We start from the raw sequence: 72,089 nt of genomic DNA, 5'->3' as shown, positions 1-72,089 counted from the left end.
TGAATCCTTTAGACTCCAGAGTTTGACGCCAACCCTCCAGCTTAGCGTTGACTTCGCTACGAGTCTCGTCGATCAAGATTATGTCATCCGCGAAAAGCATACACCATGGCACCTCACCTTGAATATGCCGTGTCAATTCATCCATCGCCAAGGCAAATTGTTACACCTCGAAAAATTTTTCGTTCATGCACAGTGAATAGGCTAGTGAAGAGCACGAAGTATATGATGTCTCGATAAGTAAGAAGTAGCATTTGATGACCTTAAGTAAGATTTCAAAGACATTCGATGTTAGAAGAGAAAGATTGCCAAGAGAAGGCAAGGCTTACGATAAGTATCGGAAGGAATTTATGAGTAATGAGTTAATGGTGACTTAAAGATATTTTGGAGAAGAGTTATAACGTCCCTTAGATTGGTATTGAGGTGTTAGACAAGTGCCAAGAAGGTTCCATAAAGATTGGAGATCAAACGAGTCGACGAGAACAGGATCGGAACCACTGGGCATTATACGACCGGACATCTTTTGGCCGTATAAAAGATACGGACCGTATGTCCAGCCGTAGGTTCAGCCCAGAATGGCATACCTTCTTTTGGACCAGATATACGGTCCAGACATATGGCCCGTGAAAATTATACGGACCGTATGTTGGTCCGTATATTCTGGTCGGGGCAGATTTGTATATTTAATAAGGGATCCAAGTTTTATTTCATTTCATTTCCTCTTCACTCCCCTTCTCCCTAAAACATCTCTCCACATTTCTCCCATAAGTTTTCAAGAGAATTAGTGTTCAACTTCATCAAACCAAGTGAATCAAGTATAAGAAACCCATTAAAGTTCATCCAGGCAAGAATCCAAGTGAAGGAAAAACTAGGGTTTTGCTCAAGTGAGGTATTTGCACCCGAGGTTCATTCCTACACCTTCTAAGGTAAGTTTTATGATGTTTCCATGTTGTTTAAAGTATTTGGAAGTTGAAACACTTGGATTGCAAGAGAATGTAAGAAATGGGTCATGAATGTGCAATAATGCCACTTTTGAATAGATGTTGGAATGAGTTATGATTCTTGATACATTATGAATATGATTGTGTTATAAACGGTATTGAGAGTATGGAATCGACATTGTATGTGAATGAACGTATTGTCGAGGTATGACTATGAATGTGGATGAATTAAAGTGAATTGTGAAGTAAGAGTAATGTAGTTGATTAAAGGCCATTGTGATGATATTATGAACGTTATTATTGATGTTTGGGAGTTGATATATGATATGGAGGAAGTCGTATAAATAAAGGAGATCTTTGTCGATTTTCTCTGAGTTAGTCATGAATGCTAAAGCTATCCATTATCTAATGTGAGTATGCACTTGATGAAGGTAGAACGTGATCTTGAAGAAGAACGTACAAGTGATAGAATAGCTGCACAGAAAGGTATGTAAGGCTAACCCTTCTTTCATAAGGCATGGTTCTTTGGCCAAGTATCTCTCCTTCTATGAGCCCACGATAATCTCTAACGATTGTATCTCTAGAAGCTATTAAGCTTATGATGCTCCAAGGATACAATCGTACTAAGTTCCTTATACGACGAGTAATACTCTAAGGGTTGAAGGTAATGAATGACGATAGTAAAAAGGCTAAAGATAGATATGAGCTTATATGTATGTGTGCCCATGAGAGGCTATTGTGAACACCGAACTTATATGGCCGGGTAGAATATAATGAATATGTATGTGTGCCCATGAGAGGCTATTGTGAACACCGAGCTTATATGGCCGGGTAGAATATAATGAATATAATATATATGTATATCTATATATAACGATGCGCGCGCACCACTGCAGTTGGGTACGAACAACCCTGAGCCTTGGTAGGGCCAGGCACTGAGCCTTGGTAGGGCCAGGTACGTGAAACACCGAACCTTCGTGGTCGGGTATGCTATATAAATGCTATGTATATGACATCTATATGAGTACGAATAAGCTATGTATATGACATCTATATGAGTACGATTATGCTATGTATATGACATCTATATGAGTACGAATAAGCTATGTATATGACATCTATATGAGTACGATTATGCTATGTATATGACATCAATAAGAGTACGAATATGTTAAGACCATGTAAGTGCCAAGTAAGGGCTATGTATATGTAATGTATATGATATGAGCATGAGTATGAAATGAAATATGAAAAAGAATACGAAAGGTAAATGAGTACGGATGTGAATGTATGTACGCGAATACGCAATAGAAATGGAATGTCCCTATGAAAAGCAAGTAAGTGCTATGACGATGATGCTATTATCTCCCGTCCTATGTTGTTTCATATATTGACTATTATGCTTTCATATTGATATTGATCATGCTTTACATGCTCAGTACATTCTTCGTACTGACGTCCTTTTGTTTGTGGACGCTGCGTCATGCCCGCATGTGGCCAGGGAGACAGACTCGATCCATAGCGGTATTATCTCAGGGACTATATAGTGGGGCTCCATTTCATTCGGAGCTGCAGTTTTTTGTATAGATTCTTTTGTGTATATATTCATGGGCACAGCGGGGTCATGTCTCGCCTATATGATATGATATGACGTACCTTTCTTAGAGGCTCGTAGACACTTTTATATGGTTAGGTATGTTCGGCCTTGTTGGCCTATATTTTGGATATTATGTTGATAGCCTCGTCGGCTTATGTACATTTGCATGGGCATAGTTGTTGATAATGACATAGATGTGTTATTGCCCAATGAGGTTAGAATGATGATGAATGAAAAGCATGATTTAACTATGTGGCTCACCTAGATGTGATGTATAAATATGTTAAGGGGTGCCCGGGTGGGCTAGCACCGGGTGCTCGTCGCGGCCCTCCGGTTGGGTCGTGACACAAATAAAAACGGACTAAGAGCTGATCCTTGATGCAACCCCATCACAACTGGGAAGTGCTCTGAGTCTCCTCCTACTGTCCTTACCCTGGTCCTGGCTCCCTCATACATGTCCTTGATCACCCTAATGTACGCCACGGGTACACCTTTAGCCTCCAAGCATCTCCGTAGGATCTCCCTTGGAACTTTGTCGTAAGCTTTTCGGGTCGATGAATACCATGTGTAAGTCCCTCTTCCTCTCCCTATCTTTGCTCCGCAGTCTCCTTACAAGATGGATGGCTTCTGTAGTTGAGCGTCCCGGCATGAATCCAAACTGGTTCTCTGAAATAGATACGCCTCTCCTCACCCTCATCTCCACCACCCTTTCCCACACTTTCATAGTATGGCTTAGCAGCTTGATACCTCTATAGTTGTTGCAACTCTGGATATCTCCCTTGTTCTTGTATAGGGGGATCATTACACTCGACCTCCATTCTTCGGGCATCATTGCCGTCTTAAAGATGACACTAAACAACCTAGTCAGCCACTCCAAACCTGCCGAGCCCGCAATCTTCCAAAATTCTCCAGGAATCTCGTCAGGTCCTGTCGCTCTTCCCTTGCGCATCCTACGAACAGCACCCTTAACCTCCTCAACCTTAATACTCCTGCAATACCCAAAATCGCGACGCCTCCCTGTATGTTCTAAATCTCCCAACACAATGTCCCCTGTCCCTTCTTCATTCAAGAGTTTGTGCAAATATGACCGCCATCTCCGTCTAATGTGAGCCTCTTACTACCAATACTTTGCCATGCTCGTCCTTGATGCACTTCACTTGATCCAAATCACGTGCCCTCCTCTCCCTCGCCTTGGCTAGCCTGAACAATTTCTTATCCCCGCCTTTTTCCTCTAGTTCCGCATAAAGGCGTTCAAAAGCTGCCGTTTTTGCCATCAAAACCGCCAACTTCGCCTCCTTTCTCGCCATCTTATAAAGTTCCTTATTCGTCCACTTCTCCACCTCATCCTCGCTTTCTATCAACTTCGCATACGCCACATTCTTTGCTTCCACCTTCCTTTGCACTTCTCCATTCCACCACCAATCCCCTCGATGCCCACCATGACTACCTGTCGAGACCCCCAGCACTTCCCTAGCTACTACCCTAATGCAACTAGCCGTTCTATCTCACATACTAGTCGCATCCCCACTACCATCCCAGGCCCCCATAGGCTGTAATTTCTCTCCCATCTCCAGGGCACTAGTCATGGTCAAACTCCCCCATCTGATCCTAGGCCGATCACCCACGGCCCTCTTCTTTCTCGTCATCTTGATCCCTAAATCCATCACCAAGAGCTTATGTCGGGTTGTAAGGTTATCGCTCGGGATGACCTTACAGTCTTTGCACAGACCTTTATCATCCTTCCTAAGGAGTAGAAAGTCTATCTGAGTCTTAGCCACCGAAGGAAGGTTACCAAGTGCTCCTCCTTCTTTAGGAAACTCGAATTGGCTATCACCAACCCAAAAGCTCTTGCGAAATCCAAAAGCGCGACTCCTCCTCCATTCCTGGCTCCGAAGCTAAAACCTCGATGCACATCATCATAACCCCCCGAAATAGGCCCGATGTGCCCATTGAAATCACCTCCCACGAATAGCTTCTCAGTAAACGGTATGCCTCCTACTACCTCGTCCAAATCCTCCCAAAATCACACACACACTCCTCCTCGCCTAAGCCCACTTGCGGCGCGTACGCACTAATGATGTTCAAAGTAAGCCTTCAACGATCACCTTAATCGACATCATCCTATAGTGACCTCCTAACCTCTACCACACATCCCTCAAATCACTATCTACTAGAATGCCTACCCCATTCCTATAGTTCGACCTACCAGAGAACCAAAGCTTATACCCATCTACATCCTTAGCTTTAGGGCCTACCCATTTGGTCTCTTGAACACAAGCTATATTAATCTTCTTCTTCTTAAGAATCTTAACTAGCTCTATGGACTTCCCCGTTAACGTCCCAATATTCCAAGAACCTACTCTCAGCCTAGACGCTCCTCTCACCCACTTACCACTCCCAACCCTCCCCGGACGAGAACATGACCCTAGTCTACCATCAATAACCAAAGCCACGAAAGCTAGTATGAACTAATAAATTATTGAAAGGACTACAGTCCGCAAAATATAACTACAGGTGTATGGACAAAGAATGGATACGAGCAACCGGAGGTACCAGCTCCAGTTGAACCGAACCTGTTCGCCGTCGAAAAACACTGTTCACCGCCGGAGTTACTGTTCACCGCCGGAGTAATGTTCACAAAGACCTGAAAGGGAGAAGAGAAGAGAAGAGAAGAGAGGAGGGGGAAAAGGAAAAAAAAAGAAAAAAGAAAATGGAGGGAGAAGGGAGGAGAACAGACTGGCCTGAAAAATGACGCCGGAAAAACTCACCGGCGTCGGATCAGCGGTGTTTTAGCCGCCGGTGGAAGCGCCAGTAGCAGATAAAAAGGGGAAAAAAATGAGAGGTATAGAAGAAGAAGAAGAAGAGAAGAGAGAGAAGAGAGAAGAAAAGTAGATACGGCCGGGAAAAGTGACCGACGTTCGGTGTTGTAGTGGCGGAAAAGTGGCGGCGTTACACGGTCGCCAACGTTAGCGATACGCCGGTCCGCCGGAACGAATGCCGGAACAGTACAATGACCGTTAAGAGAGAGAGAGAGAGAGGGATAAAAAAAAAAGAATAAGAAACTCGTTTATTTTTCAAACAATATTTTTCAAAAGTACATTTTACATGAAAAATATTGTCCTTCTTACCAAACACACCTTCGTGTCACTCATGTTTATCTGTATCTAAATTTTTCTTTAGGAAAAGTAAGATTTCTAGTAAAGCTGTAAAAGTCTGAGGTGTCGTTTGGTTGGTTAATAGGATAAACAAGGATGTCACGGCCCGGATCATGATCTGGGTGTAACACGATACTCGGTGCCTGACTGCATGTGACCGAGCGAACCTCATGGCTTGCTGAATCAACATGAGACTTCTACTGATGCGGAATATAATTTAAATCATGAAAGTCTGAATAAACATGAGATTAAGTAATCATAAGTCTGAAAATAATGCTTTAAACATAAGTACAAAAATAGTATGAAAAGCATGATGATGTAGCCGACAAGGCTAAACAGGACTGAGTATCTGACATGACATACTAGACTAATCTATAAAACCTCCGAACATGAGTCTGAATGCTAAACTGTTTACTGGGACAACGTCCCTGGCATACCTCTATTGCATAACATGACATGAATATAAATAAAGATAAGACCCTGAATGAGATGGGGCTCACCAAAAGCTAATACGTGCGATGTCCTAACGAGAAGATCTGTCGTCCTGTAAATCAATGTCTGCATCGTGAAATGTAGGCCCCGGGAAAAAGGGACGTAAGTACATTTGAATTGTACTTGTATGTAAAACAACTGAATAAATAAACATGACACATGAAATAATAGGAATTGAAACTGAAACTGAAGCTGTAAGCTGAACATGAACATGAGTATTATCTGACATGCGTATAATGTAACACGAGTAAAACATTTTAAATGGGAGAGCCTTAGTATAACCGACATGTAACCACCACGTGAGCACGTGGCGTCTGATCTCTGCCCGATCAGCTAAGCTATTCCGCACCTTGACGGGGTACCAGACATGAACATGACGTGAATGGATCCATAAAATAACCTGCAATGGGTAAACATGAAGGAATCGTCCTAACTGGGCAGGGCGATCCATATCCTACGTTGGCGTCACGACCCAAATCGGGGATCGCACGGGCACCTCCCCAAATCCCACCTAGGAGGCGAACCCTTTTACCAAACACTCATTTTATATAAAGAACGAATAACACAATACTAGCAATTTTCATTATCCATGGAAGTCAGAATTAATTCAAGAAATACTTTTACAGTAACCAATTCCCAAAACCGGGTCTAGACATAGTATAAGAGCTTTTAAGATTTACAACTGAATAATGATAATACAATAAAGCACAACCTCTGTTCAGGAATAGAATTAACAGAAGTCTTCAACATAGACATCGGAGAATCTTGAAAGCTACTAATCCACGAACTCAACCGGTAACAACTCTACACCCCGAATAGGGTGTAGCAAGAGTAATATCAGTATAACATTCGTACTGGTAAGTATCATAGGCCGACAACGATTAGAAGATCATAATAACTACATAAATCAATAGATAGGTATGGTAGGGAATAGCATAGTGAATCCACATAATCAGTAAGGGGGAGTAGTTCTACCACAAGGATGCAATACAACATTCAAGCCTAGACATGAACTCCTACTCCACAATCCAATAACCATACGTTACAAGTCAAGATTCACACGAAAACTACCTAAACCACCAAATAGAACCATTACACTAAGACCAGTTATAGAACAAGTTCACACCTACTACTCATGATATGACTACCCTCAACAAGATAAATAGGCCAATTCGCACAACAAGGATATACAACATTCAACTCGGAGTTTAATTTCTTAGTACGTGGTCAAACAATACCACCAAACACAATGTAAGAATAGCATCACAAGTACAGAAAGATCAACAGCCGAATCATAGCCTATGGTGAAGCACCTAAACACAAGTCTGCCAAGTTTCCCACAATTCCTCAAAATGATCACAAACACAAGTACAACCCACGAATCCGATCAATAGATGTAAAATGAGATGATGATAATGAATTCATATGCAATGTAATGATACAAACACGCTCCGGGCGGAATACCTCCACGCCTCGAAAGTCATGACCAATGAGGGACCCGCAAAGTTCATGTACCTACTGCGGCGTACAGCCAGATCGGAATATATATATATATATATATATATATATATATATATATATATGTTGCGGAACATGCAACCCGGTCTAATCTATGTATATATATATGTTGCAGAGCGCAACCCGCCAAATGTATGAGTATGAATGCATGCATGATATCAATGCCAATGAGAATCTATCAATACCAATCGTGCCACACATGGACACATATCACAATATCACGAATAAATCACATCCTTCCTCTTTACAAAACAACACCTAATAAATGAGAGATACGAGTTCACAATCATGATAAGGCAATTCAACATCAAGCCTAGTATCACACATGTGGCAACAAGCCAATAGATCACAATAAGTCAACAAGCCACAATCAATAACAATACCAACCTAGGTAATCCATCCCAACTTCTTATCCGAAGGCCGACATGCTTTCTCTAATAATCACTAACTCTACATATGCTTCACTAACCGAAGTCTAACCATAAGGTAAACTACAATCATCAATAGGACTCAATAATACGGTACAGACTCAGTCATGTTATACAAACGCTAACACTCACAACCAATAAGACATCCAACAAGAACAACAAGGAAACAACCACACATAACAGTACCAACCTAGGACTATCCAACTCAACATCATGTCTGGAGACCTAGGCATACTTTCTCCGTCAATCTCTACTGCACATATATGAAATCCTAATCGGAGTCTAACTCAAGTAAGCCGTAACTTACCTCGAGGCCGAGTAGGTGCCACGAACATCCACTTGATCTTCATCTTCCATTTCCGAACGGAAGCTGAGACGGGAGGGTCAAGGATTAGTAAGGAATCCGAGTAAGCAAGTGTCAAGGATTAAGATATTCATACCTACTAAGATTCTAGAGAAACTAAATACCACTCCGGGCCCACAAGGGTAAAATTGGAACTTTTCCTCAACTTAGGTTTTTTAGGTTTCCAGTGACTAATAATCTAGATTTCATGGTTATCTATATCAACGCAAGTCATAAATAGCATTCTTCCTTTTAAATCCCCAATTTCAAGAAAACCAAATCTTAACCCATTTGCAAAAATAGTGGAAGAAATAGGATTTGGGGTTGGTTAACTAGCATATAGTATGAATCTAAGAGTTACTTCAAAAATGCCATAATTCTAAGTCATGAAACCCATTTTACCTCCCTAGGGTTTTGCAAGTTAGGGAAATCACCATTTTTATTAAGCCCTAATTACCAAAACTTAGTAAATGAGAGAAGGGATTCAATAGAGATGGAATAAATGAGGTCTAGATGTTACCTTTCCCAAGGTTCCACGAGATTAGCTCTGAAAATGCCCCAAATGGCGGCTTGGATTGAAAATGAGGTCAAATCCTGCAATGGACTTTAAATACTAGGTCTGCCTAGCATCATCCGCTGTGGCGATCATGAGTCCGTTCTAGCGAGCTACCGCTATGGCGGAAAACAAGTCACCGGGGGGGGGGGGGGACGGGGACTCAAGGAAGTCCGTCTCTTCCCTCGTGGCGGAAATGGGATCCGCTATAGCAGAAGCCTGAGGTCGCGGGCAGGCACTATAGCGAGTAACTGTTCGATGGAGTGGACCCGCTGCAGCGGTCCACCCCTTGCTGTGGCGAAGTACTGGGCCCAGTGGCCCTACTCAATTTTTAATTTCCTTCTAACTTGACTACGGGTCAACTTAAACAGAAAAATCCCCCGCATAAACTTAACAGGCACAACTGATCAAGGAGGTTTTAGGATACGAATTAAGAAAGTTTGGTAACGGCCAAACGAGTCGTTACAGTTGGCATACGTAGTTTCACGTATTAAACCTTCTCGGTAATCTGTGCAACTCCCAAAACATGAACATGAATGTAGTTGGCTTAAAAAGCCCATGGATTTCATAAACATGGCTTGTAAACATGATTTGTAAGTATAATATAAGATGAATATGGTTTTTATGAGACATGGACAATCATAGAGCATTCATGGATTACGCACAGGGTTCAAGATATTCAGAATGATATATCATGAGCACAAACGAGACATTATAACTTAACTATAACATGGTTGGGTATTTTTCATAAACTGAGGCAATTATAGAAAATTATGGAAGAATCGTGGTGTGGGGAAGAACAATGGTGTTCCCACACGTGGATAGAAGCCCTGCATACCTGAATTGCTCCAAAAATTGTAATAAAGTTTGTATCTTGAAGAAGGAACCCAAAACCCTGAACCTTGAACCTTGAGATGGGTTTTCTTGAAAACCCTAGGTTAGAAACAAAGGATTTCTACTTAGAATTCATGTATATATGTTAGAATTCACTTAGAACACTTGAAATAGGCTTACCTTGATATAGGAGGATGAGGAGAGCAGAGAACTTCGTGCTAGGGCTTGAGGAGAATGAAAAATATAGAATAGAAGACTGAAAACGCGAATTTATACTTTGCTGTCATCTGGCACTTTATGGTCCACTTTTACGGACCGTAAATAGATTTACGATACGTAAAAGTGACCGTAAATCGATTCCAGTGGCCCAAGTTTCTCCTCCACATTTCCGATACAAAAGACGGACCGTAAAATATTTTATGGCCCAAAGTACGGCCCGTAAAACTTACACTGTCCATAAATCTCCATCGTAAGTTGCGAACAGTAAGCTAGATTTCTGGGGGTCCAATTACGGTACAATTTACAGCCGGTAAACCATTTTTACGTTACGAGAATCCTGGCGTAAAACATTGGTCATTGAACTTGAACGGATTTTAATCCTTACACTCCCCATCTTGATTTTCTAAACCCCTGAATCATGAATACAATTCAGTTTGAAGGTACGAGGTGTTACAAAAGAATATACCATGGGTTGGGATTAGGGGTGTACAAAGTAAACCGACAAACCGCACCAAACCGATAAACCGAGTCAAACCGAGAAAAAAACCCAACAAGTGGTTTGGTTTGACTTGGTTTGGTGTTGGGAAAAAAAACCCGACCATAATTGGTTTGGTTTGGTTTTAACTAAAAAAAGTCAAACCGAACCAAACCAACCCGACATTACATGTATTCAATTTTAAAATATTTTATACATAAAAATATTTATTTGTAAAGTAATTTATAAATATTTCTTAAATTTTTTCGTAATTTTTTATCTATTATCATATTATTCAAGCTTGAACTTAGAATTTTGAATGTCAATAAGTTTTATATCCTATGGATGTTAGTAACTCAAATAAAGTCCAAACCAAAACCAACTCAACACTAATCCTAACAAAAGAAATTCAATTTACCACTAGAAATGACAATAATGTTGGATATCTATTCTTTAGTTTTGCATAATTGATTTAAGGAGTAAAAATACATAACTTAAGTTTTTTTCTTTGTCATATAATTAATACTTATTTTAGCATGACTTATTATTTTTAGATTATGGTCATTTTCTTTTATGGCTTGTTAATTAGCAATATTTATTTTAGCCGATTATATTAGCTTTTGTTGAATATTTTAATACAATGTCATCACTCTTATCACATTTTGTGTTATTTTCTTAAGAAACATCTTAATTATATAATTGTATCTTACTAGGACTAAAGAAATATTTAAAGTAAAAGTTATATATTTTGTATCAAGACTATTCCGAAAAAAAACCCAAAAAATCCGAGAAAACCGAACAATCCGAGAAAACCCAAGGTTGAAAAACCCGAATTTTATTGGTTTGGTTTGGTGTATAAATTTTAAAACCCGACGCAATTGGTTTGGTTTGGTGTTTAAAAAATTCGAACCAACCCGGTCCATGTACACCCCTAGTTGGGATATCACATGAGGTTACTTATCTCATCTTTCATATGGAATAGTTAATCCTATCATTTTAGTACAAATGGTGGGATAAAATAATCCTGAACTAATTAATAACAGTAACCAAACACAAGATAAAATAATTCCACAGGTTATCTCGGAATTATTATCCTTATCCCACCAACCAAACGGCCCCGCAAAACCTAAAGTTCCCTTTTTAAGCCATTAATCAATCTTGATTTTTCACCAACAAAAGCGTGCCACCTCATTATCACTTTCTTTCTTAACTATGCATTGTTAATTCCTCTAGTAAGCTCGTAGCTAGTCGCTAATACATATTCAATGTTCACCACCATTTTTCTCCTTTAACGTTGTGTTAAAAATCGAACTTTCTTATATTTGAACTATATACATTATTCCTCTATTTATCTGAAGATTCGGACATTAGCTTTGTTGTTTAATTAGAAAGATAATATTTGTTTCTCCCTTTGAATTATCACCATTTCATCACTTTATATTTTAAAACATTCACCTTCCCCTGCAAAAAATTTTGTATCATGAAATTTTTATTCCTCTTTTCGACCCATGCTTCTGTTTTAAATGTTTCAGTACCCTCTCTTGTTCTCAAATGTGATTCTAAATTCACTCAATCTAAATAGGGAAAATCTTTTATAAATTTGCTACAAAATATACCACTATATATTATAAACAATTTTTATATATTTTTAGTCTCAAGTGTACTGAACATTTGAATCTCCACAGTTTTATTTCTAATCTTGTAGATAGAGTGTTGAGATTTTATTGAAACAACTAAAATTGGTAATTAGGAACGATTTTCCCCTTTTAATTGGTGGTTACGAAGTAGCACAAACGATTTTCTATATTCATATATACTATCTGAAGAATAATTTGAGCTCAACGTGTTGAAACATTTGTCACATATTTTTTCTTTCTGTCCAAGAGAATTTACCACATTATTCCTTAATGATTTGACAATGTTTTTACGATGTATTTGAAATCTTTGAATAAAAATAAAATCGAACGCGTCCATCATAAATCTGACAAGCACATGTTGTTATTGGTGCTTTCGATGCGTTTGGACTATTTATATACACTCTCTAACTTAGACGTCTGATCCAATTTAGTGAAAAGAAATTTATGCGACAAGAAAATGACTATACTCGAAGAGAAGAAAATAGAAAAAGTGTGGACCATGTGAAAGTGCCTCTTCATATTAGATATTAGATATTAGATATTAGATGACCCTTGAAGACCCACAATATAACACTTAATTTGTTGCACATGCAACTTGCTATGGCATAGCTGTAGGGGCACAGGTCTAGGTCCCGATACGGGTTCAATCAAATTTAGTAATTTTTCATAAACTGTAATTTTGTATTAAACTTCAGTAAATATGTACAGATATTAAATTTGGAGTTCAATTATTTTTATTTAAAGTTGTTTAAAATTCAGAACCAATAAAGTTGAAATTCTGAGTCCGCCTCTGTATGGTTGTACGGTTGATTGAAGGCGATGACAGGCGTGCAAACCCAAAATTCACAAATGTTAATGTATGGTGGAGACAGGTCAATCACTTCTATATGGGACATGCCTCAGTTAATTATATTTATGAATTTCTGATTCGAATCGTTTTATAGAGAAGGATGATGAAAATTGTGCAGGTTGGAATGAATTCACACAGAAATTTGAAAGTTTAAATCTTATAAGTGACATCTGCCTAATTAGTCGTTACCATTTGTAACCAGCGTAGTGTATATTCTGTAAATAACAAGTGTATGATCAGAGTATAACACACTGTGTATACAAAGATTATACTACTAAAATTTGTAAAAACAATAATGAAATATTAGAGTTATTAATTGTTATGGGTTTTGTTAGGCTGTTGTATAGTGTAAAAATACCTAGAGTGTAATAAATACTCCCTTCAATTCAAAATAATTGATGTTATAGCCTCTAAAAGTTGGTCCAAAATAATTGACGTTTCACAAAATTAAGTTATTTAATTTTTTTTTCTCAAATTTGTTCTTGCCATATTCTCATATCTCCATGATAATTATGTCAACTTAAAAAGAAAAGAAAGTCTTAATTAAGGGTATTTAGTCAAAACCTCTTTTAATTTTTAGAAGTAAGTGAATTCTTAATCCATATGTTTAAGCCTAAAACATCAATTATTTTGGACCAGAGGGAATAACAAGCTACGATAGATGGCGCAGAATTCAGCCACATTCTTAGCTGTATAATCCAAATTATTAAAGAAAGCAGACACCCATCCGCATTCATTTTAACAAAAAAGACTGTAGCGAAAAACCTTCTAACAAAAATATTTGTATATTCTCGCTAAATTGAAGTACCTTTCCACCTTAGTCCAAGTCAATTTTGAATTGTGCAGAAGTAACAGCTATATTCAATATTATGGTCTTAAAAAGTCGAATGTTTCATTATTCCAATTTGATCGATCGAGTTTCATTATTTCTTTCATTACTTTGCCATATTCGTTTGGTGCATCCAGGAGATTGCGGTTTAGTATCTCTTTCAGTGTTTACATATTTTCGTCATAAGTAGCATTATATGTTGACTAGTAAACTAGTCCGCGCTTCGCGCGATTGTTAAAATTTTATTAGATTTATGAAATGATAATCTCTCTCTAACACCTAAATACAAAAACAAAAAAATCAATAAATAACAAACATAAAATTTGGACACTGGCATTCTCTTCACAATTATATAGTTTTAAAGTATTCAAATGTTAAAATTTTGAGACTTTAATTGTACAAATACTATCAACATTTTGTTTTATTTTGAGAAAAACTACAAAAATATTTTCTCCTTTTTGTTCAATCTTTTACATAATTTTTTAAATTCTATCTTTATTTCAAATATTATATTTTAAATTACCATGTAATTAATCTTTGATTTTGTTTTCTTGGTAATAAAAATCTTTAATTACCAAATGTTTTTTCCTTGCATATAGTATTTTTTATGTAGTTTTCAAATAAATGAAATTTTATTTCAAAAAACTTGAAGTTTTTATGTCCGAACTTACACTAAAATTTAAATAATTTGACCCCGTACACTTAATCGTGTCACATAAATAAAATGGGACTAAGGGAGTATTGTTTTGGCATCTACTAAATTTCTTAGTGATCTTACTAATTACATCCTTAGGTATTCATTAACACATAATACTCTCTAAATTTACTAAGAAGTTTTAGAAAAATTCTTTTTAGCGTTGTTTATGTTTTTACGTACTATTCCTTTATATTCATTAATTTTCACCACAATTCCTTTTCAGGCATAATGAAACACGACAAAAACATTACTACATTTTTTTCTTGAGCGGAAAATTATCAAATTCGAGCTTTTATTTTAGCCTGCACGTAATAATGGCTAGAGCTTTTTGAAAAATTAAAAATATAAAGGACTTATATACAACCAAACCTTGTGAACCTCTTCTGGAGAAATTAAACAACATGTAATTGGAGTTGATGCATAAATAAATGCCATAAACAGAAAATGTTATAATGCAAGAATGCTTACAATCAAATTTGCAAGTGTAGGCAATGTGACACCTCTCTACGACCAACAATGGTGCTTTTCCTTTTTCTCAATTTTTTGAAATTTTTCCTATTTTTCCTCACCTATGTGCTATTAAAAAAAAAATTAAAATTCACTTCTTAAAATAACTACTCAATACTTACTATCATTTGTTGTGTTAAGAATGAAACGCTCCCAAAACTATGAAACAGTTACAACCTTTTATATAATTGTGCTAGCTCTAAAGGTGCAATATTTTGAAAAAAGTTGTTTAATTTTTTTTTTTCAATCAACCGTCACTTTCAGTTTTTTTTTTTTCCCCGAACGTGACATTTGTTTACTCCTCTTTACTGGATGAATTTTGCGCAGTGCTCTGCTAAGAGCTCAATCAGATTTATAACTTACAACCATCTCAAGCCTTTGCCACTTTCTTTAATATGAATACCAGAACACTGCATATCAAAACACGACAGAAACATTACTAAATTTTCTTATTGAGCAAAAAATTATCAATTTCGAGCTTTTATTTTAGCCTGCACTAAATAATAGCTAGAGCTTTTTGCAAACAAACAAAAATATAGAGGACTTATACACAATCAAACCTTGTGAATCTCTACTGTTTTACGTGAATAAATGAAATTAAGGGCCTGTTTGGAAAGCCACCTGGTAATTGGAATTGGTGTAATTACTAGGGTAGTAATTACACCTGACCTAGTAATTACAACGACGCCCTGTTTGTTTGTCATAACGTAATTACAAGCATGTTGTTTGGTTGCACAAGTGTAATTACACAGTTAGTTAATTTAAAAATAAAATTTAATTATAAATTTAAAATTAATATTTAAAAATATTTGCCTTTATAAATGATATTAAATTAGTAATTTAATAAGACATTGTTTCTTGAAAATATATTAATTAATAATCATATATTTGTAACTAATATTGTAAAAAATAATTGATATATATTTTTCAAATTAATAATATTTATTTTTAATTAATTACAAAACTTAAAAGAAGACTTTTTTTTGTGAGAACGTCATGGATTGGATGTTTGACAAAAAAGTAATATTTATAAATATAATGCTATAACATTATTCAAATGTTTGACACAAAAAATCCATCAAATGTAAGTGAAAAATAAACAACATGCAATGTGAAAGCATAAAATTGAAAATATAACCTCAATTCAAAATCCAAAAGAAAAAGTTTAACATAATACTCTTATGTCAAATTCCAACATTACATAAGTAAGTTCCAACGTAACTTAAGTAAATAATTCAAAAGAAACGGAAAATATAAGTCTATAACCTCATTCACAACGAAATTCTACTTTAATAACGTCACTCGTTATATGTCAAGTTTGTTAATGACTCATTATTTCCAATATTAAGAGGCGTAGTTTCAAAAATTAGACTAATATATGCTAAATGAATAAAATAAAAAATACGAGCAATTACATGGAACCACAAGAAGTAACGACAGGGAATGAGAAGAAAGGAAATGAAAAATAAATAATATAAAAGAAAAAATACATTTTAAAAAATAAAAATAATTAAAAAGTAAAAATAAAAAAAGAAATTAAAATAATAGAAATAAATTAAAATCAAAAGAAATTAAAATAATAGAAATAAAAATATAAAAAGAATTAAAACAAACAAAAAAGAAACAAATTAAAAAGTAACCCTGTAATTATAGGGTGTAATTACACCCAATTCTCAAACCCTCCCCCCCCCCCCCCCCCCCCCGAGAATTGGAGAGTGTAATTATACCCTCTCAATTACACCCAATTTTCACCTAACTGTGTAATTACTTGGTCAAACAAAAAGATCAAACTGTGTAATTACACCCAATTTCAATTACCTAGGTGGCTTTCCAAACTGGCCCTAAACAACTTGTAATTGGAGTTGATGCATAAATGATTGCCATAAACAGAAAATGTTATAAGGCAAGAAATGCTTACAATCAAATTCGCAAGTGCAGTTTGAAATGTGTAGTATTGAGAAAGTCCTTTCAACAAAATAATATCTCGTATTAAGATTTGACATATCCTGTAAAAACATACATGATTGGGAAACTCCGTTATTTGTCCAAATTTATTGAGAAAGTCACCCCATTGAGCAAAAAAAATCAAAAATATAACATGTTTCATAGTTGTTCCGAAAAGGAGGCTTGAAAACTTATACATCTTTCACCTCTATTTATAGTATGGTGGGTTATCTCATGTATGAGGGAAGATGGGATGCATTTATGGATAATTGGAATGTGTATGGATAATTGGAATGTGTATATATACGTTACATATAGGAGGGGAATTAAACAATCATTTATCGGTTTAGTCTGGTACCCATTTGCAATTATTAATTAAGAGCTTTTACCATCTAATATTGTATAAATCTGTAATAGTTGAGAAGGTGATAAATAACAGAAAAACAGAGGAAAATGCTACTGTAATAAATGAGAAGAGAAAAATAGGATAAGAGTAGTTGTTATGAAAATGACGAGGTTGAGTTATGGAGATGATTTTGTAAAATAAAATAATTAAGAAAATGGAAAAAAGCCAAAAAAGAATAAAAAGGATAAATAGGATTTTTGGTCAAGAGATGTGCCAAATCACTCTTCTTTTGCTTAGCTTTATAGAGATATACAGTAAGACCTCTCTATAACGATACCCGCATATAACAGCACCTTGCTATAACAGCTAACTTTTTTCGGAACCGATTTTTTATGTTATGTTTTACTTCTCTATAGCAGCATTTCACCTATAATAGCAACAATGAACTTTATAACATTACACTCTTTGTGAAATTATCCCCCATATAATAGCTATCTTCTTTTTTTTGGTAATATAATAATTAACCATCTTTATAAAAATAGAATATCTATGATTACCAATAATAAGTGTAGAGATTTTGATCAAACATTTGATCATTTAATACACTATTACAATAAAAAATATTATATGAATATATATATATATATATATATATATATATATTTTCATCATTAAATGATTTTCCTTCGTCATACATAGTGTGATTAAGCTTAGAATTTGACAATTAAAAATAAAAATTAGATTTTATGCATCTTTTTTTTACCTATAACAGCGAAATATTATTTAAATGTCAATGTTGTTATACGTGTATAACAACCATTCTCTATAACAACTGAAAAAGTTCGAATCCAACTATGTTGGTATAGAGACGTTTGACTATATATAGGTTTGGCTTGCAAATCTAATGTATAGCTAATTATCATTAGTTGTACATTGAGAAGATGAAACGTATATAAATGAAATACAATTTTTTTTATCAGCAACCAAATTCTTAGGAACATCGCCTCCTCCGGCCCTTACATCACAAATTCTAAATCGCTGATTTTTTTTCAAAGAGAGGGTATGTACCTTGCATTGGAATAAGCAAAATTGGTATTAAATAAGCAAGAAAATATATATTAAAAATATTCGTTAAATTTTAAAATTTAGAATGTAACTTATAGAAGAATTTTAAACGACATAATTGAAGTTTACCTTGATGGACGTAAATTCTTTCGTTGATAATTCTATCCAATTCAACATACAAATTTACATATGACCTGCGGCCACATAAACGATTAACATGAATAAGAAATAATAATCTTCTGTATTCATTGTAATTTTTTTATTAACTGTAAAATAAAATAAAATTACTCAAACCCAACATAAGAATGTCATATAAATACAATTTTATGTCTCCAGCAACATAACTCCAAATTTGTTAGAACTGTCACCTAAAAAATATTCTCGTACTTTGCAAACTTTTTCCATATCACCTTCCATTCAAGAAACTTACTGTCAAACTCCAATTATAAGATCTCTTAAACACTCTTAAACAAAATTCACAATTGTGAAGAATTATCATACCTTTTCCTTTGATAGCCAGAAATAAAAGAACACATACTCTCTCATTCATATAGCCGCCTTCCACAATCATATCTACCCTTTTTTTTTTTTTCATGTAGCTTATTCTGTTTTGCTTTAAAACTTTAGTTTTTTATTCATTGACGAATAATTGATACACATATGTTGTTGGAGTTTACCAAGGCCTGTTGAACTACTATTGTAGCTCAAGTGCCCCTCTTTTTCATCTTATATAAGATGGGTTGCCATAGGATTCCTCAAAGAAGAGGAGAGGAGAGGATGTAGTAACATTTTTGTATAATTAAAGTAATTTAGGTGAGTTATAAATATTATTAATTAAGAGATAATTTATGAAGATAAAGATGGGATGGATGAGTTGTGGAGATAATTTATTATAATAAAATAATTGAGACAAACGAGCACAAAAAAAAAAATAAATTAAAAGGATAAATATAATCCTTGGCCATAAAAAGGTGCCACATAGGATTGACTATTCCTAACTTTATATTATACATAGGTATAGATTTGTTACTCTCCGGTTTTGCTTATCATCCGTTAGGTGGGTTGAGCGTTCTAACCTTTAAAAAAGGTGTCTGCTATTTAATTGGTAGGTTGTTATTAAGACAAGGATTTGAACTTATAAATGCCAGAGTGTAAGATATTCTGTTTGGACTGTTAGAGTACTTTAATCTGCTGTTGCAAGTATCCACAATATTTTAAAGTTAGTAATTTCACCTTTTAATGAATGATTACTTAGAGTTATCTTTCAGGCGATTGGAATTGTAAAACTGGGGCTGAGCTAAGGGCGTAATGGTTCAATTGAATTATCTTTCTCGAAAATTATATTATACTATGTAAATAGGAACAAATAATAATAGAAACTAAGAGTCCACCAAGCAATATAGAGAACTATCTGTTCCCTTAAGTAAAGACAGAAAGTAAACAACACAAGATATTTACGTGGAAAACTCCTTGATCAAGGGATTAAAAACCACGACCTACAAGAGTAGGATTTTCCAACTTCACTATAACTGAGCAACTTCATATTACAACCTATTGCAACCTAGGAATTAAACTCTTAATCCTTCACCCTTTACAATAACTCTATTGTAAGACCTTTACAATAACCCTATTGCAAAGAACAAAAACTTGACTAACTCTAGCCAAGAAACACCACATAGGTTGAGACATATCCTACTATGACACTGCTTGAAAGTAGTGTAGGATTACAAGTAAAGAACAAAAGACAAAGACTCAATAAACTTACGGACTAAAGACATCTTCAGTATCGGGATCTGGTCCTTGGGTTTGTAGCAGCTTTATTCTTGAGAGAACCTTGAGAGCAGCAGTGGCTACCACTTGACAGAAAAATATATTTTCAGATTTGCAAGTGTTAGTTTAAACCTTGGAACATGTTGTTTATGTATTAGAGAGCATGTGAGGAGTGAGAGGGATGTTTCATAGTTTGCTTTGGCCTCTAGCAGGCTACAGGCGTGTCTTCTTTGTACTATCGCCGGTCGGTAAATGAACAAACTTTATATTGTAGTAGATTATTTGTCGTACGACGCAGAGAGAAACCGATCATATCCGGTGCCCCTGTCTCGGTTCCTCGAGTATGTTTGGCGAATCATCAAAACACGAAATAGCATAACATATCAAATAAGTTTTTTTTTTTGATTGCTTATATATAAATTTTTAAATCCTCTAGTACTCATAAAAAAAAATTACAGCGCAACGACAAGGGGTCCAAAAACTGCTCTGGGTGTAGCTTCTAGTATTCTTATGAATCCTCTTATTTAAATTTTTAGCTCTATCACTCTGTAAATATTATAAAAATTAAACTTTCAAGAAATCTCCAATAAATTCAAGAAGCAGCATTTTGATTAAAAAGGAAACTTCCTGTAAATGTCTGAAAGGAACTCCTAACTAAATTGGCAAATAGTCAAAAGAAACAGTTCTATATTCTCAACGAAAAAACATATGTTGACCACAAGATGAAGATGGTAAATGTACAGAAAATAACGGAATTAGTTCTTGTACAGAGACATTGGACCCCCATTCCTTAGGACCACGTACGATATCATCCCAAATTTTGGCGGTGGCCATTCTTATTTAACGATATTTTCTCTTTCTGTAGCCAAAACAATATCACACCGATTACTAATTGAATTAATAATTTACCTTGTTTATATGATAAATTAATAAGAACATATAATGAATAATCATGGTAAGTGATTAAAAGTATCTAATAAGCACTTGTGTTTCCATATAAAATTATCACAAATGTCGGGTGTATGTAAATTTTTAAAGTTTACGTTAGAAGACCATTGCTAGCAGGATGAATATATGTATGTTAGAAATCTCCTCAAAGAGTTGGGGAATATTATAGTGAATTAGTGATACCTTTTATATACTCAAATTTGATGATGCATAAAAAATAGCGACATTTTATTTCCATTTATTGGCGGCCATATCTATGTTTCCAATTATTGGAAGGGCGTATTTAAAGATCTGCTATGATTAAATTTCTGAGAGAAATTTCATGCTATATAAATTAGTGACTATCGAATACCTAGTGAGGATATTGATCTTTCTAACATGACGAGTAGCACCATGTACAAACTATCTTATTGAATTAGATCAATATTGTTGGGCAAAGTCAACCTGGATAAAAATACTCTTAACATTCTCCGGAATTGTTTGTTTTGGGTCAAGTCCGGACAGCTTTCTTCAAAAGGTCTCACATCATTAAGAGTATTACTACACCTTATATGTAGTTTCACAATCTTTTCAACAACTAATGTAAGATTTTGCTCGCACACCCAACAAGTATAGTCAAATCAAATAGAGACTATATATTTCATAGTCAAACACTTTATGCATGGTTTTATTTTGATGGACAGAATTAACGAAAGGGAAGGGAAAAAGGGGCAGAGAAATGATCATAGTACTAATTTTATGTACAACATGCTCTATTCTTTACCATCCTTCCTTTTCATCCCTTTCCCTTCTAAACAAAGAATGGAATTAATGATTGGAAGAAAAAAGAGGCAAGCAATGGAAAGAATTATAAGGATTTGTAAAGATAGTGTATTTTCGCTTTAAATTACGGGACATATCCCACTTGACTACTTCTTATTTGTCTTTTTCTTTCTTTTTATTCTTTTGACATGATATAATCGACCCTTACAAAGTTCAACGTGTTATAGAGAACTAAAGAAAGCTGAGGACCTTTTTCAAATTTAAAATTGTTACATATTCTTTTTCCTTCTTTTAAATGGTTATCTTTTTCCCACCTAGTTGGCTGGAGATTAAACAATAGATAGACCTTTGAATTTCTGTGTATAACAACTTATATTTCAATCAAAGGGATCTCTCTTTTTCTCTCTCAATTAGTGGTGCTAATCATATGTATTGCTTTTTCATGCACCCAAAAAGTGTAGAATCCTAATATATATGCTTTCTAGGGGTGTTCATGGTCCGGTTTGACTCGGTTTTTGTTAAAACCAAACCAAATCAATTAAGTCGGTTTTTTCTAATATTCAAACCAAACCAAACCATTAAAGTATAAATTCTATCGGTTTCGATTTTGTCGGTTTGGTTCGGTTTTTGCGGGTTTTTTCGGATTTTAAGAATGTATTAATACAAAGAACCTTTGAATCAAATGGTAACTAAATACGGCTTGGACAATGATCCATTCAAATCTAAGAATCTTCTTAATTAATTCATTAACTTTATTTAGGTATAGGCCTATGGCTATGGCTATAGGAATTATAGAAGCATAACATTTACTTTTCATGATTGTAGTTACCTCCCTATATATAGCCTTTTGATATTACGCAGCCCCTTCGAAATTTTTGTTATCTAGATTCATCATGTTTATGAAGCATTGAGAAGAAAACACAAAAGTTAAAACAAAAAATGATAAACAGAAAGACAAAGTCATCTACCAAATCTTTTTAAATTCCAATTGTGTCGTTTTCTTCCCTTTAATTTGTTACGGATAAAATGCTAGCTTATTAGTAGTAATTCAGATGCCATGTAAATGAGGGAACCGTAAAACTGAATAAGAGAGAAATTTTATTTTACCTTTAGCAAATTTCTTTTTATTTTACCTTAAACTTAAATGAGCTACACTTTTCTCACTAATTATTTGAATTTGTATTGGACTTATATATATATATATATATATATATATATATATATATATATATATATATATATATATATATATATATATATCGGTTTTGGTTCGAGTTTTTTTTGGTTGAACACCAACCCAAACCAAATGTTATCGGTTTTTTAAAATTTAAAACCAAATCAAGTCAAACCAAGCCGGTTTTCGATTTATCAAGTCAGTTTGATTCGGTTTACCAGTTCGGATTGGTTTTTCGGTCTCATTTGAACACCCCTAATGCTTTCCCAAAGACTTCATAAAAATATAGAAGTCATATTCCTTTTTATCATCTTATATTTTGCTGGTGTTTAAAATAGCATTTAATTGCATGGTTTGCTCTTCGAATGGACTGGTCTTTAATATTTATCCTTCGAATTGGCTGGTCTTTAATTTTAACCTTTCAAAATTGAACTTATGCCTAGTGGGGTATAAATTTTTTAAGGGTATGGGCCATAATTTGTGAGATATTATGATACGAAAATATAAACTTATGTCCCAAAAAAATTGCTTATTATGAGGGGAAAAAATTAAAGACCAGCACATAAAAGGGATAAAACTGCAAAATGACCCTTAAAATAGAGCATGAGTGGTTTCACTTTCGTGAATCTTGAATTTGATCTAAAAGAATAAGCTCTAGAAAAATAACTTTCTTAATTATTCTTGAATAGCCACAAAAAGGCTCAAGAATTTTTTGATCAAGTTGGGACTACTGTTGGCTTCTCTAATCCAACACAAACGCACACACAAAAGAAAAAAAAATCATTTTTTGTGTGGTGTGAGAAAGAGGAAATTGATCAATTAGACTCTCCCAAAATGTAGGATGTTGACAAGGATCAAAAGTATGAAATAGGACTACGGAGTTCAATGAATTATGCCCAATTAGAGAGGTAGGCCTAATTTTCCTTTCTAATATTCGAAAGTAAATGATCATCACCCCAAAGAGAACATGAATTTGACGCTAAGAAAACGACTGGTCAAGGTTTTGCATTAAGTTATAATATGAGTTAATAATGTAAATAGTGTAATATAACTTGTGATAATAGGTGAGTTACCATCTATATCATGTTACCATTATAATATTAACCATAGGTCTAATGATAGCTTAGTTAGCTTCATTTGTATATCATAAAGTAGTACAAAATTCTCGGTCCAAATTATTTTGTTTCTACAAGCTTTCTTTCCTTGACTATATTCCACTACTAAAAAAAGGGGCATTTTCGACCACAATTTTGGTCGGAAAAAAATCAACCACAGGTGGTCGAAATTTGCAGAATTTAATTTTTATTAAACTTTTTATAGGATTTCGACCACACTGGGTCGATTTTTTAACTGGAAAAGTGAATTTCGACCACGTGTGGTCGAAATTATTTTTTGTACAAATAATAAATGGGGAAAAAATATTTTATACATAATTAAATTATATAAATATAAAACAATTAATTAAAAAAAAAACTAATTTCGACTACAAGTGGTTGAAATTCTGGGCCTGACGAAGCTAATTTACTTAGATTAAATGAGAATCAAGTTTGCTAGTTGAATAAAATGGTGCATGAATCATGATACATAACAAAACTGAAAAACATTACTTTTTTAGTTGTTAATCTTGATTTGTTTGCAGGAGCTAAAGAGGGGTCAGGCAGTACCTCAAGATGAGATCTTCAAGATTACTTACGTGAGGAAGGAGAAGAATGTCGATGGTACAGACCGATGGATTGAGCCAAGGGCTGAGCGAACTTGGGTAAGTCATTAGTTAACAATAATAATCTATTTTTTGTACTAAATTAGACTACTAACATTGTATCCTTCAATTTTAGAACGAATTTCAACAACACTTTGGGGAGTTTCGAGCCACTCAGCCAAGTAACATGCCGATCACCGAAGAGGTAATACAGCAACAGTGGATTGAGAAGGTTGCTCCCCCAACAAGGCACGGGACAGTTTATGGGATGCCTAATTGAGCCTTTCGGCGATACCCGTCGGCCCTTGAAGGCATAGATGCTGCTAATGATGGTGCAGTTGATCCTAAGGAGTATGAAGCTATGAAGCATCAAGTTGCTCAGCTAATAAGAACACTTAATTCCTCGGAGGCTAGGATGTTGGGTATGCAGGCCCAAATTAATAGTTTATGATGGATATGTTTAAATGGATATGTATATTATCTTTAAGGGTTTGAATGTAGTTTTAGTTCGAATTAGAAGTACTTTTAAGTTTATAATCTTTAAGTGTTTGAATGATGTTTATGATGTTTAAGTGTTTGAATGTAGTTTTAATTTTAAGTACTTTGAGGTTGAATTTGATTGTTTATAAGTGTTTGAATGGACAATGTTTAAGTGTTCAAGTGTTTGAACATTGTTTATGGTTGTTATGTTGCATTGTTGATGAATTGGATGGCTATTTTGGTTGTTTGGAAACTGGCAGGTGGGCTGGCAAAAGCAGGCAAATGCTGGAAAAAATATTCCAGATTTTCGACCATAGGTGGTCGAAAATCAACCCAGATATTTCTAAATTTCGACCACATGTGGTCGAAATTCTGGGCCCAATTTACAATTTCGACCACATGTGGTCGAAATTGTGAAAATAAATTTCTTTTTATATTTAAATATAAATAATGTTTTCGACCATGTGTAGTCGAAAAAAATAAATATAATTTAATATAAAAATAATATTTTCGACCACATGTGGTCGAAAACAATTTCTTTTCTTAATTGCGGTAGAATTTTATTTCGACCACATGTGGTAGAAAAAAAAAATTCGACCTACGTGTTAGCGACCTACTTGTGTGGTCGAAATAAAGGTTTTTTCGACCTCGTGTGGTTGAAATTTTTGATCGAAAATCACTGTTTTTTTAGTAGTGTTCCTAGGTTAGTTTAAAATTTAAATCGTAAGATCTGGTTAACAATGTGTATGTTGACCTAATTGGATTTCTTTCCACCAAAGATATTGTATATTTTGACGTCAAAAATAATTATACTAACAGTTACGTTAGGTTTCTTAAAATGTAATTGCAGTGTAATGCTATATATTTATTAGTATTGATTGGTAACCTAGTAAATAATAAGTAATCTGCTATATACGGCATGCTAAATTATATTCATGGTGTAAAATATATCAGATTGGTTTTCTCTGTATGTCATCCTAACTTTTCAAATTTCATAAAAAACGTTGACCTCCAACCCACAAAAGGCCATTTGCCACATTCGGAAATTTAGAAGGTCGTTGATGCCAATAAACAAAATATTTAGAATTCCTCATCTTGGATAAGATAAACATACAATGAAAAATAATAAAATAGAGAATCCCACATACCGTTTCAACCCCACCACTTTTCATAGTAAAATATTTAAACAACTCAAAAGTTTCGTTGTGTATGAATCCACAATTTAATATTATACTGTTTGGCTCCATATATTTCCACATTTTGTATTTAAAAGATTGTCTAATACTAGAAACTTTTGTCTAATACTAGAAACTATCTATTAGTATCTAATACAACACATTTAAAAGATTGTCTAATAATAGGAACTTTTGTCTAATACTAGAAACTATCTATTAGTATCTAATATCTAATATTCTAATATACTATAATAATTATATTTTATTAAACTAAGAATATTCCGGTAAGCACTAGTCTTATGCACCTAGCTATACGGATAGATTTGCTACTATGCAAGTAGAAAACAATCTGCCCATGCCACGAACAATATGTCTTTTTATGGCCTACCTTGGCCCTTCACTTTCCCATTCATCAAATAAATTAAATGATACCTTTTCCCGTTTCAATCTCTTCACCTATCTTTCGACCAAGACAAAATCTCACTTTCAAAAAAACTTCATGGATACATGTGTTTAAATATGTATATGAAGCCACCAATCTCCACCCCTCAACATGTGGCACCACCCTTTTCCCCACCCTCCATTTTCCTTTCGATAATTATAAATTTAAAGTAACATCAAAGACATAAAAAACACATGTTTTAATCACAACTATCATATTTATGTCCTAGACACTGACACATGAGAGGTAAACTAAAACAATAATAGTTCTCTCGGGTCATATATATATATATACTAGTTATGTGAGCCGTCCCCCGCCCAAACTCAAAATATAAAAGTAGATATTTTAACTAAAGAAATATAATTTGTGTTAGTACAAGTGTATAACAACAACAACAACAACCACCATATACCTATCATTGTAGTCCCACAAGTGGGTAGTTATATAAAAAAATTTTCATTCCACTCCTTTAATATTTTAACTTCCATTTTGATGAAATTATTTAATTCAAATCAAATTTGGAACCGAGAATTTGACATTATAACTTATGTATCCTAATTTTCGAAGTTATTTAGTTCTAAATAAATAATCTATACATAGTTAATGAACTTTTAAGACAAATATATAATTTAACTTGTGCGACGATGAGTCAAGCTCCTCTCTTAATCAGGGATTAGGGGTTCGAACATGGATATGGAAAAAAATCTTTGGAGGAAGCGCTCTCTTAGGCGCGATGCGGCGGATTAGGGGATTAATTGGGCTCAAAATGGATATATGTAAAATCAAAGAACGTGAAAAATGAGGTAAGAGGTTCGATAGTTAATGAACTTTTAAGACAAATATATAATTTAACTTGTGCCCCGATGGGCTCCTCTCTTAGGCGCGAGGGGTTCGAACATGGATATGGAAAAAAATCTTTGGAGGAAGCGCTCCCCCGAATAGGCGCTGCGAATTAATTGGATTAATTCAAATGCGGATATCGAGCACCAATCGTAAAATCAAAGAACGTGAAAAATGAGGTAAGAGGTTCGATAGCTTTTGAAAAGTAAACTTTAAAAACAAAAACAAAAAAATTGACTTAAATAAATAAGATTAGGACCTAAAAGTAATTAATTAAAAAGTTTTAAAAAAATTTGAAAATTATTGTGAGGACTACAAAAGTCCCGAGGTTCGATAGCTTTTGAAAAGTAGACTTTAAAAACAAAAAACAAAAAAATTAACTTAAATAAATAAGATTAGGACATAAAAGTAATTAACTAAAAAGTTTTTAAAAATTTGGGATATTATTGTGAGGACTACAAAAGTCCTCACATTTGCTCTTATATAATATAGTAATATATATCACTTTTTTTTTCTTTACAAATATCTTTAATAATAATCCAATTAGTGGAGTGTTCATCCATTGAGACATTTAATTAAGGGAGAGGGGTAGCTTAAACAAATACTCCATCCGTCCCAATTTATGAGATGTAGTTTGATTGGGCACGGAGTTTAAGAAATAAATGAATACTTTTGAATCTTGTGATCTAAAACAAGCCAAAAATATTTGTGTGGTTCAAATCATCTCATTAAGCGTAAAAGGTAAAGTTTAAAGTTAAATTGTTGCCAAATAAAGAAATGTGTCATTCTTTTTTGGAAGTGTATCATATAAATTGGGACAGAGGAGATACTTATTATGAGTAAGACTATATGTTTCTTCACAAAAGCGTTCAAATATTTTAAATGAAAGTTCTTAGCAAGAGACTCAATATATTTTTAGAATCGGAAAAGGGTTAAATATACCCCTGAACTTTGGGAAATAGTTCATCCATACCCTTCATTATACTATTGGGCCAGTTAAGCCCTTGCCGTTATTTTGAGTCCAAATATATCCTTCTTTTATACTTTGAGTCTAAATATACCCTTTCTTCGTTAAAATTGTCCAAGATAGACATGAGATATGATGTGACACTAATAACTCGGTGAGGTGGACACTACATGGCATGCTACCTCACCACCCCAACTCATTTATCCCTCTCTTGCCCTTCTTCTTTCACCACTACCATCTCCTACCCTCCACAACCTTTGCAACCATTAGCACCACCACACCATCAAGCGAAACCACATTCTTACACTACAAATCAAAAATTAATTACTGAAAACAGAGTTGCAAGCATGTGAAGAAAAGTGGTGGGAATAATGTGAAGAAGGATGGGCCATTTTCTAAAACGGCTTTGTAATTAATATTATTGTAATAATTATTTGGTTGATAATTAAGATTACGGGAATCAAATTGGGCATATGACCGGGAAGGGGTTGTCGATGGAGAGAAAGTGTCTTGACAAATGGGTGTGTGTTTTTTAGCTGACATTGAGTACTTAGAATAGCATGGATCTTGACAAATCTTGGAATAGTATTAGTAGTGTCAGCTCCCACAGTTTTTTAAGTAGTAGTATTAATTTCAGTTACTTCAACTCATCACTGGCAACTGCCTTGTTTTTGTCTTTTGGGAGTTCAATTTTAGTGTCCAAAATGGCTTTATATATTAATTTTTCAACTAATACACCTTCTTTTGATGATGATTTAATTATAAAGTCATCTCCTTTTTCATTTTCTTGAAGGAGAAAGAGTCAAATTTGATCACTACCTACTCTCTCCTCAACTGTTTTTGTTTGTTTGCTTAAGTTTCTTGATTGTTTAGCCTTCTCTTTTTTTGTCGTTTTTTTTTTTTTTAAAGACCTTAAAAAGTGGTGGTGTGGTGGTGCTAATGGTTGCAAAGGTTGTGGAGGGGAGGAGATGGTAGTGGTGGAAGAAGAAGGCGAAGAGAGGGGTAAATGGGTTGAAGTGGTGAGGTGGCATGCCATGTGGTGTCCACCTCACCGAGTTGTTACTGCCAAGTCATATCTCATGTCTACCTTGGACAATTTTAACGGAGTAAGGGTATATTTGGACTCAAAGTATAAAAGAAGGGTATATTTGGACTCAAAATATAACGGCAAGGGCATAATTGGCCCAATAGTACAACGAAGGGTATGGATGAACTATTTCTCAAAGTTCAGGGGCATATTTGACCCTTTTCTGTTTTAGAATTATATGTTCATATTATGTTTCTATTTGTTAAATTCTAGTACTATTTTTCATATAAAAATTAGGGAAAAGGTGCAAATATACCCCTCAACTTTGCGATTTACAGCAGATATACCGGTCATTACAAAAGTGGTGTATATATACCCATGTTGTTATAAAATGATGCAAATATACTCCTGCCGTTATAAAATGGTGCAAATATACCCCTGCGTTATAAAATGGTGCAAATATACCCTTTTCGTTGACAGAATTTAAAAAAAAAAATCATTTAGGTCATTTTTTATTTTAAAAAAATGCCACTTGACTTTAAAAAAAAGTCAACCCATTTTTTTTAGTAGACATACTTTTCTAAAGCTACATAGTATTTTTTTTCTCTGGTGGGTCGGAACTGGCTCGTTTAAAAAAATAGAGTAGACTTATTTTTTAAAGTCACGGAGATTTTTTGTTTTTAAACGAACCGGAACGGACACACCAGAAAAAAAAAATTACCATGTGGCTTTATAAAAATATGTCTACTAAAAAAAAAAATAGGTAGACTTTTTTTTTAAAGACTCGTAGCATTTTTTAATTAAAAAATAAGCTAAATGATTTTTTTTTTAAATCTCGTCAGCGAAAAGGGTATATCTACACCATTTTGTAACGGCAGGATTATATATATACCACTTTTGTAACGAGAGATATATCTGCTCTAAATTGCAAAGTTGATGGGTATATTTGTACCTTTGCCCTTAAAATTATTGGGTGTGATTGAACATGAGGCAGTAAGGTTACATTCACCACTAGTTCTCTAAAAGACAACGAAAGATAGCATCAATAAAACAAGTTGTTCCAAAAACTATGCGAAAATGATTGAATAACCCATACAACAGCCACATGCAAGCTATCAAGAAGAAGAAGATGAGGACGGTGGATATGAACAAGAAAATAATTTGTCACGTAGAATTTCTGGATTAATGATAAGAAGAGAAACAGGGCAAGGCACATAGAGGGAAATTAATGGTGAGAGGAAATGATATGGGATTTCCACATGTCCAAAACAAAAATTTATGAATGTTACGGCTGAGAATATTTGCTGGGAATCTGTCTCCACCACATATGGTTCTGATTGAACTCCAAAAACAAACAACATTACAACTCCAAGGTTACAAGTTTGAGTCATGTTTGGTTGATGTTGAGTTGAAGGAAAGGAAGGATGATTTTGAGTGTTTTCCTAGTAGAATTTGAGTCTAAGTACTATGCATTCACCATGTAATCGTAAAGAATGGATGGATGTTGAGCCCAATTCAACCCCAAAAGTTAGCTTTGCTCATTGAGCCTAATTCAACCCCAAAAGTTAGCTTTCTTTCAAGTCCATATAAGGAGAACACATTAACTGCATCCCACCAATGTGGGACTTGACACCCTGCCTCATGTCTAGAGACATTTGGAGCGTGGAAAATTTAATATGGAGGCCCAACATTGGTAAATCATGAATTGGGATGAGTCTAGCTCTGATACCATGTAAAGAAATGAATTTTGACTTAACTTAATCCCAAAAGTTAGCTAATGAGCGGAGAATTGCCCAAATCCACATAAAGAGACCATTTAACCTTTAATCCACATGTGGGACTCTTAACAGTAATGATACTTACATAATCAAATCACTTATACAGTAATTACAGATAAGTTTATATGATAAGCATTAACTGAAAACTTGATAAAAACAACAACTAAACTACTATATGTCACACATTAAATTACACTGATGTAGTAAAAACTAATGTTTACCCTGACCATGTCTATAGCTTAAACCCATAAACTAAAACAGGGAGGCTTCCCTCTTTAATGAACTTTATGCAGTGTGAATCTGAATTAGTCTGCTCTAAAGAAGGTATCGAACACCGGATGAGAAAAGAAAAAAGATCCATAAAATTTACATTGACTGTGCAACAAAATATTTTCACAAGCAAGTCATGTATGAGATTATTATAAGTAAACTTCTATGATAAGGGAGTACAAGTTACTAACATAGTAACATGGTGGGTAATTTGGTTTTTCAAGTTAAACTATACTCGTAGTATAAAAACTTTTACACTGATAATGTATTACTAATTTAAGATCCTGCGAGTATTGCTAAATTTCCTCATTAGATTTCGCCTATTGATCGTGCATGAAATTTGTGTGAATCCAATTCTGGAACATGAAACACCCATCTGGCTCTAACACTCAAACTTGTCCTTTTGAAACATGATATACAATTGTTTCATTTTAATCCACACAAAATTTCTTGATGATGGGACTCCCAACACTACAACCATATATACACCAACTTTCTCTCATGGACATCACCATTTCCTTTCCTTTCCCTCCTCTGTTCTCCTTTGTCTCAGGAAATCTTCTTTGCAACTACATTAAGTGAGTGTCATGTCTGCCATTTCGAGAACCGTCTCCGGCCAACCACAATCTTGTTTCCATTTGTTAATCTTTCTTGTTCAAACACTACTCGACAAATTAATGCACAGTCAAACATCCTCTATAATTGTTTGTCCGAATATATTTTGGTTGCTATAGCGAGTTGTTGTTATAGAAAACATAATCCCTCTGTTTCAAAATGTTTTTCTGGTTTTGACTTGACACTGAGTTTAAGAAAGTAAAGAAGTTTTTTGAATCTTATGGTTGTTAACTAAAGATATATAGAATGTACTAAAATACCCTTTAATCTTGTGGTGTTAAACATGTCATGTAGAAAGTTGGAATTAAAGAGTTGCCAAAAAAAGAAGGAAATATTCTTTTTAAAACAGACTAAAACGGAAAGTAAGACATGTTAGAAAAATAGTTTCAGAAGCGGGGAAGAAATAATCCGGTTTTGATAGAGTAATCTCTGTCCTTAAGGAATTTAAGCCTCTCACTTCGTTGCTGCAAGGATGGTGGCAGAATTCCTCCAGGATTTTACAAAGACTCCGAAATTCGAATCCAGCAATTAATTCGAATTTCCCACAAGAACAAAATGTAGCAATTTGTAGTGAAAGCAATAGAGAGAAGCAGAGAAAGTCTGTAATTGTCCATCTGTTTTGAAGCAGTACCAGATATTTATAATACCTTAGAAATCTATTCGCAACAGACGCATCTGTTCGAAGAAGCTTTTCGTAACAGACATATCATTTGGATTAACATTTTTCTGGAAAAAGGAGCGACTTTTTTCTGAAAACAAAATATGACTTTCTTTACTTTGAAAATAGTGACTTTATATTATGAAAAAAATAACTTTCTTCCCTCTAAGCTAACCCATCAACACTATATAATATAACAAGACAAATATTTTGAAATGAAGGGATCATAATATAATATAATATGAAAGTCGATCCCAAAAAAAGTAGGTCGTTATAGTGAATTGTTATCATAGAGGAGGGTTGTTATAGAAAAGTCTGATTGTATTCTCGTATATTTACATTTCCTTTTTTTTTTTTCTTTTCCTTTTCCTTTCATCCCCTTAATGATACCAGTACATAAGTTGCAATAATCAGTTCTCATAACTTCAAAGCATATCAAAAGAATGATTCTACAGAAAAAGATGAGGTTGACTATACGTAACAACAGTCAACAGCTTCACTTTCAGCATCTATATATAAGGCTCTTCAAAAGGGACTTTACTATCAATTGATTAGTTTTTAAATAAGACTTCTAGTACTATAGCATCCAAGAAACTGCAAAATTTAAAACCCCACCAACACAAAAAGATCAGCAATGTCATTTTCTTATGCCAAATACTCTGGTTTCTTCTCCAGCGATCTCCTTCCTTCTCTTGGAACCAAAATTAACCAGGAAACAAAGCTTCGAAAATATATCATTTCGCCCTTCAATCTTCGTTACAGGTAAATCTTGAATCCGTCTCTGCTCTTTCTACTACCGTTTAATAGAAAATTTGAAGTTTCCGTCAATGTTTTGCAGGGCTTGGGAGGTGTTTCTACTCATATTTGTAATCTACACGGCGTGGATTACGCCTTTTGAGTCTGCATTTCTGATATACAGAATAGATGCCTTGGTCATCTTTGACAACATTGTCAACTGCCTCTTTGCTATTGACATTTTCCTTAACTTCTTTATGGCTTATCTTGATAAAGAATCATATATTCTTGTTGATGATCCTAAGAAGATAGCAATAAGGTAAAATATTAACATTAAAAGATTCTCTGTCTCTGTCTCTCTCTCTCTCTCAAAGTTATAGTTCTAACACTTGAATTTTTACATGATTAACAGGTACTTATCAACCTGGTTCATATTTGATGTTTGTTCCACTTTACTATTTCATGCTTTCTTCTTTATTGATCACAAAGAAAGTGGAGTTGGGTTTAAATTGCTCAGTATGCTCAGACTTTGGCGTCTTAGAAGAGTCAGTGCCCTGTTTGCAAGGTCAGAACATTGCATATTTTACACCGATACTGTAAAAAATGATTTAAGATAGTATACATAAGTTAAATACGCAGTAGTATTTGGTCTCTACACCATCATGAAAAACATGGGTGTGTTTGTTATGGAGGAAAATGTTTTTCAATTTTTCGTGTTTGGTTGGTCAAAATATTTAAATAATTATTTTTTTAGGAAAATAAGTTGCTTAAAAATGAGAAAAATAATAAGGAAAACAAGATCCATAAATGACATTCTAAGCTATCCACCCTCTAGCACACCCCACCCCCACCCCTAACCCCATAGCACCCTCCCCACCACCCTCGCACCCCTGGCCTCCCATGCCAACCCTAATAGTATTTGCCTAAATTATATACAAATGTTTTTGGATCATATTTTCTGTTTATTTACCAAACACAAGAAAATAAGTAAGAAACCCTACTTATTTTCCAGAAAAACATTTTTCGTGAAAATCATTTTCCTTGATACCAGACACACCCTTAATGCTTGCATGAGCCAAATACTCAAAAGGCTGGTTTTTATTTTCCTTCAGGCTTGAGAAGGACATCCGTTTTAACTATTTCTGGACACGATATGCAAAACTGATCTCTGTAAGTCACTACTTATTCAAGCGTAAAATTCTAAAGATCGATCGGTACTCTGGATATTCATCACTAAGAATATGCATTTCTTTGTATTCAGGTAACTTTGTTTGCAGTGCATTGTGCTGGATGCTTTAACTATGTGATTGCAGATAGATATCCTGATACAAAAAGAACATGGATTGGTGCAGCAAATCCCAACTTCAAGGAAGAAAGCCTTTGGGACAGATATATAACTTCACTCTATTGGTCTATTGTTACACTAACAACAACTGGTTATGGAGACTTGGTTGCTGAGAACCCAAGGGAGATGCTCTTTGACATCTTTTACATGTTATTCAACTTGGGATTGACATCTTACATCATTGGAAACATGACAAATCTTGTAGTTCACTGGACCGGCTACACTCGAAATTTCGTATACTCTCTTTCCCTCTTTCTACACAACGTTTTTCATTTTTGTCCTGTCCGCCGACATTTATTACGGACGCTAGCCAAAATATATAAAACATATAAATTGCTTATATATTATCTGTATATTATGTATATTAAATGTATATTTTATGTATATAATATGTATATTATATGCAATATCTATACCTAATATACAAAACATATACATTTTCCGGATATTATTTCTTAGAGCTGTCCAAAAATGTTATTATTCCTACATAGGTAATTATGAATATGTGCTTAAACTCGTATATAATCGGTTAAAATGCATTGATCGTATAAAAATTATTCAACTTCGTGATTTTCATTGTGCAGAGGGATAAAGTGGAAGCAGCTCAAGAATTTGCGAAACGGAATCAGTTGTCACCAAGGATACAAGAACAGATTTTGTCACATATCTGTCTCAAGTTCAAAACTGAAGCATTGCAACAAAAGGAGACCATGAGTGTGCTGCCAAAAGCCATCAGATCAAGCATTGCACATTACCGGTTTTTGCCAATAGTTCAAAATATCAGTCTGTTCCAAGGTGTTTCCAGGGAATTGCTTTTCCAACTGGTAATTTCTGTTCTATACTGCTACCCTTCAATAAGTTCAACTGAACGAGGATTTCCGATACTTAACATAGATATATGTGAAAAATCACTTAAATTCTAAATTCTGGACCCGTAATTTCAAAGTATATTATGATTCGTGCTAGAAACTTAAAGGTTAAATCCATCAAGTTTAAAGGTAAAATTACACATTTGGCTGCTCACCAAAAATAGTTACAACCGCCAGCCATATATACAAAAAATATACTCTAGTTATGTATAAAAAATTTATACATACATTATATACAAAACATATACATTTGCTGACTATTATTTTGGTGGACTGCTATACAGAGTAAACTCCCAAATTTAAATTCAGAATCTGTCTCTGTCCCCAGCCCCAACTCCACAGTCATCGTTTGTAAGCTATTTTGTACCACTGGCATACTAATATTTATTCAAACAATGTGGTGTTGTTTTCCTGCTTTTAAGGTTCCTGAAATGGAAGCTGAATATTTCCCTCCCAACGAAGATGTGATTTTACAAAATGAGGCTCAAACAGATTTGTATATAATAGTCTCTGGAGCATTGGTAAGTTAACTATTTTGGAACAATTAGTTGAAGTACCCTCGGATTTGCTATTCGTGTTATTAATCAGTTATGTGTTATTGCAGGATTTCCTAGCAGATATCGATGGACATGAACAAGTAAGTATAACACCCAACAACCATTATATCCATTTCAAATATAGAATTCTACATATGGCTTAACTTATTTTTCTCCAATAGATCATTGGAAAGGCTGTTGCTGGAGAGTCATTTGGAGAAATAGGCGTTTTATTTGGAAGGCCACAACCATATGCTGTCAGAACAACTGAAATTTCTCAAATATTATGCCTCAGCAGGAAAACATTATTGAACATTCTTCGCGCCAACCCAGAAGATGAACGGATTATAATGAGAAATCTTGTTCTGGTACGTGTACAAGGATATGAACAAATTGTTTTCAACTGATCTCCCTTGCTTTTTATTTTTATTTTTTATGAGCAAAGTGTAATATGACTCAACTTTCTTGATCTTTTACTTGATAAATAGAAACGGCAAGGATTTGGAGGCTTTGATTATGTTGAAAGTGACTCGAGTTTGGTCTTCAACAACTGGTCAAATAGAGGAACAAATGACCAAGGCTGTTCTCATGTTGCACAACAAGATACACCAACCAATCCTAGTGACTTGATTAGTATAGATATCCAAAATTTAGAAGCTAGAGAAAAGAAACAAGTAGCAAATGAAGGTGAAAGTTATGGATGTAACAGCGAGTTAAATGAGCAGAAAGGCAATTTCATTTCATTAGATGAAGAAACAAGGAGCAGACAATTCAAGCCTTCAAGAAATGAGGTCCCGTGTTGTTCTTCTTATTCAGGTAATGGAAGTCAAAGTGGTACAAAAGGGTCAAAACACATCAACAAGAGAGTTACCATTCACATGAAAAAGAACAACAATTCATTGAAGGAGCAGAATGGAAAGCTAATAATACTACCTGATACACTAAAAGAGCTATTCCGAGTAGCAGGTGAGCCTATTTTCCACCTTGCTATTGATTTTTAGATAATCAAGAAACGAGTTAATGGACTGAATGGTCACTCAACTTATAGTAATTGGCTACCAAAATCACTTATCTTTGTTTTGTCTTCAAAAAGTCATCAAACTTTGCCTAGTTAGTCTCCATGATCATTTTGGCCGGAAATACTTCTTGCCCCTACTTGACAATTTTAGGCATAAATTATTATACACAATCGTCAACCCATTATGTGGGTTGGTCAGGGATTAGGTCGCGTTTAGGGTGGGTTCGGTTCCTAAATAAATACGAGGTAGTCCTAATTTTAATTTTTTAATATATATATTTTTTCCTAAAAGCTTACAACTATCACATCATCAAATAAGTACCAAAAGTTATATTACTGGGTAAAATGACTATTGGAGGCTAACTAAACGAAGTTAGATGACTTTTGAGACATAAGTGACTTTAGTGGCTAATTAGTATTAATTGAGTGACCATTCAGGCAATTAACTCATCAAGAGACCTAATTACCAACATGAACCAAATTTGAGTAAAATTAACTTCATGATAACTTGGTTTAATTGCAGGTCAAAGATTTGGGGACTACAATCTCAAGAAAGTTGTAAATGCAGAAGATGTAGAAATAGATGAGATAGATGTCATTAGAGATGGAGATCACTTGTTTTTCCTTTCAACTGATTGCTTATGTATAGAAAGTAATATGATGTGACATGATAATTAACTATGATGTTTCCACATCTAGTGTCTGCTCAGAGATTCAAAGCAAAATTATACATTGATCTTGGTATCTCCAAGGGGATGAAATCAAATTGGAAAATTTAAAACATCATTTATAAAATTACAAGACTTTCTTCCAAGTATTACTTGAGGATAACAATATAATCAGTTCCGAAAAACACAATTAGAAATATTGAGATGGGAAAAGTGAACAACATATTGCTGCTAAGGTGTCATATATCTCTTACAATAATCCTTGTTGCAGTATGCAACTCTTTGACCTCTCATACAAGAAGGGCGAGCAAACTGAGATAAATATTAGGTTTAGACGTAATTAGTTAATTTCTTAAGAAATGCTTGTATAGTGGAAGTCGTTTTCAAGAAAATGATCTTCGAATTTGTTTCCAAAAACACCAAATTTTGTGGAAACTGAAATGCTTCAGAACATAAACCCCTTTTTTCCCCATATTTAAAACAATTGTCTCTACCACAACCATATTCTACATGACATCAAGGATTTCAAGTCTCCATCTAAATAAAAATTCACGTCCTTAAAGAAACAAATTAACTTGAAAATGTTGCTTTGCCATGCAATATAACCATTGTCACCAAATAATCTATCCCACTACATGGAATTTCATCAAGCAACATAAAGGGATTGAGCTTTGTCCTTGAAGGGAAATTTAACTCAAAGGTAACAATGTATCATGCTTGCAGGGGCAAATAGAATTCACAATTCTAGTACAATTGAAAGCAAACATTGCCCATAACAGAGAATTGGGTACAAGCATAACAAAAGCACTTTCTTCTTATAGGCGGGTGATAACATCTTCCACCTCAGAAGGAGAGTAGAGATGATAAGTTGGAGATACCCTTGCAATATCAACGTTATTGGGAGTCACCTGTAACATGTGCATTTAGTGTATAAGTTGAGCATACAAATGCTAAGAAGGTGCAGTGTCATGGAGCTTACCTTTTCTTCCATCACTTGTTTCAGAATTGACAGTGCTATTGTTTCAGCCTCCTTAAGGGTAAGGTCCTGCAGATAGCAAATAATACATTTTAGGGGTGTGTTGTTTCCAAGAAAATAAGTGGATCTCTTTACTTATTTTCTTGTGTTCGGTACGTAAGCAAAAAATGTTATCCTAAAAGTGAGATAATATTTTGGGAGGTGGGGACGGGTAATGTGGATGGAGGCTACCGGGGTGGAGTTGAAGATGAGGTGTGTTGGAGGGTGGGGAGGACACAATCAATGTGGAATGCCATTTGTGGAACTTGTTTTCCCTATTTCCACTAGGGAAGTCATTTCCTCATTTTTAAGGACCTTTTTTTCCTAGAGAAAATGTTTGCCAAGAATTTTGACCAACCGGAACATGGGAAATTTGAAAACATTTTCTAGAAAATGTTTTCCTCCATACCGAACACACCCTAGATCAGCTTTCAGAACCATATTATACCAATTACATGGGTCGAGAAATGGCTAAACTACCACACTAGTTCATAGCCGATTTTCATTTACTTTTTGCTTTCTAATTTTTCCCGAGGAGGGGGGTTTGGGGTTAGAGGTGGTTAAGATAATGAAAATATCTAAAGCCCATGTAGAATAGGCAAACTGTACAAAGATATGACAGTTTAACTAGAAAATAAAGTCTAATTTTTGTACCTTATTGAATTGCTCCTGCAAAGAGCTGTCAGCGCCTTCTGAACCTGAACCAATGGCTTTTGCGTTGCATTGCCAGAAAGTTCCAGAAGGATCAGTATAGTATCTGCATATGAAAAGGCCTATTGTTAGTGCCAACAGGGTACCAGATGGCCACTTGGATGACTTTAAAGGATAACTGCAATTAGGATTTCAACTAATGGCTGTGCAGCCGACTAGCTCAGTATGACCATGTTTCCTTCAAAGTATATGTAAATATGTCATATATATACAGTAGCCCACTTAATTCTTGAAAAACAATTAACAGTTATAATTCTCGTGTTAGAAGGTTATACGATAATATGAGAATTCTATACCTACTTTTAGCAATACTAGCATTTTAGTATCATCATTATTTTCTCGTTTCAGTCTTTCCTAAATCTTGTGAATCTTGTGTTTCCAATGAAGTAAAATAAATAAATAAATAAGGCAAGTCACATCTGTGCCTAGAGTAACACAAGCTCATTATTAGTTGTGAGGAAGTCGGAGGTTTCCCCCCTGGCAACTCATGCTAACAGAATATGCGGCTGACTACATAATTAAGTAATATTAAATGGGAGAATATTGACACAAGGGAAAGAAGAGGAAAACGTCACCAAATGCTAAAATTTAGTCAAAAGTGGGAGAAAAAAAATTATCTTCTTTTAAAATAAGTTAGGTTAACTGAACAAAAATTTAGAATTAAGACCTACTGACAAGCGTGTGCGCGCGCGCACTAACACACACACCCACACAAAAGTTAACTATTCAAGGAAGTTAAATGGAAAAAGGAAAGAACAATAAAAAGAAAAAGAGGAAGCTTGGATCATGATCTTGTATGGAGATTGGATGAATGGCAAGATTTATTGGGATGGAAACTGCAGCGTAACATGTCAACAGAAAGTTATGCCATGTTGACAAAGGGTTGAACTAGCAGACAACCAAATCATTTATCAGCAGAAAATACATGGGAATTTGCTAATGCACAAACCATGAAGATGCAGCAGTCACGTTACAAAGTGATCACTAGTGTTCAGGACAAGCACAATTTATCATTTTATTTATTTACGAAGAGAAAATGAATGAACTGCATGAAACACATCGAACTACGTGGACAATATACTCTTTGAAGATGAAGTGATGGGACAATTCAGAATATATTTTCAAACTTGAGAAGTACGGGATACGGCGTCATAAATAGGAGGCTTAATTGTCTTTGGCAGGCTGACAGAACTAATTATAATGGTTGTGTTCCTCAGAATTGAAGGTACAGGAGAAAAAAGAGGTTATATATTCTTTCAACATTCTAAAGAATATTCAGAATAAGATTACAATAAACAAATAAATAAATAAATAAATAAGAATATCCAGAACAAGATGAACAAACTGAAAGATGATTGCATGCGGATTCATTGGATATCATCAAACAACAAAAAGAGAAGAAACTATAGAGTGTAATGCCATATCTACCAACAATCTCGTGGGAAGCAAATACTTACAAGCTAGGACCATTCTCATCATGACCAGCAATGAGAAGTGATACTCCAAAAGGTCTGGACTGCATGAAACCAAAGATAATGCATTTAGGTGCGAGACTTGGATCTTCTCTACTTGAAATAGGAAAAACGAGGGAAGCCAATCCCTTCGTGTTGGTGAGTTAAGTCAATTTAACTCTAGATAGTGTGTTTGCTCCTTTAACAGGATTCAGATATTAGCTCACCTTGTTACTGTTTAAAGATTATTCAGAGAGGAAAAACAAAATAGCAGACACTAAGTCAGCACAACAAAAATATTCCACAAAATGAGTTAGATCCACAGAGAAAACGACCATTATTAACCAGGTCCTTCACTCAGATTTATAAATACATTTTATAAAACAGCACAGTTTGTTCAAATATCACATTCGATTCCCCCTTTTTTAAACAAGAGAGCTAATATTCTTGTCTTAGAATGTAAAAATTTGAGTGAGGATATTTTTATATGCATACACACACAGATAGATTACCTATACACACTAAAAATGATTACAAGAACATCTTTAAAGACACTATATTTAGAGAGGGAGAGACGATGTTATTTGAGGAAATACAGCAAAGAGTCTCTGTAGTCAACATTAGTCTACCAGAAAAGCAAATACCAGCTCAGCCTAGGTCCAACAGTCGGCCTCTAGTTCTATTAATACAAGGTTTACATATATAATGATCTAAAGCATTTGACTTACGTTAACATACTGAGACTCCACAAACAATTGAAAGAGAGGAGGAATAGTTAATGACCTTCAGGACATTATTAAAGTTTCGTATCAAGTTATGATATGCAAGCAAAACCAACAGTATTTCACATTCAGGCGTAGTTACACACACATGCATGGTTTCTTAGAGAGACAAGTAGATGAGAAAACAGAGTAATCAACAAATGAATTACCAGGCACACAAAATGAAACAGCTCCATCAAGTCAATGAAGTACAATTTTCACCCACTCAAGTAGCAACACTAACAAAAACATCTAACAGTCCAGCTACAGTTAAGCTCCTAAGGTCTTAATTAAATAAAGGGGAATAACAAAATAGTTCAACCACACATGCTTTTGAACAAAATTAGACCAATAAATTGAGAATTTGAATGTTTTTGCTTGAAAGATGCTTTGTGCCCAAGTATCAATAGTGAAACTGATAAGTCAAAGAAAAGGTGCTAACCATAGACTCTTCATCACCCTCACCAAAGCGCAGGGCCAAATCACACAGAGCTTGTGTTGTGGACTCAACAGTCATGGGCTCCCCATAAGAGAATCTGTGGTTCTATTGAAAAGGTGGAAAAGAGAACAAGCACGCTTAGTGATTTTTCGCGAGCATAGTATGACTTAAATTTGAACCCATAGCTCTAAATATACCTGAGTTTCAACCCGTGCATGTTCAACGAGAGTCCTTGCATCAGCTATCAATCCACTCATTGCACAGCCAATATGCTCATCAATTTCCATAATTTTCTCCACACTGCTTGGCTCCTGCAAGATCAAGAATATCAAATCTGAGTCACGAATGGAAAAAAACACAGATAAACTGAGAGATTAGCTAAATAAAAAGTATTTCTAGCCTATCCGGGATGCAGTAATTAACTCACAAGAAGTCATAACTAAGCAAGCCATAAAGAAGAGCAAGAAGCAACAAACAGAAAAGTAATTCCTGCGCTAAAACTTGATCAGCCTTCTCTTATTGACGTCTCCATTACTTCTTTTTTTAGCTATTAGCATGTTTAAAGCACTTCTTAACATTGTACCTAGCACTAGATAGTGTCATTTAGTTCTTTAAAGGATGGTATCACATTAAAGTAGAGAATTCAAGTTTAGACCTACATGCTGCCGTCCCTCTCAACCAAAAGAAGTCTTTTATTACCCTATTTCCCATATGAATAAAGATAATAGCAAATAGAAAAGAGTCAGATGAATGGTAAATGTGCAAACTGTGTATAATAACTCCAATTCAAATTCAAGCCACATGATAAATATATGAATTATTTATTCCCTAATGCACATGGACATTCATTCGCATGTGATTGGTCATTTGCAAAGAATCCAAAAGGATATAAGTTACCATGCATTAGCTTCTCACAGAGAGAGATATGGTGCAGCAACAGGAAGAACTCTCACAACAAAAACGATCCTAAACATGTATTACTCCATGTTACATCAACAAGAACCTATAATCCTTAATTTTCAAACTATTCTAATTGTACTTATCCAAGAAAAAAGAGAGGGAAAGGGTTCAAATTTGCCCCTGTACTATCCAAAATTGCTCAATTTTTCCCTCACATTACATTTTTGGTTCGTTCATACTCTTGCTGTTTTAGCAAATTATCTTGTATCAAACCCAGGGGTGGAGCTAAAAGCCCAGGTATAGGTTCGGCCAAACCCAGCAGGTTTTGCTCAAAGTCTCAAACAATGTAATTAGAACAACAAACCCAGTGTAATCCCGAAAGTGAGGTCTGGGAAGGGTAGTGTGTACGCAGACCTTGCCCCTACCTTGTGAAGGTAGAGATGTTGTTTCTGATAGACCTTCGGCTCAAGAAAATGTGAAAAAAGAAGCAGAAACAACAGCAAGATAATTGCATCTTGCTTAAACAGTGTATTTGTGTGAAGAAATTCATTAATTATGTACAAATATTATATTAGAACACAGTTATCATCACTTGAAGTCGTCATTTTAAAATCCAGAACCCACATCAAACCCGCTATAGTCCATTAAGGACTAAAAAGTTCATAAAAACAATGAGATAATGGTCAAAAACACACCCAAAGTCTAAGTTATCGGACTTGCCTAAAATGTCGTCGGGTGCGTGTCGGATCCTTCAAAAGTAGTGTATTTTTGGAGGATCCGACTAGGGTGCGGCAACTCTTTCGAATAGTCCGAGTAACTTAGCCTGAAGTATCGCTTTTTTTGCGAGTTTCCTACCTGAATTATCAGGTTTTTGCGTTTCCTACCTGAACTTTTTGACAATGAACTATTTATCAAATTACACCTCGAATCTGACTAGACCAAGTGTTTGAATACAATCGCCAAAGGACGCGTGACAGCTTAATTTACCCATAAAATTTCATCCACATGACAGCTGACTCATTAATTTTGAAGGTGTGTTTTCATAAATACTTGGTGATAGTTCAAGAGGAAACTCGCAAAAAGGTGATACTTAAGTGTGTTTTGGGCCGTTATCTCTGAAACAATAGTAATTTGTTATGCTATCAAATCTGCTACGCATATAACCCAATTACCTTAACAACCACAAAACCATAAATTCATATTAAAAGAAAACAAAGAGTACAAACCAGAAGTGGAGACGTAATCCGCTTCTCAACAGCAAGAACGACGCCTTCCTTGGTCTTTAACCCAATTGCCGTCGAACCCAACTTTAAAAATCCACAAAAACAACAATAACCTTAATCTAAATACGGGAAATTTTCAAAAATATACAGCCAACATAAATTATTACGCCACGTAGCCCAATATACAATATTATACAACATTATACCCGGGGGGAAAGCATTATACATAATATATGTGTATAAATGTGTATAAAAGGTGTTTATACACAAGGATGGGTTAAACATGGTTACAAACACAAAATATGGGCTACGTGGCGTAAATATATTCTCCCAGTAGACATATAACGTAATTTTCCCTCAAAATCATACAAATCCATTTAAAAGCAGATGATAAATGGAGGCAATTAATTACCTTAATAGCTTCAATAGCATATTCAACTTGAAATAACCTTCCTTCAGGTGAGAAAGTGTTGACACCTCTATCATACTCAGTTCTAAAACACCCAAAAAAACCAAAAAGTAAGATCTTCAAAAAAAAAAAAACCCTAGATTAAGGGCAAAAATTCAAGCTTAATTACCTAGTGAGAAACATCTTTGATCTGATTTGTTACAGATTTAAGAACTGATTGTTTTGTCGGTGTTTCTTTTGGGACTGAGAATTTGATTTGTTCTACTTGTATTTCACTTGAGTGACAAGCCATTTTTGCACAACTGATGTATTTGGAGTGTTGCTTGCTTCGGTATTTTCCGGGTCGGATTTTCTTAACCCGTTTAACATAGAAAGGGAAAAAGATTTGGGCCCAAAGTTGGGGTACTTTGCTAGCTGATTTATCATAATAGCCGTAGAATTGAGTGGTCTTGAATTTTTGACCTCGATTGTCCTATGGATAAAATGTCGAGTGTAATAATTTTTTATTTTTTTTTTAACCTTGAAAGTCTGCTCATGGAGTAAAACGAGATCAATAATTTAAACCACTCATTTTTTAAGATTATTGGGTGTAATTTCCAGTATTTTACTAGGGAGATTTTCGCATATCTTCATCCTACATATCATGTTAAATTGGTCACAAAGTTTTGATGAATTAGCAAAATTAGTCTGTATTTTTCAATTGAGTTTTATTTAGTACTATATTTATTCTACCTATCTTGTTAAATTGTTCACAAGTCTTGACAGGTAACATAAACATTTGGGTACTATAAGACCTTCATGTAAATCTCTATTGATGTGAGCATTCATGGTCAAGGATCAAATAAGACTTATGTTAGACTTATAATGTAGGCTCAGGAATGAGTAAAATACACTTTTGGATACAAATGATTACTCATTCCTTAAGCACTGCAAACTTCACCTCATTTTTATTGCATTCCTTACTTCCTTCTCCTCGTTCTTCCTTTCATCAATTTCACAACCAATTCCCCACTTCTTTCCTTGCTTTCTTTTGTTTCAATTTTCATTCTTTTTCTTATTTTTTGCATTGGCTCTGTTTCTTATTTTATCTTCTTCCCACCTTGTCTCTTTTTTTTTTTTTTTTCTTTCTTTCTTTTTCTTCAACTTTCTTTTTAACTTACTATTCATTAGCTTCTAATCATCAACCTTTTTCACCTCACCACCCCAACGATTTTAGCCTAATTTGCACGTCTTTCAAGTTATTAAACGAGGTTAGAATAAAAAGGGTTATTGTGTTAAACACTTTGAAGGGATATAAGTACCAATGCGGTTACCAAAGAAAAGGATTTAAGCGCAAAAAGGAATATCAGGGATCATCTAGGAAGGCTTAATTGTAATCAAATAAGGTCTGTTATCCTATCGTAAACCAGTCATTACAAACATTTTGACTAATTTCTAAATCAACATGATAGAGCGTTGAATCTATTGTAACAACTCTTGCTTTTAGTTTCAAACTTTCAATTTATTTTTTGAGACTTTGTTAAAGTTAACAATAGCATCTTATAACTCTATTTGGAAGTGGCAAATTTTTGTCACTTGGTGCATCACGATCGCGACCATCATGACTACGCTCACGAAGGAACAAGTCTCAGAAGCATTGCAAAAGTGAACAACTTCCACAATCACAAAAAGGAAAGAAATAGTCCTCCTTCGCGAAAGCAAATCTATGCCTGCGATTGCAAAGGACACCTTGTTAGGTATAAATATCATATTTTTTGAAATTTTGTAATTCTTTCAGTATTTTGGACAAACTAGCCACGGGATTGATGGAAGTTTGACTTGGAATCATCTAAAGCTTAAAGGTAATGATTTTACACTTAACCATGATGATTATGCTTGCTTTCGTTCAGAATTTAACCATTAAAACATGGAATTTGATGGAGTAATGTGGGGATTTTGGACTACGCTCTAGAATTAATAAATTGGTACATGGTGCGGCGCACCGATGCTTTCTCTGCAAGTCTGGATTTCACTTGGATCATTAAGGACGTCGGTCCAAGGGTTTTTCCACGCATTACAAACATGACATGAACACATTTTTGGGAGGGGAATCAGTCGAAGAAGGATTAAAAGACAGCCAGAGAGAGTTCAAGACGAAGATTAATTGAGTTTCTCTTTTCTTTATCTCTTTACTTTAGTTTATGCAATTAAAATTTAGAGATTTGTATGCCACAATCATGAGTGGCTAGTTTGCTTGTTTCTAGGGTTACAGGAATTCATGAAAGTCATAGTTGAAGTTTGATTTAATGCGTTGATTATCATTATCTATTGGTTTTAAAAGTTTGTTTACTCAATTTTGCATCAATTATCTCTATGAGTAGCTAATATAGACGGACTATCTACGTATCTAGATCATCCACTCAAGGGAGATGGTTTAGATAACATAGGGAATTGAGTAGGACAAGTTTGGTGATCCGCCGATTCGTCCGGCATTGATTAGCTACTCTAACTAACTTATAATTAGCACGTAACAGGCTAGTTATAGACCTTTACTTAGTACCCTTGCTTATTCAAATACAGGAGTTTGATACGCCCAAATTACGCCTTAAATATCAGGAGTAAGCGGTCGTTGTCAAATATAGAACCCAACGAGATTGGGGTCGAATCCCACAGAGAATACAGTGAAGAAATATACTTATCAAGTGTAACGCTCAACTATTCGACTATATTTCAAGGGAGAGGGGAATATAATAGTAGTTGATTTGATGTACGATTCGGTAATAACTAAAGGTGTTGTTATAAGATGTAAACTATTGGAGAAAGGGACTAAGGTTGCGGTTCCAATGGAAAGTAATGTGAGTGGGTTTCAATTCAACCTCTTTAAATGTCTATATGCGATTAACGATGGATTACTTAATTTTATCAAAAGTCTTTCAACCAAATTGATAAATATCATTACTAAGCTTTCTCAAACCTTAGAATGTGGACAGTGTAGACACCCAATATGCTACAAGTTAGTCATCCTATCTCTAGCTCAAGTTATTAGATGGGTTTAATGACCCAAATCCTTGCTATCTAACCCTTTTCCTAACTTCCACCTTCTTTCTCAAGCAAAGCGAAAGTACTTAGGCACAAATGATGTTTGCAACCATCAAGAGACGTTAAAGCATGAAGAGTTGATAGAATGCATCATTAACATATAAATGAGGTATAAATATAAAACCCAATCACATAACTAACACATTTGGTCCCACAACCTTAGCTAATGGGTTTAGTTAAACATTTGCATTAAGTAAGAGACAAAGCTAAATCATGTTGCCATAATGCTTACAAAGCTTTTGGAAGAAAGCCACAAAATAAAGTGCAAGATTTCTCTTTAAAGCTTCAACAACCAATAATAAATGTTTCCTTCACAAAAAGACAATAATAAGTGCAAAGAATGTCTTTTTCAGAACCCTAAGAGGGTATTTATATCCACCAAAAACGTGCATAAAGTTTAGGCAAAAATAACCCTGCAGACGCAACATGCGTCTTGCATGTTGTGTCGCAAGACAAACATGCGAGACGCGAAGCATGCTCAGCAGCCGCATGTTATCTCTTGACTTCAGGCTTCCTAGATTTCGGACAAGGTTTGCGTTAACACTGTAGTATCGCAAGTCTAACATGCAAGTACCATGTTGGTCTCGCAAATTGCACAACCTTTCATCTCTCTTCTTCAGTGGCCTGTCATGCTATGCGGTGCAATTGTGGATCCGCAGACATGACATGCGGTTCGCATGTTGTGCAAAGTGTGTCCTTGGCCTATTTTGCCTCATTTTGCTCCGTTATGCTTTCCGAATATTTTTCCCTACAAAGTGACAAAAACATGCTAAAAGTAAAACCAAGAGTGCTTGAAGAGCCACAAAAGCCTAAGGAACAAGTATCGAATGTGCCGTAATTCCGCGGCTCATCAGAGTTATACATGCATTGTTATTATTAGAGACGATCATGGAGACATAGACGTTTCAGTAGTTTGAATAGGCGTTAGTTAGAGATGAACTCCTAAGTAATATCAACCCTATGATTAACAAATTAGATTCTCTAACATTACTTTAAATGGATACTCGACAGGAATGACATTCGCTTGCAATTCTGAAATCTTATCTCTTATTAAATTCTTCGTAAGACTAAGAATGCAGTTACTTTACTTAAATTTTACTTTGTTGCAATAGTTTGTAGTAAACAATCACTTTTTGTTGACATCCTCTAATAAACAACTTGATAATAATTTAGTCTACACGATAGCTAAATCACAAATCCTCGGAAAACGATATCTTACTTATCATCTAGTGCTTGTCGATCACATACGTATGCTTGTGCTAGTTGGAACCGATCATATGCTGAGGTACATGAGAGCAACCTTGAAGATGGATAAAATTTGGAGTCCGGAACCTAAATAACCCAATAAAAATCCAAATGAACCAAAATACACAAGAAAAAAAAAAACGGTTACCAAACTACCCTTAACGCACTTTGTTTGTGCGTTATATAAAAATGAGTCAATGTTCCCCGTTAACATTCGTTATCCAAGTTTTTTTTTTAAAAAAAATTGTTTTTCCACAACACAACTTTTTTCTGCGTTATGCAACTAAAAAGCTATTTTACAATTTCACAAGTTTCTTTCCATCATATATGCAACTCCAAGGGAAGTCATTTAACTATAATATTTTACTTATTTCCAAGGGTTATTTAATATTTTATTTAATTAGTCTTTTTCTCATTTTTAGTTTGTATCCACTTTTTAATTACATATATAAAGTAGTAATTATGTAATTTAATTACATATAAAGTAGTTCTCAAAGATGTTATTTATCTATTAACTTGTAATATTTAAATTCACCATTTTACTGTGTTAAATATTATAAAAATCCCGCACTTATACTCTCTATGAGATATCTGTAACTAAAAATATTAAAATATAATTATTAAAAAATAAATTAAAATTATAAATAACGCAAATTACTTAATAAAATATGTTAACTATTATTATTAGCTTTCTTGCATATTAATCAAGCACGTTATTTTAGTTTTATTTAATTATAAAATCTTATTATACAAAAATTTCTCATTTTTAGTTTGTTCATTTATTCTTATTCTTTAAAATTATTTTCAATTTACTTATTTCGATAAAATGTTATTTGTGTAGGATTTTTTAAGAAGTAATTTAATTATAATGAGAAATTCTTATAGTTAAATGACTTCTTAAGAAAGCCTTAAATATTATAATGAGAAATTCTTATTTGATACAATATTATTTAAGTAAATGACTTATTAAGAAATCCAACACAAATGACATTTTATCAGAATAAGTAAACTGAAAATAATTTTAAAGCAGAAGAATAAATAAGCAAATTAAAAATGAGAAAATTTTGTATAATAAAATCTTATAATTAAATAAAACTAAAATAACGTGATTGCTTAATGTGCAAGAAAGTTAATAATAATAGTTGGCATATTTTATTAAGTAATTTGCTTTATTTATAATATTTTTTATAATTATTTAACTATTAACTTATAATATTTAATTTTTATCTTTTTACTGTCATAAATATTATAAAAATCCTGCATTTATGCTCTCTATGGGGGATATCCGTAACTAAAAAAGCTATAAATAATGCAAACTACTTAATAAAATATGCCAACTATTATTATTAGCTTTCTTTCACATTAAGCAAGCACATTATTTTAGTTTTATTTAATTATAATATTTTATTATACAAAATTTTCTCATTTTTAAGTTGCTTATTTATTCTTCTTCTTTGAAATTATTTTCAATTTACTTATTCTGATAAAATGTCATTTGTGTAGGATTTCTTAATAAGTCATTTAATTAAATAATATCGTATCAAATAAGAATTTCTCATTATAATATTTAGTAAGGTTTTCTTAAGAAGTCGTTTAATTATATAATGAAATGACTTCTTAAAAAATCCTACACAAATAACACTTTATCGAAATAAGTAAATTGAAAATAATTTTAAAAAAGAGGAATAAATAAACAAAATAAATGATATAGTAAAATTTTATAATTTAATAAAACTGAAATGACGTGATAGCTTAATATGCAAGAAAGCTAATAATAGTAGTTGGCATATTTTATTAAGTAATTTGCATTATTTATAATTTTAATTTATTTTTAATAATTATATTTTAATATTTTTAGTTACAGATATCGCATAGAGAGTATAAGTGTGGAATTTTTGTAATATTTATGATAGTAAAGCGGTGAATTTAAATATTATACGTTAATAGTTAAATAACATCTTGAGAACTACTTTATATGTAATTAAAAAGTGGATACAAACTAAAAATTAAAAAAAGGATAATTAAATAAAATATTAAATAACCCTTGGAAATAAGTAAAATATTCTAATTAAATGACTTCCCTTGGAGTTGCATGTATGATGGAAAGAAACTTCGTGAAATTGCAAAACAGCTTTTGGTAGTTGCATAACGCAGAAAAAAGCTGCGTTATGGAAAAACAATTTTTTTAAAAAAAAATTTGGATAACGATTGTTAACTGGGAACGTCAACTCATTTTTATATAACACACAAAAAAAGTGCGCTAAGGGTAGTTTGGTAATACTTTTTTCTTGGGGTATTTTGGTTTATTTGGATTTTATTGGGTCATTTAGGTTCCGGACTCTAAAATTTATTATCCTAATTTAAATTCAAGCACTATATGAACATTATATGTGTATATCATTCAGATTTTAAAGTTTGCTATGTTTAACACTCTCATATTTTGTAACCATTCACATTTTGACCAGAAGATGGATAAGAGTTATTATCCTAACTAGTATAGTATCCAACACAAATGACAGATTTTTTTTATAGGAAATTATTGTTTTTTTTTTAAAGAAATTATTATCTTATTTGCTTGATCGTATTAAAAATGTATTATTTTATCAATTGTGAAATTTAAACCATTTGATTCAAAATCTTTATTAAATAAAACTAACAACTACAACTATACATAATGCTGAAATTTTTCAATCATCATAAAAAGTTACTTGATAATTGTATTTTTAGGTCATAATTTAATTATATTTTTACCGTACATTAAATCATGATATTCAAACAACATGTTTAATTTTATTTTGTTTAAAGAAAATAAATATATCATACATTAAATCTCTAATTTTTGTTTGTTCCCCATTTTTCTTTATTACACTTCCACCTTAAAATAAGGTAGCTACATTTTCTTTGACATAAATATCACTTTAATTTTAGTTATGATTTAGTTACGTCGATATTTTATAATCAAAAAGCTCATTTAGTTAGAGGTTTATTTTTCATAAGAAATTATTTTCAACTTAATGACTAAAAGGGTGTTTGGCTTATAAGTTGGTTAAACAAATTTATAATCACTTATTAGATTTATCATTATAATATTTGGTATGCTTATAAGTCGTTTAATTATATAAAAATGTCATATGCTAGTCATTCCAAATTTGATTTTTCGAAATAAGTAAATTGAAAATAATTTTAAAATAGAGGAATAAATAAACAAAATATTTTTGATATAGTAAAATATCTTTTATAAAACAAAATTCCTAACTTCATATGCAAGAAAGCTAATAATTGTATTCCTCCTATTTCATTAAGTAATACTTTTAAATTTATGTTCTTTTGCAAATGACATAAGGGTATTTTAGTCATTCTAACAAAAGAACAACTCATTATGGAATTTTTACCAAAAGATCAAACGGTTATTAATAGATTATACGTTAATATCCAAATACGAATCTTGAGAACTATTTATAAAATTAATATCAACACTTAAAAAAGTGCTTCAACACTTAAAGTTTATCAATTATTTACCAGACGGGCTCTAAATGTAAAGTTCCAAATAATCAAATAGGTTAATTCAAAAGTGAATCTAAGAGTACGGACGACTAATTGATGTTCAACTTTTTTTTTTCATAAAGAAAAAGAAAAAAGCCGCCTTCTTTGGAAAAACTTTAAATTTTTTCATATATGAAATTTTAAATTTTGTTAACGGGAAATCAACTCATTTTTATATAACACAAAAAAAAAATTGCAATTAGGTAGTTTTAATTTTCGCTTTTTTCTTTGGGGTATTTTGGTTTATTAGATTTTAAATTTGTTCCGGACTTTAAATTTATTATCCTAATTTAAATTGATAATTCCTTGACAATTTATGTGTATATATCATAAAATTTTGTTTGCTATGTTTAACCCCCATCGGCATAACCATTCACATTTTACCAAAGATGGATAAGAGTTATTATGGGCAAACTAACATATATATGTATTTTTTCAAGCATATAAACCAATGTTACAGAAAGTATTTTTTTTTATAGGAAATTACTTTTTTTTTTAAAGAAAGTAGTTATCATTTGTTGATGATTAAAAATGTATTATTTTATCAATTGTGAAATTTAAACCATTTGATTATCTGTTTATTAGAAACATTTTAACAACTACAACTATCTTTATTTTGAATTCAATCATCATAAAAAGTTACTTATAATTGTTGGTCATAATTTAATTATACACTAGTACATTAAATCATGATATTCAAACAACATGTTTAATTTTATTTTGTTTAAAGAAAATAAATATATCATACATTAAATCTCTAATTTTTGTTTGTTCCCCATTTTTCTTTATTACACTTCCACCGCTTAAGGTAGTCACTTTTTTCTTTGACATAAATATCACTTTAACACTACGTTATGATTTAGTTACGTCCGAAGTATAATCAAAGAAGCTCATTTAGTTGGAGGTTTATTTTTCATAAGAAGATGAGAAGTCCAACTTAATGACTAAAAGGGTGTTTGGCTTATTTTTTTTTATCACTTAATAGATTATTGCTCTAGTTTGACGTCAAAGTGCTTATTAGGAATTTTACCATGCCAAAAAGTCATATGCTAGTCATTCCAACTTTTGATTAAAAGTTTTTTGGATGGAATAAAATAGTTTGACAACAAAAAAAATATTTTACTATTTTAAGGCAATATTTTTTCTGATTCTTAAAATATCTTTTACAAAACAAAATTCCTAACTTCATCCTCACTCTGTATCTGTCATTCCTCCTTTTCATTACACGAATACTTTTATTTATGTTAGGATCAAATGACGGGTATTTTTCTCTAAAAAGAACAACTCATTAGTACTTTTTTACCAAAAGATCAACTGCTTATTAATAGATTTATCACTTATATCCAAATATGTAACTGCTTATTTATAAAATTAATATCAACACTTAAAAAAGTGCTTCAACACTTAAAGTTTATCAATTATTTATGAAGGGCTCTAAATTAAAGACCAAAAATCAAATAGGTTAATTCAAAATGAATTAAGAGTACGGACGACTAATTGATGTTCAATTTTTGCAAAAAAATGAAGAAAAAATTTAAGTGAAGCAACTTGGACCTATATATTCATCTATGAGTTCTTTGTCAAAAACATCGCTATATAAACTCAATATTTTCATTTGATGGTATCAGTTTGAGAGACATGAACACTGTCTATCATGAAAGAAGTTCACATCTCCTCTTCATGCTTTTGACCTTGCATCACTTGTTTTAAATTGAATAGATCTGTAAGCTAAAATATAAAATATGAAAATAAGAGCAAAAGATTAAAAAAATGGTTAAATATCAAATATCAATTTCTTTTAGGGTCTATGCTATTACTAACGCCTAATGATCACATCATATAAAGTCATCTATAGTTGAAACTCAAAATAAACTAATAGCTACTGATTAGTCCCTTCATTACCCTCATTTTCTTACATTTATTTAGCATATGTAAGTCTTTGGATACGTACACGTCCATTTTATGTTAATTATTATAAATATAATTAAAAATATTAAATTTTAACTGCATATATATTTATTAAATTCATAGCCAAACAAAAAAGGTAATGAAACAAACAAACCGAATTAAATGAAAAAAGGAGAATATATAGCTGCAAATGTTGATGCCTAGACTAATGCCAAAAAAGAAGCATCTACAAATGATAAATTTATCATCATTCCCATTTTCATAACAGTGGTCAAGGTCATTTATGTAAAAATTAACATTGTAAAGCCTGAAATTCATGAAGGAAATCAAAGTTAATATTTAACAAAAAATATGTAATTCTTATTGCTACATATTTGTCCTGAAAAACTTGATAAACACGAATAGGGTTAATGATCAGCAATAAAAAGAGGAGGAGAAAATCAAATTCAAAAATCATATCAGTTTGTTTAGTGTTATCATAAATATAGTGCAAATTAGTTAAGTTTTGTTGAGCCATAACTGTTTCTCGAATAGATTTAACTTAAAAATCTCAAATGAAGAAGGTTTGGAAGTGGCATCTGCAAAAGTCAAAAAAAAAAAAAAAAAACACGTGTTAATTACACCATATATAGTCAACAGACTATAGATAAAACATAACTTTTTATAAATTAATTGCAGGAAGAAATACTTAACACCAAATAAAAAAATAAAAAACTTGCATAATCAACAAACTTCATCAACTTGTAGAGGAAGACAGAAGAAATTGTCTGAAACAAACATTCTGGGAGAGAATCTCACGAGTCAATTAATGCAAATTTCCATATTGAGAAGATAACATTTATATATCTTGGGCTTGTTACTGTCGCAGGTGTCCCTTATTGATGGGTCAATCAACTCCAAATGCCAAATGTTTTAAAACATTGAAAAAAAATACAAAGGAAACAAACTTGAACTAAATTTTCAGATACAGAGATACTTACCTATGCTAATAGAGACAAATAAATTTCAATCATGAAAAAAGTTGAGTTTCGTTCACCTACGAATTTTTAACAGTAATACTCCAAAGTTGAATACATAATCTGATTTCTACAAAATGTGATCATATATGTATATACTACATATTCTGGAAACATATAATCATGAATAAGGGAAATGGGGAAGCTACATACGTGGGTGAGGAAGCAATTGATTCCGGGGGCGGATCTACGTGTAAGCGAGGGTGTTCACCCGAACACCCTCGGTAAAAACTTACAGTGTATATATAGGGTAAATTTTCTGTATTTATGTGCATATATTAACTTTTGAACACCTCGCAAAAAATTACGGTGTATATATTTTTTTTTTTTTTCCGAACACCCTTGATGAAAATCCTGGATCCGCCATTGACTGATTATGTACCAATTTGTTCTCCAAGTATATAGGGGAGGCAGTTTTCGTCTTTTTTTTTTGTCATTTTCTTTTTAATATATTTCGTTCAAAATTTAAAACAGGAACTACCTTTTTAACAAATGTATAAATATTATTGCCATAAGTTAGGAGCAAAACGTGGAAGTTGCTTTGCTATATTTTTGGAGTAGTATTTTTCAACGTTTTTTTTTTTCTTCTAGATTTAAATTTTCCATACATATCCACTACTTTAAACTTTAAAACTACTTCAGCAAGATTATGGTGCACGACTGCACGGTTACGACATTTTGCTATAGGCTTATCCATTAATTCATTTAAATTTTTTATAGGGGGATAAATTTAAAAGTTTATTTTATTACAAAGGTAGTTAGCTGCACGATTACCATGTTCTGTAGGATTTTTTTTTTCAATGAATTTTCTAGTTCCTATTTTATTGGAGCATTGTCCTAAGATATGCCATGTGGCCTTTTTGTAGGCTGCCACTTGGCTTAATGTGGTGCCTTTTTCCTCAACTTTTAATAATATATAGATATAGATTTTAAATTCAAGCGCTATAAGAACATTATTTGTGCATAACAATCAGATTTTAAAGTTTGATATCTTCGTAGCATATATGAGAGCAACACTCATATTTTGTAACCATGGACTTGATGTGTTTTGGTCCCTGACGAGAGACGAGAAATGGTATACGTACAATTTCAGTAGAAGTATAATTCTTTGGATGGTAAGATTTTATATTCCCTCCTTTATGTCTTTCATTTTTGGATTCTAATTTACTTGTTGGGGTTAGCATTAATCTATATATCTATATTATCTATTTAAAAGGAGAGTAGTCTAGCTTAATATTAAGTCAAGTGACGTAATATGAATAAGCCACTTGACAACAAATTCTACTTATATTAATTTTAAGAAGAAATTAATTGATATTTGTAGACAATAAAATTCGCGTCGAGAAAATAATAATCAAGACAGGAAAATATCGCAACAATCGTAGTATTTGATTTCAGAATATGAGTGTTACGGTCTAGAACATGATTCCTTGATTCGTCTTTTCAACAATAAATTCAAGGGCTTTTGAGTTTGATCTTGAACTTGATGGATTTGATTTTGACTTGGACTTGAATTCAAGGGCTTTTGAGCTTAGTCTTGAATCTTCGTACTGATCTCTAGAACTTCTAGAGAAATACTTGAGTGCTTGAATGCTTTTAGCTTGTAGAGAAATCTGCGGCGTTTGATCCACGAGTTCTCCCTGGCTTCTTGTTAGAATTTCTGTCCCTTTTCTGAATTATGAGGCCCCTATTTATAGTTGTAGGATGGAGGAGTTGTGATAAGGACGAAATCCTTTCGGCCAATCAGATTTAAGCTAACATTTAGATATTTGATTGGTGGTAGGGCATGATGGGCACCCGACCCTTGCTTAGGGGCCGAGCGAACCCGGTTCTCGTTATACTCATAATCTTCTTGGACTCTTAAATCATGAAATGAATACATAATGAAAGCTTTTCAAAAACATGCTTTTCGTCTTTCTCAAATCAAGTAAAAATCGTAATCATATGAAATTTGTAACATAATGCATAATGATACATCGGCTTACGTAGCCGCTTACAAGACCGACATGTTATATACGTGACTATGTCTGCAAAGTCTCTAACATAAATCAAGATACCATAACATAGATACTCTGACTCGGCAACACTCCGAGAGGAAATGGAGCTCGCCAATCCAGCTGGAACATCTTCTACTAATATCCTCTACTCATCTGTATACACCTGCGTGGCATGAAACGCAGCGTCCCAAGAAGGGACGTCGGTACGAATAATGTGCGAGTATGTAAGGCATGAATAACAACATAATATAGATATGAAAGGTACCATGGGATAAGAGAGATAACCTTTACATCTGGATGCCTCATAAGGCGGATGTCATGCATGCTTAGCTTTTAAAAAAAAAAAAAATTCATACATAGGTATATATAATATCATCATCATAACGTACCCGGCCTTTTAAGACTCGGTGTCATATATATAGTATCATGCCCTTTCGGGACTCGGTGTATAACGTACCCGGCCCTTTCGGGACTCGGTGTGTAACGTACCGGCCTCCCGCGTCGGGACTCAATGTTAACATGGCTCGGTCGGTGTGTAATACATCTACGTGCCATGCCCGGCCGACTATAGCGCGGCTCGGTATGATAAAATACATACATATATATATAAAGCATGCATGAGAGCCAAATAAAAGCTATACATCTATCGGAGTGACGTAAGGTCGGTAACCTCCGATTATATTATGGAATAATCATCATCGCTATATCTCACCTTGAAGGAACAATTATTATAAGGCGAGATCAACAACAATGAATAAAAATCAAGAAAATCACGAAAATAACTCAACATTCTCATATTCACATTGAAATCATAAGCTTGGGACTTTTAAACATGAAATCACCATCATCGTCGTAATCATCATAAAAACATTCTCATCTTTAACATCGTCATTAACATTGTAAAAACATGTCCGTTGCTATTGTCATAAAAGCTTATAGAATCATAAATCTTTGACTCGGAAAATAGGGACATTTTGGAAAATATTTATGGATTATCAAAGAAAGAAGTCATGCCTTTGAATCATAAACTCTATGAATCATGAATTTCTAGCTTTTGGGAATAAGAATATTCTTGGAAAACATTTATGGATTCACATAAATGAAGCATGGGACATTTGGAAAACACCTATTGGATTCATAAGAAAGGAATCATGCCTTTAGAAGAAAGGGACTAGCCTTAACATACCTTTGGAGCTTACTCTCCGACTTTCCAACTTGCTTCATCGCGCGATTTATTTAGGATCGTTCGTCATCTCATAATCTACATAGGCAACCATTCGTATTATCATTAGGCTCATTGTCACACTCTTATCTTAAGTCTCTAAATAAATTCCTTTTAAGGTCTGCCGAAATTCGGACAACATCTCCCCTATTTATATGCCTAGCCCGAATTCTCAATACCAACAATCAACAACCAATAACAACAACAGAAACAACAACAACCTCATTACTACCAAAATATTCCATCAAATACTCCACATGATATTTTCTCCAACTCCTCCACAAACGAATTCGCTACATAATTATTCCATAAATTTATCTCCGTAAATAAGCCTTAAATGATACCAAAAGAGAAAGATTCATACCTTACTTCCGCTAATACCGCGATATCTCCAATACTTGCCTTACTCCCAAGCCACAAATTCACCGCAACACAATATTATAATCGTAACTATACGCCGGCGGAACCCGAATCCGGAGATTTTTACTTAACTCGCGTTGAAATTTAATGGAGGGAAGGTTGGAGAACTCTCTAGAATTTTTGGGAATTTTTTTTTTTTGGGTGGTTTCTTGGCTGAAAATGAGGGGTTAAACCCCTTTATATAGTTGCTCCAAAGTCGGCACTGTAGCAGTACTGTAGCAGTACTGTTCACCGCCTTACTGTAGCAGTACTGTTCATCCGCGGAAATTATTTCGAGACCTAAAACTTTTATACACCGATCTCTTTATTTGCATACTTGGATATGTCCAAAACTCCATACAGTCTGTATAACTTATTCAACATCCCAAACTTAGCAAAACTTATTTTTTTTTTTTTCCGATTCGTTTAACCTCCAACCTTCGCGGCACTTACTTATCACTTGTTGAACATAACATAAACACTTATAACTTCAAACATAATCCTGTCCTTTGAGCTTATGTGACTAACCTATGATGCAACTTAACGCACGAAAATACGGGATGTAACATCCTTCCCCCCTTTTGAACATTCGTCCTCGAATGTTAAAATAAGACGAAACTCACGTCATAGTCACTATCAACTCTTCCATTCTTATTCAAAACCTTCCTTGTCTCGCGATATCATCACTTTGTTCTATATATCTCGTATGTTTACTATGTCCTTCTTATTATCTCTCTTGACTTATCTTGTCGTACTCTTACTCTCTTCCTTATCTGCTTCTTGGTTATCATATCTTACCATAGACAATTCTATAACCTTTATCACCTGTCGCTTTTCTTCTTCTTCTCTCGTATAAACCGTAATGCCATTAGGACACAATTCCACCGCTAATACTTTTTTTTTCCTTTAGTACCCATTCTTTTGAACTCGTAGCATCGTCATCCCTTGCGTTCCCTTCTATAGCGACTGGGTCGATCATTGCGGTATTTTATTTTCCAGTTGGTATAACACCGAAATTTCCTTTCACCCTACGCTTTACTCGATTCTCTCTTTTCTTTTTCTTTTAATAAGGGTCCTTATGCTAAGTCGGCTATCGGTAATTCGTATACTTACACCTGGAATATCTTGAATCCCTCCTTCAATGATCTTCTTCCTTTAATGCTATCATAATCGATGCACTATTGCATCTATTTTCTACGACCCGATCATTCAATTGTCCCATTTCGCGTTGTTTTGTAGTCTCCTTTCTTTGGGTGATCATACCATAGTAAGCATCGTAGTTATTCCAATATCTTGTCAATCTTTGTCCCCTTCACTGGAATATTGTTCAATTTCTTTTCTTCCTCACGAATTATTTTCAGTCCAATCTCAAAAGATACCCTTCAATCACTCTATTCCTTTGCTGACTAACCCTTAGATCTTATTGAACTCGCTTCTACAAAAATTCTCACTTCAAACTACATCTGTTTTTCATATCTGAGTGCGTTTAGAATCTTTGCACTCTATTCACTCGCTCCCTCCTTATGAGTCTTACCTTACGGTGCCTTCAAAACAAATCCACACTTCGATCTTCAATCCTTACTTTCAATCTCAAGCCTAATACGTTCCTTTCATCGATTCACTTAATGTCCATACTGAAATGTATAACGATAACAACTATACCATTTCCGTATAACTCTCACTTTTTGTTTTAGGGTCTATACTTGTCACATCTTAGGATTCATCGTTTTAATCTCTACACTTATATTTTCCTTACTCACTTCCCCCCTTTAGGGGTCTCACTTGTACTATTCTCAAATCCATTACCTCACTTCCAGCCTTGAACTCACGTATCCCTTTCCTCAATTCCCTTATTGTACTGCATCATATTCATGCCATTTCCCGTAATTTATAGGCAAAGTAATTCATGTGTGAAGTCTTAACATACTCATCTTGCAGTTACGTAACCCAGTAATTCGGCCAACATAGCACCCCAAGCAAGGATGTACTTTGCTTAGCTCAACCGTTAATTATGAGTCGATGCCTACATCCGCTCCAATTAACAGCTCTGTCCCATGGGGATACTCAAAATAATAGTATGTCTAACCGTCTGTACCATCCATGTAGTGTCACTTATCCCATTCTTCAATAGTCAGCATTCACCGGTAGCGTCATCTTCCCCCCTTTTTTTTTTCCATCTCAAGTTATTTCTCTCTTCCCCATAATCGACTTATAGCAACCGTAAATGCATTTCCCTTAACCACCATCTGTCTTATCAAGGATCTAAGTCTCATGCGCAACTAATGCCCCTTGTACCTCATACTCTTTTATTCTTGTGTTGTACTCAGCATTGATTTCGAAGCCAATCATAATCATATCTTTACTTGTCATTGGTGATAGCCTTACTTTATCGCTTTATCGTCATGTGGTGAACTCATAACTCATAGCCACATTTTTCTTTCCAGCTTATTCCTTTATGTACTTTACTTGTTCTGTCTTAGTATAGGGTATTCGTAGGAGACGCATCTTCCTTTTCTCATAATACGACTACTTCTTAAGCTTGTGTACTTCGCATGTTTCCTTTTCTTTCTATACCCATACTTACTCCGTTTTATAATTAATCCTTTATTCCTCGCACAAGGAACCCTATTCTTAACTCAGTACCGCTTTGTCCTTCAAAATATATTACTTCTATACAATCCATTCTTCGCTTCCAACACTTATTCTACTCATTCCCTCTCATCCTTATTATCTTGATCCTTTTCCTAACAATCGTTCTATTTAGTCATTCATCTTTCCGTAGTCTTGGTCTTTTACATCCAGCCAAAATATCATTCGTGATCTCAATTCTCCGCCACTACTTTGCTATGTCACCTTTCTTTGATTTCTTTTTCGAGTTGACTTCCTCTTCCCTCATGCTTGCTATCATTCCTGTCATTGCGAAACCTCTATACTGAACTTTTCCTAACAAGGTCTTATAAGTTTTCTTATCCACTGCTTCATGGCTCGCTTATTGGTTTCACACCTGCATTCACTCTCTATTCACATAGAACATGTCACCTCTTTAGTCGTTTCCTCGCTATACTTTACTTACTTTGTATTATAGTTCTTGCTACGTTCTCATTATATCCCAATCATAATCAATTCTATAGAGTGCCACTTCTTGCTCTCATTCGTAAAACTGCTTATAAACCAGAATAAACCTCGTGGAGTAAGCATACTTAACCTGTAACTCTTTCTGATTGACCCTATTACACTTACCACATAAGTTGTCTTACCAAGTTATTCACATTCGTTATAAACCTTCGTATTCTATGCCCCTGTCTCTGTCATGCTGTTACTTCATTTTACTAATAGACTCGTCGTATTTCACTTGTGCTTATCCATCCCAATCGATACTTCAGTATCACACTCTATTGGAGTTAACCTTTCTCTTTTTAAATCATATTTTAGTACTACCAATCTTCCCAATTTTCTCTCGGTATTTCTCTTTATCATAAATACCCTTCCGTGTAATCATCCTTACCTTCCTCTTTCCTTTCACTTCTGGTTATCTTTTAATGCTTCCTTTCCTTTTGCACTCTAGTTCTGTCCTTGGTCTTCTTTGGATCTCAATTTCGATATGTTCTATTTAGCTTAACTCAACGATACTTTCATAGCTTGCCTTATGTCCTTTCACTCTTATCATTCCTTAACATTCTAACTTGAGTTGCCTTGCACTTTCCCTCAATTTATCTGTAATATCATAGGCGTATGTCCTTCGCTTATCATCCTACCTTTGGCCTCAACTCTTCGCGTAGTCCTTTCATATTGTATCGCCTTATTAACGCAACCCTACTATTCCCCTCAATCCAACTTGTATACAACTATCTCCATAGCTTCGACATCTATAATATGTCAAGATTAGGCCGTATCTATATGCGGTAATACTCTTAACTTGACTTAAATGTATAACTAATCCCATAATCCTTTCGATACTTTAATACCTTTGAATTTGTCATAATAACCTTCTCTTCGTATAACTCACCTTCCTCACGAGATCATTCTTCAGGCCATGCCAAATCCATAACTCTTCTAAAGCAACACATCCCACTTATTGTCTATTTACGATATTTCCTTTTTCACGTTTCTTCCGTTAGATGTACCTAACCAAATGACCCGATTTTGAAAAATTTGCGCGAGTCTCCTTTATAATTCTTACTATCCAAAACTCGCATGCAAATACAGAATACTCGGGGCATATATATATATATATATATATATATATATATATATATATATATATATATATATATATATATATATATATATATATATATATATACGATATATCCCGACCAGCCCCGGGGCTCCCAATTTCGTGTAAAAGAACAAAGATATCAAAACTTACCTCATATATCACACCTCGAGATGTACCTGATCCTTTAGCGATCGCCCCCGTTATACCTTCTTGTTTACCTTCCCTTTTCATTCTTGACTTTACATCTCAATCATATAGGCAATATTCTTACCTTACCCGACATACATCCTTCGTACCATTGCTTACCTTTGTACTGATTCATTCAATTGTCCAGTTCACAAACTTATGACTGAACTTATCATCAAGAGATACATTTAATCAATTCCTCTACTTGTACTTACACTGACTTACCTCTATGTCAACCGATCCATTATATATATATATATATATATATATATATATATATATATATATATATATATATATATGATAACGTAGCCTCAACGAAGTGACTTACCTCTGTGACTTCCCATATCATCACTCACTTTCTCCCGTCGAAACTGTGCTTCTGCTGAAATCAAAGGTTAGTATAAGGAATCTCATTTCCTATGACTTGGCTCTATCGCACGATCTTAGATGTGAAAGAAGAGTAACCACCCTAGATGCCCCGTAGCCTCCTGTTTATAAATGTGGCGCGCTTCACACCATAAACAGGACTCTACTGGACACGACTTTGCAGACAACCCCTAGGACGAACTGCTCTGATACCAATTTGTCACACCCCAACTTTTGATAGGGCATGATGGGCACCCGACCCTTGCTTAGGGCCGAGCGAACCCGCCGGTTCTCGTTATACTCATAATCTTACTGGACTCTTAAATCATGAAATGAATACATAATGAAAGCTTTTCAAAAAAACATGCTTTTCGTCTTTCTCAAATCAAGTAAAATCTGTAATCATATGAAATTTGTAACATAATGCATAATGATACATCGGCTTACAGAGCCGCTTACAAGATTGACATGTTATATACGTGACTCTGTCTGCAAAGTCTCTAACATAAATCAAGATACCATAACATAGATACTCTGACTCGGCAACACTCCGGAAGGAAATGGAGCTCGCCAATCCAGCTGGAACATCTTCTACTAATATCCTCTACTCATCTGTATACACCTGCGTGGCATGAAACGCAGCGTCCACAAGAAGGGACGTCAGTACGAATAATGTACTGAGTATGTAAGGCATGAATAACAACATAATATAGATATGGAAGGTAACATGGAATAAGAGAGATAACCTGTACATCTGGATGCCTCATAAGGCGGATGTCATGCATGCTCAGCTTTTAAAAAAAAAAACTTTTTCTTATACATAGTACATATATATAATATCATCATATATAGTATCATGCCCGCCATTAAGGCTCGGTGTGTATATATAGTATCTGCCCGGCCCTTTCGGGACTCGGTGTGTATCATCATTAGCCCGGCCCTTTCGGGACTCGATGTGTAATACTAACTGATCAGTGGTTGTACAATAGGTGCCGTATCCGGCCGACTATAGCGCGGCTCGGTGTGAGAAAATACATACATATATATATAAAGCATGCATGAGAGCCAAATAAAAGCTATAAATATATCGGAGTGACGTAAGGTCGGTAACCTCCGATTATATTATGGAATAATCATCATCGCTCTATCTCACCTTGAAGGAACAATTATTATAAGGCGAGATCAACAACAATGAATAAAAATCAAGAAAATCACGAAAATAACTCAACATTCTCATATTCACATTGAAATCATAAGCTTGGGACTTTTAAACATGAAATCATCATCATCGTCGTAATCATCATAGAAACATTCTCATCTTTAGCATCGTCATTAACATTGTAAAAACATGTCCGTTGTTGTTGTCATAAAAGCTTATAGAATCATAAATCTTTGACTCGGAAAATAGGGACATTTTGGAAAATATTTATGGATTATCAAGAAAGAAGTCATGCCTTTGAATCATAAACTCTTTATGAATCATGAATTTCTAGCTTTTGGGAATAAGAATATTCTTGGAAAACATTTATGGATTCACATAAAGGGAGCATGGGACATTTGGAAAACACTTATTGGATTCATAAGAAAGGAATCATGCCTTTAGAAGAAAGGGACTAGCCTTAATATACCTTTGGAGCTTACTCTCCGACTTTCCAACTTGCTTCCTGTCGCGCGATTTATTTAGGATCGTTCGTCATTTCATAATCTACATAGGCAACCATTCGTATTATCATTAGGCTCATTGTCACACTCTTATCTTAAGTCCCTAAATAAATTCCTTTTAAGGTACAACGCGAAATTCGGACAAAGCATCTCCCCTATTTATATGCCTAGCCCGAATTCTCAATACCAACAATCAACAACCAATAACAACAACGAAACAACAACAACCTCATTACTACCAAAATATTCCATCAAATACTCCACATGATATTTTCTCCAACTCCTCCACAAACGAATTCGCTACATAATTATTCCATAAATTTATCTCCGTAAATAAGCCTTAAATGATACCAAAAGAGAAAGATTCATACCTTACTTCCGCTAATACCGCGATATCTCCAATACTTGCCTTACTCCCAAGCCACAAATTCACCGCAACACAATATTATAATCGTAGCTATACGCCGGCGGAACCCGAATCCGGAGATTTTTACTTAACTCGCGTTGAAATTTAATGGAGGGAAGGTTGGAGAACTCTCTAGAATTTTTGGGAAATTTTTTTTCTTTTTTTGGGTGGTTTCTTGGCTGAAAATGAGGGGTTAAACCCCTTTATATAGTTGCTCCAAAGTTGGCACTATAGCAGTACTGTAGCAGTTACTGTTCATCCGCGGAAATTATTTCGAGACCTAAAACTTTTATACACCGATCTCTTTATTTGCATACTTGGATATGTCCAAAATTCCATACGCAAAGCATCCCAAACTTAGCAAAACTTTTTTTTTTTTTTTCCAATTCGTTTAATAACCTTCGCGGCACTTATTCAACATCCCAAACTTAGCAAAACCTTATTTAACGCACGAAAATTTTATTTTTTTCCGATTCGACTTTTAACCTCCGTGACACCAAATTGGGTCTCTTGGATAAGATGACACTTACTTATCACTTGTTGAACATAACAATAAACACTTATAACTTCAAACATAATCAAAATGATATTAATCGACAATATTTATTTGAGCTTATGTGACTAACCTATGATGCAACTTAGACGCACATAAAATTATTGGATTTCTCGGAGTGTTTTGAATCATATGAAAACAAACCTTCCGAGTCCACGGTATCAAATATGTAGCCGCCTTTTGCAGGTTGTATTCTTCTATATATATCCCAACTTATAACAACTGATCCCACATCGTAAAAATACATAGCAACAGCCGCCTTTGGTTATCTATATAAGGGTGCGGGCTGCTCTTATTTGTTACTATTGTTAGCATCAACCAGAGTCCGCCTCTGACAGGTAATTTGTTTTCTTTTTAGCGTTTCTGCTTTGCTGTCGTCTTTTTTTTTTTCCAGCAAGAAGGATGAAGTTTTGGTTCGAAGGGATGACGGAATATCCATATTTATCGAAGGAGTACCTTCGACGGAATGCTCATATTAATCGAATGCTCGTATTGACAGACCCACTTTGACGGAATACTCATATCGACGGAGTGTCCTTATCGACGGAATGCCCACTTTGACGAAATACTCATATCGATGGAGTGTCCTAATCGATGGAATGCCCATATTGACGGAGTGTCCTTATTGACGGAATGTCCTTATCGATGAAATGCCCATTTTGACGAAGTTTCCATACCGACGGAGTGTCCTTATTGATGGAATACCCACTTCGATGGAATGCCTTATCGGTGGAGTGTCCTTATCGATGGAATGCCCACTTTGATGGAGTGTCCTTATCGACGGAATGCCCACTTTGATGGAGTGTCCTTATCGACAGAATGCCCACTTTGATGAAGTGTCCTTATTGATGGAATGCCCTTATCGACAGAGTGTCCTTATCGACGGAATGCCCACTTTGACGAAATGCCCTTGTTGACGGAATGACCTTATAGACAGAATATCAAAGGACAAATCCACGACGCCAAATGTCCTTATCAACAGAATATCAAAGGAATAAACCATGACGTCACATGTCCATATCGACGGAATATCAAAGGATAAATCCACGTTGCTAAATGTCCTTATCGATGGAATATCAAAGGACTAATCTACGACGCCACATGTCCATATCAACGGAATGTCAAAGGATAAATCCACGACGCTAAATGTCTATATCGACGGAATATCAATGACAAATCCACAAAATAATCAGCTTAGGGTGCGAGAGATTAACATTGCCTCTAACACCTTGAGATTGACAAGTTCTTACTCAGGAAGATGGGATGCCCTTACCGAAGGAATTCTCTTGTTGACGAAATACCCCTATCGGTGGAATGTCTATATCGACGGCTTGCCCTTATGATGGAATGTTCATATCGACCGAATGCTTTTATCGACGAAGTACCCTTATCAATGGAATACCAAAGGACAAATCCACGATGCAAATCTCCATATCGACTAAACATCAAAGGATAAATCCATGATGCCAAACATCATATCGACGGAATATCAAGGTGCACAGCAATGACGCCAAGTATCCATATCAACAGAATATCAAAGTACTAATCCATGAACATGCCAGCTTAAGGTGCAAAGGGGCTAAATGTCCACCTTAAGGCTAGAAATTTAGAGATCCTTTAAAGGATAAATCTACCAAAGACCAGTTTAAGGTTCAAAGGGGCTAAATTAGTCCACCTTAAGGCATGGAAATTTAGAGATCCTTTGGTTTGAAGACTATACTTGGCGATATTTGAAGGCTCCAACTTGGCACATGGTGGATTTGCGATCAACTTGAAGACTCGACGGATTTGAAGACTTCGACTTGCAAACATGGTAGTTTTGAAACTTCAAATTGAAGACTTGATGGACTTTAAGACTTCAACTTGCAGATATGGTGGATTTAAAACTTCAACTTGAAGACTGGCGGATTTGAAGACTTCAACTTGCAGGCATGGTGGATTTAAAACTTCAACTTGAAGACTGGCGGATTTGAAGACTTCAACTTGCAGACATGGTGGATTTCAAACTTCAACTTGAAGACTTGCCGTATCTTAAGACTTCAATTGGTGGTCATGGTGGATTTAAAATTTAAACTTGAAGTCTGTCGGATTTGGAGACTTCAACTTGCGGATATAGTGGCTTTGGCTTTAACTTGAAGAGTTGTCAGATTTGAGGCCTTCAACTTGAAACCGACAGATTTGCAGATCTCAACTCGTTGATTTGATCACTTGCTAAGAGATTACAGTCATCCTATTGGAGAAACCCATTTGCCATGGAAATTTCCCCCATTGGACCAACGGTATTTCGTGAAAGTCCAAATTTTAATAAAAGGATGCTTGTATGTACGATCTGCATGTGCCTTGTTAGGCGGATTTCATTCCATCAAACTTCACTCAAACAACATATAGAGTGATGTTTTTTTTTTTTTTTTTTAACTCATGAGACTGAGCCTAGAATAAAACTCTAATCGGCCTACGTAACTCGGTGAAGAGGATCAAGTCATTCCGTAGTTCAGAAAGAATGAGTTTTTTTTTGTCCTAACTTTTGCCTAGGCCGCCCTTTGCGAGGTTTTCAACCTAGCGGATATTTTTTTGTGTGCTAACTTTTGCCTAGGCCGCCCCTTGTGAGGTTTTTGACCTTGCGGACATTTTTTTGTGTCCTAACTTTTCCCTAGGCCGACCCTTGCGAGGTTTTCGACCTAGCGGATATTTTTTTTTGTGTCCTAACTTTTGCCTAGGCCGCCTCTTGTGAGATTTTCAACCTAGTGGACATTTTTTTTGGGCCGTGCATAGTTTATACTCTTGCGGGCCAGGAGTTACATGCAGTTTATGCTTGTGCCTTAAGGAGCGTCGTCTTGCTTCAAGGATAGTACTTCTTCAAGAACTTTGCGTTGATAGGACCGATCCTCAAGCCATCCGCGTCAACAAGCTTATAAGCGCCACTTGAATATGCTTCTTATACGACATATGGTCCATCCCATTTTGAAGTGAATTTTCCCCCAGACTTATGGAAAACGATGATGGGTCTTCTTACCGCAAGGACTTGATCTCCCACTTGGAAGGACCTCAAGCGAACCTTTTTGTTGAAGGCACGAGATAGACGGGCTTGATAACATTCAAGATTTTGTTGAGCCTCCAACCTTTTCTCATCAAGTGCTTCTAACTCTGCAAGACGCAACCGAGCATTTTCCTCTTCGGTGAGCCCTTCTTGAATAGCAAGTCGTAAAGAAGGTATTTGGCGCTCGAAGTGGTGGATCGTCAACTCCATAAGCAAGCGAGTATGGGGTTGCTTGCGTTGGTGTGCGGTAAGTCGTCCTATATGCCCATAAATCTTCTTCCATTCGTTCATGCCAATCTCGTTTGGACTTGGAGACAACCTTCTTCAACAAGTTACACAAAGTCTTATTCAACTTCATTTAGACCGTTGGCGGCAAGCATGATACATAGAAGATTTACGTCGCTTGAAAGCGATGGTGAAGAGATCACAAATCTTGTTCATCAATTTGTTATCAAATGGCTTGCCATTGTCCGTTATTATGTAACGAGGAATGCCGAAGCGGTAGATGATGTTTACTCGGATGAAGTTCACAACATGCTCCTTCTTCACTTCTTTAAGAGCGACAGCTTCGACCCATTTTGAGAAGTAATCGGTTACAGCCAAGATGTACAAGTGTCCACCAGAAGATTTCGGCAACGAACTAACGACATCCAACCCCCAAGCGTCAAATGGCCAAGATGCGATGGTCGGGTGTAATATTTCATTATTGGGCTGATGTATAAAATTCGTATGAAACCGACAAGCCTTCCATCTCGAGCATAGTCCAAGCAATCTTTTCACCATTGTTGGCCAATAATGTCCCATCCTTTTATGTATGTGAAGCGGAGCTTTGGTCCGTATTGATGTGATCCACATACTCCCGAACGTGCTTTTCGCAAAGCTTGTCATCGCTTCATTTTCTTTCCCTCCCTCAAACATCGCAAGAGTACCCCCTCAAAAGATCTTCTATATAAAGTATCCTTGTGGTAAAGGAATCGAGGCGCATGACGACGAATCTCTAATGCTGCTCTTCTTCTTCGATTTTTCCGCGCATCCCATAACTTAAGTAGTCAATGATGGGTTGTCGCCATTCTTCCTTGCAAATGGTCGCTCCTAAAATTTACCACCAGTCGTCCACAACATTCCTACGAGATGCTCAAGCTCACTTTCCGCGCCTTCGTCCTCATTTGGTGGACGTACTACCCATTTTTGCGTATAGTCACTTGAGTTTGATGCCGGGATGGAAGCGAAATCAGTTAGTGTTGAAACCAGAGTCAACATATAAAGCATCGGCTTTCTTATTTTCCGATAAGGTTTGTTCTTTATTTTTCGATTGGAACGTGCCTTTGAAGAGTCACATCACGCAATGATGGATTGCTATCCTATCAACTTTATTCCGAGCATAAACCATGATCAGGGGAGTAATTTAGGCTTCGACTTCATAACTTCCCGGGGAGTTAATTGATCACTTCCAACCGAGAGTCACCAAACACTTGTCAACTCGCAACGGTGTAAGACTTTGCTTTTCATGTCGACTTTGTTTGTCGTCCATTTCAAGTCCAAGTATTAGTGCTTGGTATTGACACAGTTTCGACATCTCTTATTGGAGCAACAGAGCAACATTGTGTCAAAGTAAAGGAGTATGTTTGTAGAAATTCTTTCCTTACGGAGTAACAAATACCACATTAAACACCCATTTCCATATTTTGTGGCGGATCACGTTGCCAAGAAGCACATCATCAAAGAACATTTTTCACGGAGGTTGAATTTCAACGACCATTGCATCTTCGTCGGGGAAGTTCATCTCAATTAGATCCCAATCATCAAATATCGGGTGATCGCGTCAAGAAGTAAATAGCTTATATTGAAAAATAACTATCTTCTTTTAAACCGCCTTCGAGATATTTCAAACATTGATAGTAGGAGGCATCTTGTGTACATCTTTTTTTAGGGATGTATGTGATCTCTAATTTGTTGAAAGCTCGGAGGTACCACCTCGCTAGTCGATCACCGAGGACCATGTTTTGACATCACAAACTTAATGGGATTTGTTTCACCCGGGAAATAAGATGAACAGGTTTTAGATGATGAGTAGAGGCAACTTGAAAGTAGTGCTTCAACTTTTGAAGCATCGAGAAGTCTAAAGCCAAACACAACT

The 72,089-nt window shown here is 34.5% G+C and overlaps 2 protein-coding genes across 2 annotated transcripts; one reads left to right on the top strand and one right to left on the bottom strand.

Moving 5' to 3' along the window:
* The first annotated feature begins 33,429 nt into the window (after positions 1–33,429).
* On the top strand, positions 33,430–38,227 carry LOC132056074 (potassium channel KAT3-like). Its single transcript, XM_059448129.1, has 11 exons — positions 33,430–33,794; positions 33,871–34,086; positions 34,180–34,332; positions 34,880–34,937; positions 35,029–35,346; positions 35,697–35,936; positions 36,404–36,502; positions 36,586–36,618; positions 36,700–36,885; positions 37,006–37,483; positions 38,059–38,227. Exons 1-11 carry the CDS (start codon positions 33,667–33,669, stop codon positions 38,199–38,201), a joined length of 2,052 nt encoding a protein of 683 aa, XP_059304112.1. The 5' UTR covers positions 33,430–33,666; the 3' UTR covers positions 38,202–38,227.
* Positions 38,228–38,773: 546 nt separating this feature from the next.
* LOC132056065 (proteasome subunit alpha type-5-like) lies at positions 38,774–45,483 on the bottom strand. Its single transcript, XM_059448117.1, has 9 exons — positions 45,282–45,483; positions 45,116–45,197; positions 44,707–44,787; positions 42,778–42,891; positions 42,584–42,685; positions 41,387–41,445; positions 39,873–39,975; positions 39,183–39,248; positions 38,774–39,111 (listed from the first exon to the last, which is right to left on the bottom strand). Exons 1-9 carry the CDS (start codon positions 45,293–45,295, stop codon positions 39,019–39,021), a joined length of 714 nt encoding a protein of 237 aa, XP_059304100.1. The 5' UTR covers positions 45,296–45,483; the 3' UTR covers positions 38,774–39,018.
* Positions 45,484–72,089: the final 26,606 nt, after the last annotated feature.

Source organism: Lycium ferocissimum, chromosome 1, assembly GCF_029784015.1.
Source record: "Lycium ferocissimum isolate CSIRO_LF1 chromosome 1, AGI_CSIRO_Lferr_CH_V1, whole genome shotgun sequence".
Lineage (NCBI taxonomy): Eukaryota > Viridiplantae > Streptophyta > Magnoliopsida > Solanales > Solanaceae > Lycium > Lycium ferocissimum.
This window is presented reverse-complemented; position numbering and strand designations above follow the sequence as displayed.

Excerpts from the sequence above, each read along its gene's own strand:
- LOC132056065 (XM_059448117.1), bottom strand. Across the intron at positions 41,446-42,583 it reads AGGGTGATGAAGAGTCTATG|TCCAGACCTTTTGGAGTATC; the intron begins GTTAGCACCTTT and ends GGTTTCATGCAG. Across the intron at positions 39,976-41,386 it reads GATGAGAATGGTCCTAGCTT|ATACTATACTGATCCTTCTG; the intron begins GTAAGTATTTGC and ends TTTCATATGCAG.
- LOC132056074 (XM_059448129.1), top strand. The coding sequence starts at position 33,667 with ATGTCATTTTCTTATGCCAAATACTCTGGTTTCTTCTCCAGCGATCTC. Across the intron at positions 36,619-36,699 it reads ATATCGATGGACATGAACAA|ATCATTGGAAAGGCTGTTGC; the intron begins GTAAGTATAACA and ends TTTCTCCAATAG. Across the intron at positions 37,484-38,058 it reads AGAGCTATTCCGAGTAGCAG|GTCAAAGATTTGGGGACTAC; the intron begins GTGAGCCTATTT and ends GTTTAATTGCAG.